This window comes from Falco rusticolus, chromosome 3 (genome assembly GCF_015220075.1).
Source record: "Falco rusticolus isolate bFalRus1 chromosome 3, bFalRus1.pri, whole genome shotgun sequence".
In the NCBI taxonomy this organism is placed as follows: Eukaryota; Metazoa; Chordata; class Aves; order Falconiformes; family Falconidae; genus Falco; species Falco rusticolus.
Window position 1 is genome coordinate 94,997,273 of NC_051189.1, and position 60,948 is coordinate 95,058,220.

The 60,948-nt window shown below is 49.2% G+C and overlaps 2 protein-coding genes across 4 annotated transcripts; one reads left to right on the plus strand and one right to left on the minus strand.

The window, feature by feature from the left end:
• Positions 1–3,282: 3,282 nt before the first annotated feature.
• TFAP2A (transcription factor AP-2 alpha) lies at positions 3,283–20,677 on the minus strand. 3 transcript variants are annotated; one of them, XM_037382052.1, is made up of 7 exons: positions 18,099–18,759; positions 15,339–15,773; positions 12,329–12,380; positions 10,366–10,597; positions 9,393–9,511; positions 6,946–7,087; positions 3,283–5,369 (listed from the first exon to the last, which is right to left on the minus strand). In XM_037382052.1, the coding sequence occupies exons 1-7, from the start codon at positions 18,489–18,491 to the stop codon at positions 5,081–5,083; spliced, it is 1,662 nt and encodes a 553-aa protein (XP_037237949.1). In that variant the 5' UTR covers positions 18,492–18,759; the 3' UTR covers positions 3,283–5,080. The 3 variants fall into 3 exon arrangements, with proteins under 3 accessions (XP_037237949.1, XP_037237951.1, XP_037237950.1); XM_037382054.1 differs by lacking the exon at positions 18,099–18,759 and adding an exon at positions 17,058–17,126; XM_037382053.1 differs by lacking the exon at positions 18,099–18,759 and adding an exon at positions 20,422–20,677 and having other exon boundaries at positions 4,669–5,369.
• A 23,945-nt stretch (positions 20,678–44,622) lies between these two features.
• Positions 44,623–60,579, plus strand: GCNT2 (glucosaminyl (N-acetyl) transferase 2 (I blood group)). Its single transcript, XM_037381043.1, has 3 exons — positions 44,623–45,754; positions 58,667–58,759; positions 59,940–60,579. The coding sequence occupies exons 1-3, from the start codon at positions 44,806–44,808 to the stop codon at positions 60,128–60,130; spliced, it is 1,233 nt and encodes a 410-aa protein (XP_037236940.1). The 5' UTR covers positions 44,623–44,805; the 3' UTR covers positions 60,131–60,579.
• Positions 60,580–60,948: the final 369 nt, after the last annotated feature.

Here is a 60,948-nt window from a genome sequence, read left to right on the forward strand (position 1 = left end):
CTATGCAGAATAAATGATTTAAGAACTGGCCTTGGCTGATTTCTTTTATCCTTCATATTGGAGATAAAAAGAAGGAACACATTCTAGTAATCCCTGCTCATTTTCACAGCCATTCTTGCACCTGTAACTCAAATAATGAAGCCATTTGTTATTTATATTGCACTTCCCACTCCATTCTAGATTTCTAACGATCTGACCCTGTTTTATGGCCCTGACAAAGCCTTAAACCGGTGTGGACTTCCAATAATTGAACGATATAGGGAAAAATCTTTAGCTAGAATGAAGCAGATGTTAGCTTCATGCAGTCCCCTAACTTGATTATTCTTTGGACACGTTAGACAAGCATTAGTGATTGATAATGACGCTAATTAACCCCTTTCCTTTCCAAAACAGCAAACCAACGCCAGCAGGATTCTGCAAACAACACACACAAAGTACAGCATATATCAATATCTGTTCGAAGTGGATCAGTGACACAACTCCAGCGCCCAGTGCTCGACAAAAATCTTCTCCCACCAACACCGAGCCGGCTCCAAATCCACCCTAAGAGTTAAGAGCCACTTGCAGGGCAGGGAGCAGACATGTAGCCCTTCGATTCAGAAAAGGTGCACAGGACAGAATCAGAGGCACCATTTATTTTTTACGCTCCCAGCCTTTCACATTTGATTATCGAACTGGTTTAAATCACTCTGCCCTCACTAGCTAGAATGGGATTCCCGTTGCTCCCCATCGGAAGGGCATTTCTTATTTTAGCTACACTTTGCGAACGCGAGGGCTGATGCTCTGGGAATCTGGTCTGGGCTGAGACATGCACGTACCGAGGAGGGAAAGGGAAGTGCACATTCTGGAATTTAAATGCGAGGCAGAAGACGAGTAAACAAACAAGGAGCTGATCTGATTACGCAGTTGAATTTATCATGGACAATAAAGAAATCGCCTTTAAATGTAAGGGTTTGGATAAATGAATACTCCTAGCAAGTGAATAAAATGTATTCAATTAACTAAAAACCTTGTGCACTTCTGAACTGAAGTGGAATCGACTGTAATTGATTTATTTGAAACCAGAGGTTAAGGACTGAATTAGCTAAGTACAACTGGGTATTTCAAGCCACTGACTTCTCAAATGTCAAATCCCTTCTATTTTAAATATTATTTCAGCTGCGGGGCATTGCTGTCCTGATGGCTGTTCCACCAGTTAAATCTCAAATTATATTAATATTTGATTTTTGGAGGGTGGGGTAAATTATGGTACAAAGAGGAGGGCTGTCCTTGTTCACGGCGAAAGAGCACCGAGCTGTATTTTGGTTCACATGGAGGAATTAGCTTAGCGTGGCAGCAAGGGTCTAACATTCAGCCACCACTCACCCTCATTTCAGCCAATCTGGGGGGGGGGAAAATAGCAGATTTTTGTTTAGTGTATAAAAGCATGACCTAGAATTTCACTGCTGTGCCTTGATCACAATGTTAAAAACGCATCCAAAGAATGCTAAAGTAATTAGCACATTTTAGTAACTGCATATTGGTCACAGCAGAGAAGGCTGAACCAAAGCTAGTCTGATTTCCATTATCGCCTGTAAAATCCTGCCTTAGAAATAATAGTAATAAAGAAATCTATGCAAGGTCATTTCATTCCTGTTTTCTGGTGGCTTGCTAATGCAGCAGCAGGATACTTAAAATGTGCTCTCCTAGCATAAAGTAGCTAATTATATCTTTAAAACATTATTTATTATGACCTTATAATGTTCTAGCATAAGACTGCTTTATACATTGCCCAGTATAAAACGATTATATTGGGTACAGGTTTCAAAAAGTAACAAGCATCTGTAAATCCAGATATGAATGAATGGTATTTAATAAGATTGTTTTCGTTTAAAAATGAGTATTTATGTGTTGCTGTAGAAAGAGCAGCAATGTATTGCTGTTTATGAATGCTATTGTGCCTGAGGTTAGGATCCCACACACAATCTGAGATGCAGCCAAGAAAAACAGCCCTGATAGACAATGCTTCACTTCACCTGCTACAATACTGTGCATTTCATTTATGTCAAGAATATGTACAGTTAGGGTTCATTCACCTCATTATTTTGTTACATCTACTTTACAGTTAACCAGTCTCTCTTGGAAATAATAAATAACTGTTTTTAAAACAATTGCAGCTTTGCATTCAAAAGATCCACTTTCAATTTATAGGGAAAAAAATATTCACCATTTTTATAAACTGGCTGGCTCTCGAAAATAGAATTTAGACTCCACCAACTCTCTTTCTGCTTGGCAAGATTGATTTTACACTGCCTTCCATAAGTAGATTACCAAAGCAAAATGAAACATCTTGGGCTTTATCTAATGCTTTGCTTCACCAGCCCTACCAAACGTCAAAATATATGAGCAAATGTTAATTCTCTTTGCAGCTTCATTGTAAACACCTCCCTCTTAACCTCCTCAATTTCTGCCCGAGCAAAAAGAAAAGAAAAAAAAAAAGGGGGGGGGGGGTACGACACACGGACGGACGGGGACAGAGCGAGTCAGGGAGGGCAGGAAAGAGAAAGAGAGAAAAATCAGCTACCACCACCAAAATATCATCAGCACTTAAAGGAGACCATCTCTTTAAAATGCCTTTACATTCTAAACTGCATTAACCTCCCCTCCTATGATATAATATAATCCAGCCTGATCCCGACTTCACCTACGCCCTGGGCCAAAGAAAATAAGAGTCAAAATCTGAATTCTCGCATGTTTTTACAGCCCATCTTCAAGACGTGCACTCCATTTTTTTTTAAAGCAAACTTCCCTATTTTACAACTGGTTTCCACAAGAAGAAACTCAAGATAAAAATTTCAGTCCCTTATAAACTGACACAACCATCTCAAAATGTCAGTCTGTGCATTCCACTAAAACACGAACCATCAATCAGAAATAATCTGTCTCCTGCAAGATTTCACTAAAGTTCACAACCGTGAGATGATTTTGTTGGCATCAGCTATGGAGCTTTTCTTTTTTCTTGAGGGGGAGGGAGCACCCAGCTCTGATTCACCAGTATATAGGTTTTTTCATAGCACCTAATTTTCAGTATTTGCTCGGTAATTATTCTTTTGAAAATGTCCTTCTCAAGATTTTTTTTTTTTTAATCTCTGCTCTCCATTAGGACAACTACATGTACAAAATTTTATAGGCTTATAATTCTGCATGCTATATATGAACATAAATAAAAACCTAGAGGTCAACATAAATAAAATAAAACTTTATTTTTTAAATAAAACTATGTTTTGGTTAAAGAAAAGATAGTGTGTCATTTTGTTAGTAGTACAGACAATTTTTTATCCAAAAGAATACATTGTGCTTTATTGTGTCATTTGTCTGAATACAGACTCAGTGGAATATCTAAATGATACCCTGCTCTGAACTCCAAGTTGAAAGTAAGTTTTTATTATACTTGAGGGAAACAATGGGTTCAGCTGCTTATTGCAAGGAGCAATTGTCAAGGGAGAGTTAAACTCAATTACTGTAACCATACTGAATAAAAAATACTGCCAAGAACAAAAATACGCCTGGGTAAAGACAGCCACTGAATAAAAAAATCGACATAAAGCGTATCAAATATTTATTTATCTGGGCAACAAAGGACTATGATACATTGATAGGCATGGAAACTACTGCCGGCACAACTCAATACAATACAACTATAACTGCTTCCAATATGGCCAGTGGAAATACAGGATACCAGGTGGTCCCAAATGTTTAAAGTTCTTTGGGAAAAAAAAAAAAAAAAAAGAAGAAAAAGAAAAAAAGGAGAAAAAGAAAAACAAAAGAAAGGGAGAAAGAAAAAAAAAGGGGAGGAAAAGGAGAGAAAAGCTAAATCTTGTTTTAAAAGACAATATTAATTTATTGCTCTGATGGTGCTTTCGGGAGGAGGACAGTGGATGAAAATAACTTCTTTCATTTTCCACAACACATAAGGGTTGTAAAACCACTAACATGTTTAAAAACCTTGCCAGGGTCCAACATCACTTTATTTTATCTTCAATGAGAAACTAAATGTCATACTAATTATATATAAAAATTCATGGTTTTTTATTTGTTCAGCTGCTTCATTGTCGCCTTTAACATGCTACAACAGGGCTAAAAATGATGAATCCCAGAGAAAAACCCCCAAAAAACCTCTGATATCTAAATAAGTACCATGAACCACATGATGAACTAAGAGGGGAAGATTTAAAACCCACTAAACAAGAGGTAAACGAGATCACCAGATAAATAAAAAAAGGCTTAAAACAGACTCACCATATTTACAATTCCCATTAAATTACACATAAATAAATATATACATACATGAACACTGATTCCCTTATATAATAACCGTGAATCGTGTTGCAATAGAAAGTTCAAGTTGGTCGCTTTACCTTGGACAGGAAAAAGTTCTACAACTGAAGATATGACATGGAACTGCTTGTGTTTTGTGTTCAAGTTTATTCACAATACTGATAAAATGTCATCAGTCCTTTTTGCCTTTTGTCTGTTTGCTGTTGCTGCTGTACCTTTATCGCTTTTTTCATTTTTAATATGGCTACAATCTTAACTGAAGTTTATGTAAGGGAAGGTGGTGATTCAGTCCGGTGAAGCTCATAGAATTTTTTAAGTATTATTTATTTCTTTTTGGTTTTTTTTTTTAAATTTTTTATATATTTTTAGAAAAAAAGTCCTTTTCTTTTTTTGTTTTCTTTTTTTTTTTCCTCCTTTTGTTTTATTTTAAAAAAAAAGTTCACAAACTCAAGACAGAACTTTTTTTCTTTGCTGGCTCCGTCCCCCTGTTCTGTTCTCTTAGGCTCCAAACTGGGGTAAAACGATGGTGGCATCGGGGAGAGGGGGGGAAGTTAAGAGGGAGCAAATGGAAATGTGGATGCTGGGAAGGGGTGTGGGGAGAGGGCTGAGCAGTCCTGCAGAGTCAGAGAACAGGATTGGCAGAAGGATGCTCATTCTGTTGCTGTAGCCTGGGGTGCTGGGTGCAGGGGAGAGGGAGGAGGGAGATGAATGGATCGATGGGCTATGAGGGGGAAGGGAGAGGAGTGTATGTGGGGGGGAATCCTCACTTTCGGTGCTTCTCCTCTTTGTCGCCGCTTTTGGTGCTGTTGTCTGTGTGGCTGTTGGGATTGTTGCTGAGGTACATTTTGTCCATGGCCTTGAGTGCCTCGGTGAGATAGTTCTGCAGGGCAGTGACGGCAGCGCACACCGCCGGGCTCCCGAAGCCGTGCGAGATGAGGTTGAAGTGGGTCAGGCAGCTCTGGATGCCCGGCTCCAAAATGGGGTTGGGCCGCGAGTTCCCCAGGGGAGATCGGTCCTGAGCCAGCAGGTCGGTGAACTCTTTACAGATCTGTCTGTAGCACAAATGGAGCAGAGAGACAGAGGGAAGGAGGCAGGGAGGGAGGGGAAGAGAGAGGGAGAGAAATGAACCATCACTGGCAGCAGCAAAGCCTGTGCATTCTCCCTGCTAGATTACACAAGCCCCTGGATCAAGGGGGCTGCTGCCCTCGAGTGCACACACGCTCCGCTCTCTCTCCTCTCCCTCTTCTCTCTACACATCCTTCCCCCTAATTCTCACACTTTGCCAGCACGCACAAACCTCTTCCTTCACCTCGCTTGCCACACACATCACGCCCCGGCTACAGCCAGCGCATGGGCAAACAGGCACGCAGATACCCACACATCCCAACTGCCCCCACCAGTCCCCTTATCGCAGCCCCCTACACCCTCCCCACAAACACCCATCCTTCCGGCCCAGTTGGGTTTTGGAGCAGATACACAGTTCAAAGTTCCCAAGCAGAGCAGAAGGGAATAGATGGGGTGCAATATCTAAAGGGAGGTTCAGGGATTTAGCCATGTCTTGGAAGATTATGTTTTTATTATTTTATTTCTTTGAACTGGAAAGAGGCACGAGCCTCTTCCTGCACAAGGCTAAAATGCGGCTGTTTGTCAGGAATAAAGAGCGAGGGCAGAGAGGGGAATCGAGGCTTTAAATTAGGATATTCTGAAACATTTATACATGTACGTCTACATCTCCAAATCCAAAGGGACCTTCCCACAGAGGGGAAAGCTGATGCTAACCCAGGTCTGGAAATTTCCTTCCAGGGAGGTGGGAAGAAAGGCTACAAAGGCATGGCACAGAAGTTCAGTTATATCATCCACTCCCTGCACAAATGGTTGGGGAAATAACACACCTTAGAGCAAGAGAGCTCAGAGGCGTGTTGAAACAGTTTGTATTCTAAAACCCATGTTAATGTCTTCCAGTCATAAAGCGGCTCCCATCTTCTGCCTGCGTCCTCTGGCACTGTGCCCTTTGGTGACACCTCCATTGGTAATTAAGGGCTACTAAACAACCCTTTTAATTTCCAGCAAACATATCAAAACAATCATTTTCTTTTCACGCACCACCTGGAAGTCTAGGCAGCACCACCAATGATAAACTCCACTAGCACTTTAACTGCGTACAGATTGTCATTTAAAATATATTTTTAATATCCCCATATTCACTAAGTAACAGAGCTGCTTAGGCAGAAAGAACCATTGCCGATTTTAATGAACTGAAATCAGTTTAATGTGCCAGTTTTATTTTACTGTCAATGGGAAGCCTTCCCCTTCTACTTAAATTGATAAGCTAAGTGAAAAGGCCCAGGAAATGTTTTGCTCTGAAGAATTACTGCTTTTTCTTTAACTAAACATCCACCCACAATTTTCACGACTTGCTTTCAAGGTAATCTGCACAAACCGACTTGATAGAAACCAAGCTGGGTTATAGAGTTTTCCTATAGCAGGAGAGCAAATACACCCCCTCACAACGTGCAAAACTATCAGCCACCGGCTATGTGGCAAATGCTCACAAATAAAAGCCCCAAACCCAGGTTATTCGCCCTCCCCTGACTTCTGAGTAACATGCCAGGAAGGTAAATGTCTTACTTTGTAGCTAGAAGCATGTTTTTTCTTGTGACTTGCTCGTTTGGATCGGAATGTTGTCGGTTGAGAAATTCAGCTACTGCTTTGGCAGGAAATTCTGTCTCACAAACGTACCCAAAATCTCTAGCTAGATGTACTGCTTCTCCTGAAAAGGGAGGCACGGGTGGGGATGGGAAGGAAACACACAGCTCATCAGTACACATAGCACAGAGGCAAAAATCCATTAGAAAAAAAAAAAAAAAAAAGGCACTACATTCTACTCGGGCTTTTCTTCTAAAAGGCTTGGACTTTCTTTGAAAAAGGTAAGGTAAGAAATGCTAATCACATCTTATCTTGCAGGAGTTTTCTCTGCTTCAGTCAAGGCAATGCAAATGTGTATTTTCATGACAATCGTTACAAGTGAAATCTCGCATAAAAAATTTGTAAAGTTTACATTGACTAACAGATACTTTTAGACTGGCAGGCTCCATCCACCTAGTATGTGTGCTTAGATTTACATATCCATACCTATACGCAGCCATTTAGGTACATTTCATTCACAGCTATTGACTCTGGAAATGTTTGCTCGCCTCAGCCCCGTCTCTATATTCTTTTGCAATGCATCAATGATTAATATTGATCATAATTACTCCTAGAGCTCTTCTAAATAAAATGCATTAAACAGCTAAGTGTTTAAAATTTAACTTGATCGCATATAATTATATGTTCACCCCCAAACGATTAACCATGAGAATTTTAGGGTCATTCCACCGAGTCTGTCTGTTTTGTTGATTTTCAAATCTTTGGTTTTAATTTCCTGAACCAGTTGGTTTTTACTGCAGGGCTTCCTGCCATTAGCTCTAGCTCCGGAAGAACGCATGCGCCAATTAGAGCTTCAAAGCCTCAGTCCAGTGAGCTTGTTTCCATAAAATGGAGCGGATCATAAACAATAACAGTACTCTAGAAACTGTCTCATCGCTACAGGACTCAAAGCCCCAGCAATGTTTACGCTATCATCCCCCCAAAATTAGCCACCATCTCTAAATTATCTGGAGATCAGGCCTCTAGTTTTGTTTCTCAAAAAAATCATCCTTTTAAAGCCATTGTATGTGAAAGCCAAACAGAACAATAGATTACCATAAAACCTTCTCCATATTCATTAACATCACAAATAATGTTAAGTATCTACCAAATCTAGACTTTTTACAAGTTTTCCCCTTGTGATTTTTTACTACAGTGCGTCGATGCAATTGCAAAGCTTTTCCAAATACACGAAGACACAGTAATTTTCACGCAGTATAAATATAGTGCAGCCACTAATCCTGATGTTTAAAAAAATGAAGCCTGGCATTGCGCAGCGCTTCTTTCCCCATCCCTTTGAACATGAAACATTTCTTGCAGAATGCAAAGCGACAACAAAACAAAGCAACACATTTCCTCCTACACAACCAAACTTAAGTTAAACCTGCACAGCCCAGGCTGAGCTTAAAAGCACTTTGCAGACTGAACTGGTCTAAAATGCACATAATAAGTGAGGGGAAAGGAGGAGGATCTATTTGCTGGTCTTGGGCTTACTTTGTGCCAGTGTGACACAGCAACTGCTTGAAAACTAAATGACTGCAAACTCTTGAGCTTCCCACCTTCCGGTTCTAACAGCATAGGCCGTCCCAAGGCTTTAAAAGTAAGTTGCACCTTTTCTGGCCAAATGAGAAAAGAACAATATAGCCAAGGGAACACATGTCCTGAAAATGAGAACCAAAAGGGGTGGGGGGGGTGGGGGGGTGCAACTTTGAGGCTTTCAGGACACCATTAATTCATGGCTGAGGTCAAGGATTCCCAAATGAATTCAGGAAGTAATGGTCACGCATTTCTCAAATGCAGATGTCAGAAGACTTAAATGATTTACTGTTACGTGGCTGCAGGCTGGGAGGGAGAACATACTTAAAGTAGCTGCAGTTTCTGACATTTAAAATTGGTTGGTTGTCCACCTGCGGCAGAAGGACAGCAGTGAAGCATTACGAGGCTCTGCTCCCCGTAATTTCCAACTGGATGTTCAGGGGTCTTGTACGGCACTGAGCCCACAGCCCCTGTTTGCAGGGATCCGGCCCATGCTGCTCCCAACGAGATCCGGGTACGCTGGGGAGGGATTGCTCACCTGAACAAGGGAGCAAGACGGGGCCTTGAAAACATCTAGCTCAATAGCCTTGAAAGCAAATACATGGTAGAATGCAATGCTGAGTCTGCAGGACTCATGGAAGCCCACTTGGGGTTAAAACAAAAAGCAAAGGCAGACATTTAACATTTTTTTCCCCAAGGCATAGAAAGTAACACCCTTCCAATTTCCAACAAGCAGCACTGACTTGAGGGGGGGGACAGGAGGACCAACCAACCCAACACCAAAACTTCTCCCATCAGGCAAAAGCAACAGGCCATTTTCCAAAGGAGCCCTCCCTGCTATTTGAGTCACTTACCCTCCACCAGCGACGTGAGCAAGGTGACGTTAGCAGCTTTACGCCTCCCGGCTGGCAGGTTTAATCCTATTTTGTCCAGTTTCTCCCTCAGAGATCTCCCTCCGTTTTTAGACTTCGCCCTGGTTCACACAGACAGGCATTGAGAAACAGGGCTGGCTTCGGCTCCCACCCGGATCCCCCCGACCCATCGCCTTCCCGCCAAGGGGGTACAGGGGTGGGGGTGCTGGGGGGCTGCGGGGGGCTGAAGAGCGAGCACAGCTGAAAGCTGTCTCAGACATAGGGACGGGGCTTTGGATGGCTCCATGTCTCGGCAACAGGGGCCCTCGCTGAGGTCTGGATCAGCCCCCAGCTGGCGGGGCAGCTCAGAGGCGCCATGGGCCTGGGGGCAGCTTCTCCTCACAGCGCCGGGGCAGCGGCCCAGCCTCACCCCGCTCCCACCACGCAGCACGGCCGCCCTCACGCTAATCCCTGCGGCCCATCTGCGGCTTTTCGGCAGAGCCGGACGGAGCCGGGCCGTGCAGGTGGGAGCTGGTTTAATTAATCCTGGATATTATTCCCTACCCGGGCGCTGCGTAATTGCCTGGCTGAGGCCGCAGGCCCAGGGCAGTGGGTGGCGGGGTGGGTGCCCATGGCGAAGCACCCACCACTAGCCTCCCTGCTCCTGGGGGTGTGGTGTGTAGGGGGGTCACCCCCTTGATGGGACAGCATGGCGCGAGGAGGGGGGAGACACGGGTCCTGCCGGGGGGGGGGGGGGGGGCACACCAGCACGTTGCCATGGCTACCGCGCCCCCGCCTCGCAGCGCTGCCCCGCCCCCTAGCGGCGGGCGCCGCACGCCCTCCCCCACCCCCGCCGCCCCGCGTGGGCTGTCGTCGTGCTCCCACACCCCGCCCGGCACGGCACGGCACGGCCCGGCCCGGCAGCGGGCGTTATTCGCCGCCGCCACCCCGCCTCCTGCGTTCCCCCGCCCCTCACCTCCGGAGCACCCCGCCCAGCAGGGAGGCGTTGAGGCACTCGGGCGGCGAGAGGCGTCTCTGCACTTCCGCCACCGTGACCTTGTATTTGGAGGTGGAGCTGAGCAGCGAGAGGCGGCCCGGCACCGAGCAGAAGACCTCGTTGGGGTTCACCACCCCGCCGAAGAGCGTGTCCTTGTTGATGGGGATGGAGGAGACGGCGTTGTTGTTAGACTTGGAGAGGGACACGGGGCCTGCAGGGAGGGAGGAGCAGGGAGGTGAGGGTGAGGAGCGGGCGGGGAGCCGGGGAGGCGGGAGGGGGGGCGCGGCGGGCCAGCCCCGGTCCCGCACCGCCTACGGAGGGCAGTGCGGCCGGCGGGGCAGCCCTCGGCTAGCCGGGGGGAGCAGGGGGAGACCCTCGACCCGCAGCAAAGAAATTAAAAAAAAAAACAAAAATACAAAACAAAATAAACCCCGACCCTGCGCCCCCCCCTTCAGCCCGGTGGGGGGCTGGCGGCTGTTAAAGCACGTCAGCACCGGCCGTGTCACACGCCGCGGGCGCCGCCGGCCGCCCTTGCCGCGGAGGGCGGGCAGCCGGGTGGCACCGGGGTACGCGCCGCCGGGCTCCCCCCGGGACGGCGCCGGCCCGCCCGCCCCGCCGCCTCCCCTGTGCGCAACTTTTGACGTGGAAACCCGTCAGGCGGCGCGGAGCCGGGACGCGTGTGCCCCGGTGGCGGGGCGCGCACCGGGATGCAGCCCGGCCCCTCCCCGCCGGCTGCCTTGCGGTGCCCGCTGGCCTCGGGTCCCGGGCGGGTCCGCGGCCGCCTTTGCCTTCCTCCTCCGCCCGGGGCACGGCCCAACCGAGTGGGGGGCTCTGCCTTTTGGATAGATCACTTGTGACATTAATAGCTCTGGGAAGGCTAATAGATACAACAGGAGTTAAACGAACTCTTGAGATTACTAATAAAAGAGCCAATTATCATGTCGACTTGGAAAGAGCATCTCTTAAGATTTATCCCTTGCACATCTAATTTGACGTGACAAAGGCTTTACAGGCGGGGGGGGGGGGGGGGGAATGAAACTTTGAGCTTCTTGGCTGCACAGCGATTAGGGTTGGCAGAGAGGAGAGCGGCCCTGCTCAGCACCTCGCTCCGGTGGCGGCCGGGGTACCCCTGTCCCGGGCGGCCGAACGGCCGTGGCACCCCCCGGCGCGGGCAGCAGCCGGCGACCACCCGCTCAGCCCCGCGAATTTTGCTCCAGCAGCAGCTCCCGACAGAGGATCCAAACGCAAACCGACCGCTTTCCACCAAGCAAACCTCCTTTGCAAACTGCCCTGTGCCACCTTTCCCAATCCTTCGGTCTTCCGAAGAAAGACGGGAAAAGGAAATAGATTGCAAACACGCCATAAATATTTTGTACGATTTGAGGACCAGCATCCAAGCAATTCAATTCCAAATGAAGCAAGCGCACAAAGCCAACGAAAACCAAACCACCCTGACGGACAGCCATCAGTTTCCAGAAACTCGCCCCTCGTTCTCCCGACAGTCCACCTCGTCACCGCCGTGATTTAAATAAGAAAACCCGAAGAAGGAGGAACAACGTTTTCTCTTTCACAGCCCAGTTTACCAACAACGATTACACACCGCCGCTCAGCCCGATGCAAGGGGCAAACCATGAAACCGAATTGTTTGCTAATGCACTAAAACACCGGCTCGGATTTTCTAGATCATCTGCTAACGTTTTTTTCCCTCCCTAATGACAACAATAATTAAAATACCCGGCAAACGCGGCCATTTAAGAGGGCAGTTTTCAACCCGCATCGCCCGTTTTCTTTCTCTGCCTCCACCCTTTTGACCAACAGTACGTGCCAAAGGAAGGAGCCCGGGGCCGGGGGGCTTGGGGGGGATGGGGGGGGGCGGGTAAGTCCTCCCCGCCAGCAGTCCCCAGCCTGTGACGACATGTTTGGTATGCGCAAAACGGCTTACCTTTCTTAATTACAGTTTGATCTGGGATGTTAATACCGGGGTCTTCTACGTGCTGCAACAAAAGGAACAGGCAGCGATGTAAATGTACAACCACAACAAAAGGCAGGGAGGGGTGGGTTGGGATGGGGTGCGGGAGAAGTTGTGTACCCCTTTCCCCAGGCAAGCTGCGAGGAGGGAAACAACAGATCCTGCCGGGGAAGAGAGGGGGGACGGGGATGGAACACGGGATTTGGGGGGATTTCCTTTATCAGGAGGAATCCTGCATCCCTCCCCGCTCTTCCCCCGTTCCCCAACAAATAGAAAAAAATAATAAATCACCCCCACACCCCCGGGGCTTGCCCGGCCGAGCCCGACTGACGAGTGGCCTCCAGCTTCTGCGGGGTCTCTCCTCCCTTCCCTTCTTTTCCCTCCCCTCCTCCCCGGGAAGCGGCCCCGGCCCGGCCCGGCCCTTCCCCGCCGCTGCGGGCGCAGAGCACAAAGGAGCGGGAGCGGTGCGGAGCCGGGGGGGCCCGCACCCCGCGCCCCCCCACTATTGTCCCCTCGCAGGTTCCGCGGTCGCGGCTACAGCTGGGGTTCGCGCGGCAGAGCCACGACGTGATTAGAAAGTCAAATGAAATCATGTTTTCTAATTCCAAAAACTGACAGGCAATATAATGTCTGGCTGTGTTTACAAATTAACACCAGTGCTGCTGAGATAGAAGATTTCGCAATCGTTACAAAACCCAGGCATTACCATTTAAAAAACTATTACTTCCTTCTCTAGTCTTTGTCCAACAATAATACTGATTCTAACATTTTCCATTCTGTCTTGGATTTATGCTCCTGTTAATTGTGCCTGATCTCAATGATTCCGGGTGGATGGTACTAAGTTGCTTTATTACAGGTTTTATTATACTCAATGCTCTCATTTGTAACTTGCCTAAAGTGCTTCTGGATTTAAGTATAATTAAATTGAGAAATGTTCAGAAATGACTACTGCTGCAGTTCTTGTGTTTTAACTATATGGGGAAATATGATCCCTTTATGCATGCACCCTAAACCCATAAAGTAAATGTAGTGTGGCATAATACTTTTATTTGTGTTATTTCTACACATATTCCATACAGGGAGGACTGTTAAGTTTAAAATCCCACAGAGATATTTATGATTAAATAATTTTCACCGTCTACTTGATTTTCTTAAATATTTAGCGGTCGTTTTTATTAAAGGTTAACTGTTGCAGCAACAGAAAAATTCAAAAACGACTCTTTCCCGACCCAGATTTCTGTAAAGGGCAGTTTGGTTGTTTTGTTGTTGGCTTTTTTTTTTTTTTCCCTCCATAACTAGGTAAAATATTCTTAGAAAAGATACATCCTCTTATTTTTATGCTTTCCTTCATGCAGCCTGCTGATTCAGTTTTACAGAGAGAGAGAGGAAAAAAAAATGGCTGGGCTGGTTTAAGGATTTAAACCAGATGGCATTTGGTTTTCACGAAGTATAGCAATGCTATTAATTCATAGATCTGCAGAGGAGGCTTCCCGAATCAGCCCACTGCCATGGAGCACAATTGAGGAGAGGGAGAATTCAAGAGAATATTTTAGGTCATGTTCCTCCTACAGCAATCAGGGGCTTGCAGTCAACAAATTAGTTTATTCTTACTATTGCCTTCATGTTATTTTGTATCAAGTTTAAAGAATCGACCTGCTTTTAACGGATCCAAATTGCTGACTAAATCCTCCACTTTGGGAAATGTATGCGTTTATTGCAAAACTGCTAAACATAACCAGCAATTTTCTGTGGCTAATTTAGCCAGATGAGGGCTGTAATAAATTCACTATTTTCCCCGAGTATAATTTACAAAAGATTTCAAAATGACCCCCAAAAATAGGTAAGTTCATCTGAACATTATCCTTGCAACACGAAACTGTACTCATTAAACTGTCAGCAAATATATTGTTGTAATATTTGATCCTGTAATTTGGGATGGCATTTCAGCAAAAATCACATCCAGATACCACAGTTCCCTCCCTCCTCTTTCCTCCTGCAAGTCGAGCAGCTTTAGTCCCTCAGCACAAGCTCTGTGGGCTTTAATAAATTTATTGCCATGTTCTAATTCCATTTTCGGGGAGAAACCCTGAAACATGAACTTCGATCACGACCTATCACATTGCATAAGGCCACTTTCCTAACCGAACAATAGCCCTGGCTTGCTTTGTAAATAGCCCACGCGCTAATGTCATGCTTAATTAGAAATCATTTTTTAATCTTTATTTATCGATAACAGAATTAGGTCCCCCAAATAATGCATCCTCCAATAGGCTCCCAACATTTAATTTAATCTAGGGTGTAGCAGGTCTGGCTTGAATTTGATAACCTATAGCTAATGATTTATGAGGTCATCCCTTTGCACCACTGCTAAAAGGAGGCGGCAGCGTTTTAGTATACCTCTTGCCTGATTTGTCAATTAATTCCTTTAGAGAAGAGGATCTGCCGGTACCCTCTTACAACTTTGGATGTCGTTATCCCAGATGCCAATTCTGTAATCACGGGAAACCGATTTTTCCTTCTTAGGCCACTTTCACCCACTTTTTCTTTTTTTTTTTCCTTCCCCCTTTACGTTTGCCTGGGAGGACATTTAATGAGATCTCGCGTTTCAGACTCGTGTTTTTCCCAAGGCAGCGAGAAATCCCCATATGCACGGCCCTGTGGTGATATTATATATTCTTCCAATCGTAACAGCTTATTGTCATTGAGAAGGAAAGATATTGTTAACGATGACAGTAATTTGATTTATTTATATTTTAGCGGGCACGTTAGCGGGGAGGCGTCGCGCAGGGACGAGCTGCGAGAACCTATTGTTCTAGGTGGGGGCTTCGCCTTTCCCGGGAGGGGGTGTCTTTTATTCCCTCCCCCCCTTTTTTTTTCCTGGGGGGAGGGGGATCCCCCTCCCTCCCCACCCCCCTTCGAAGTTCAGCTCCCGCGGGGAGGGGGCCGGGGGACGAATGGGTCGGGGGGCAACCCCTTTGCTTACCGGCACGTCCTCGATGGCGTGGGGGATGGAGTGGAGGGGCAGGTCGGCCAGCCCCGAGCCCAGCCCGTGCGGGGCATGCAGCAGGTCGTCGTGCCGCCGGTAGTCCCTGCGTGGGTCGAGCCCCGAGAGCTGGTGGGGCAAACCCCGGTGCGTGTGAAGTAGCCCCGTCTCCTGGCTCTGCCTCTGTCCCGGCCATCCTGGGTGCTGGGGCTGCGGCTGGGCATGGAGGGGGTTGAGGCTGTAGGGGTCGTTCACGTGGGAGTAGGGGTCCTGAGACTGGGGGTAGATGGGCTGGTAAGGGGGGGGGAAGTAGGGGGGCTGGAAGTCGGCGTTGGGGGTGTGGGAGAGCGGCGGGGCGCTGGTGTAGGGAGACTGACCCACGGTCCCCAACTGGGGTAGCCGGGCTGTCCCATTGCTGGTACTGTCGTGGCGCTCCTGAGGTGGGGGGGCGGCGGGGGAGGGGGGGGAGGAGGGAGGGGGAAGGAGGGAGAGAAAAGAAAAACAAAGATAATATGAAACTGTTTCTCCTCAAAATCGACTTGCGAATTTCACCTATGGGGCAAAGATGGGCAATCCGTCCGCTCCGAGGCGGAGAGAGCAGATCTGAGGCTTTCTCTGCCTCTCGTTTCCCTTCGCACGCAATTAAGAGGAAGTCTCGCTTTTTCAGTAATAATAATAACGGCAGTAATGATAACAGCAATAACAGCAATAATTATAACAGGACTGCTTATAATAATTAATAAAACATTGCGGCGATACAGAGTGTGCTCCCGACAGATCGCGCCCCGGCATTTCAGGAGCAGGTATTTCCCGCAAATAAAAAGAATAATTCATAAGCAGGTATTATTAAAATCGTAATTCTACCACGACTCAAAATCCTCCCGCTGGCCCTGGGTAGAACCGAGACAAATACTGTCGCTAGGATTACCGGCAACGCATCCCAAGAAAACCCTGGAAAACCCAAGCCCACTGCCATTTTGTTACCAACAAACGCCGAAACAGGCTCTCAACAAACAGGTCGTTCCCCCCCGCGAGTTTTACAAATGTTTGGGGGCGAAGGCACCGCCGCGGCCCCCCACCTACGGGGAGAGCGGCCCCGGTGCCTGGCCGAGCTGCCCGCTCGCCACCGGGCGGTTTCGGCGCGGAGGGGGCGGCGGCGGCAGCCGAGGCGCCGGGGAAGCGGAGGAATGTGCCGGGCAGGGGGGGAAGCGCCGCCCCGAGTCCCGCCGTCCCGACGGGCCAGCGGCACCGAAACGCGCCCGGCTGGGTCGGCACGGCTCGGCGGGCTCCGGTAGCCGGGAAGAAGAGACTACAGGTATGTCCGGGGAAAAAGGTATGGCCTCCGAGGAGGAGGAGGAGGATTCAAGGGAAAGAGCCACGATCCCGAAAAAGGGAAACGAGAAAACTGAAAATATCCCGTTTGCAGGTGGCAAGGTGAAGAAATCGAAGCGGTAGGGTCCAAGCAAAGCCTTTTGCCGTTTGCGCGAAGCAGACCGAAAAAAAAAGAGGGGGGGGGGGGGTAAGAAAAAAAGAAAGCGAGAAGGGGGGGGGGAACCAAAAAGGTACACCAACGACTTTATAAAAAAGAAGGAAAGGAAAAAGCAAAAAAACCACCCTCTCTGGAAAGCTGAGTGCGAAACCCCGACCGCCACCGCCGACAACAATAGCAACATCCAGCACACACCAAACCCCCTCCAAGAGAAACGTGAAGCAACTCACCATAGCCGAAAAACTGTGCACTAACATCTGCGAAGAGTCGGGGGTTACAAGTCAAGGTAGGAAAAAAAAAAAAAAAAAAAAAAAAAAAAGGCAGAGGAAAGGGACCGGCGAAGCGCGCAACCCCCGGCGGAGCCCCGCGGGTGCGGGTGCGGCGCGGGCGCGGAGGGAGCGCGGCCGGAGCCCGACGCTAGGCGCGGGCGGCGGGACCGGGGCGCCGGGGCTGCTCCTGCACCGCGGGCGCGCCACTATAATCCATCAGAACTTGCACCGATCTCTGCTGCCCTTCATCGGGTGTTGCCAAGGCGAGCGCTCTATCCTGGCGTGGTGTGAGGAGTCAAAGTTGGTTGCTTTTTTTGTTTTGCTTTTTTTTTTTTGCGGTTTTTTTTTTTTGCCTTTTTTGTTTTGTTTTTAGCGTGTGTGTGTTTGTTTCTTAATCCTTTTTTTTTTCCTCTGTCTCTTTCTTTCTTTTTCTCCTTTGACTTAGCTGCTGCTTCACTTGAGCTCCTAATAACAGATCTGCTGCCTTCCTGGAGACTCCTAATAGCAGATATTCATGACTATTAATATTACACGAACACTTAATAAGGGAAGAATGGCTGGAAATCGAGCGTGAAGCGAGAAGGCAACTCAAGGCAGAGCCTGTTCTAAATGACGTCCATTGAATGAAGAATCAGTGTATCTAATCAGAGATGGGGGAGAGGGAGAGGGAGAGAGAGACAAAAAGGGAGAGAGAGGGAGCGGGAGAGAGAGAGGGGGGACATGCTGCTGCGTCTGACGAATCACAGGAAAGGGGCAACATTTTAAAAGGTTGCAGGGCATGCAAAAGTGAAAGAGAAAGAGATCCGGAGAGAGGGAGAGGGTGGGAGCCGAGGGGTGCGGGGGGGTGGGGGTGCGGAGGGGGGTGGGGTGGGTGGGAGAGACGGGCAGAAGGAGAGAGGGGAGGGGGCGCGGGATCCCCCCTTCCTTCCCTTCCCCTCCCTTCCCCCCGCCGCCGCCGCCGCCTCCCCATGCCCCCAGCCCCGCGGTCCTTCGCGGGCGCACCTCGGGCTGCGGCTGCTGCGCGTAGCCGGCCTCAAAGCCCAGGGAGAAGAGTGGCTGCTGGCTCCCCGCTTGGCTCTTGCCGCCCTCGGCCGCGCCGCCGCCTTTGCGCGGGGTGGGCTCCGCGGGGCCGCCCGCCGCCGCCGCCCCGTCCATGCCTCGACGGCGCCCCGCCGAGGGGCTCCCCGCGCCGCTGCCCCCGCGGCGGCCGCCCCGCGCCGCCGAGCCGGCTCGCCTCCGTGCCCTGCGTCCCGGAAACCGGCTGGGAAAGTTTTTTTGGGTGTCTCCCCTTCTGGGTGTCAGCCCTCCTCCTCCTCCTCCTCCTCCTCCAGTCCGAGCCCAGCGCCGAGGCCGGCGGGCGCCCGGGGTGGGGGGGCTGGGGAGCCCAAGGAGCATCCGCCGGGCTCCCCGCGGCCCCCCTCTCGCAGGATCCAGGAAAAGACGGGGGGAAAAGGCACGAGGCGGGGAGGGAAGGAGGGCGGGGGGGACGCGGGGGGGAAGAGGGAGCCGGGAAAAGAGGCAAGGCGAGCGCTTCTCCCGGCCCAGACAAGCCGGGGCTCCGGCGCAACCCGTCGGACTGGCTGTGCAACTCCCAAACAACTCCCTCAAACCGGCACCGCTCCGCTCGCCGCCGCTGCCCCGCCGCAGCCTCCGCGCCGCCGGCGCCCGGCCCCGCGCTCCGCCCGCTCCTGGCCCCCGGCGCTCAGCGCGGCCAGCAGTACTTCCAGCCCCCCCCCCCCCTTTTTTTTTTTCTTTTTTTTTAAAGGCAGGTCCCGTCCCCATCAGGGCGCAGCCACCCTCTTTACCATCCTCCCTACAAGTCCCCTCGCATCCGCGCCCGGGGAGAGCGCGCAGAGCCGACCGCACACGCACGCACAACAGCCAGCGGGGCTACGGCGGAACGGCCGCTGCTCCCCCCGCGGCCGGTAGCACCTCGGTGCGAAGTCCCATTAGCGCAAGGCAACAAAAGCCATTTGCGATGAAATCCACACGCTCGCACGTGTGCACACTTGAACACCGATCCTGGGGGAAGGGAGGGGGAGAGACACGCTTTCCTCCCGAAATCCAGCCGAGGAATATGTATCTCTATTTTTTTCCGGCTTAAAAAAAAACACCACAAAAAACAAACAAGACCCAAACCCAAACCAAAACCAAACAGAACACCCTTATCAACTCATTTCTAGAAATCAAGCATCCGCCAGCGAGTGGATCTAAGAGCTCAGCTCCCGCACCAGGAGACAGCTTTTATCCCAAACTCCTCGATCCGGGAATAAACCACCAAAACCATTTAGTCGGCGGTGAGTCTGGCGAGTCCTCGGTCCCTTTCCTAAGCTACAGCATCGCCCAAAGCAGCGGCAGAGTCGAATGAGAGCGTGGCCCCCCTTCGTCCCAGACGTGCATGTCGGCAAGGCTCCGCCAGGCTGGGGGGAACCTTCCCGCGTGGGTCACGACCAAATAACTGCGTTCATTTGCCAAGTGGAGTCCTTTATTGAGAGGTTTAAACGCACCGCACTGGCAACTTTTGCGAAACGGGTGACAATGGTATTCGTTGGTTTGAGACTAGGCATGGGGTCCTGGGCATCGCTCTTCTTTTTCCTCTTCTCCTTTTTGTCAGATTAAAAGACACTCGCCTCTTTCTAAAAATATGGATGCACACACAGACACAGAGATGCGCGCACACAATCTCTGCTGAACGGCTCCCAGACCAAATTAGGTGGATTTTAATTTTTTTTTCCAAGCGGTTAAAATATTATTTCTCAAACCCGTGAGAGTGTGGCCCTGAAAATTACGAGGCTGGGGGAACACTGCTCCCAAACCCGTGATTTCAGTTCGGCAGCTGACCCTTGCAAATTTGTGCAGCTCGGTATAATCGACCCGCAGCTACATCGAAAAGGCTGAATTTAAGCGTCGGTCCTGAGCCAATTTATCGGGATGCCTCAGGTACCTGGCGTATAAGAATAATTCTCTTCCCTTTGTCTCTTTGCCCTTTCATTCATTCATTCATCCGTCCATCCATTTCAGTCATGCATCCATATGGATGAGTGTAGCGTCTTACTGAGCCTTATCTACGCAGGATCTACCTATAGACCAGACTGCTGCTGGATCCTGTTTGCCTTTCCTCATACACTTCCGACAAAGCCGGGTTTCCACAAGCCCCGAAGTTCCTGGGGAAGGACCCCAGCCCCTCTCCAGCTGCAGGACCGCAAGGAAGCCGGGCGAAGGAGCAGAAGTTTTCCTAAACGAAATTGAGAGACGGAGGGATGCTGCAGGTTCCCGCTCGCAGCTGCGGGGCCGGGGATCTACCCCGGCCGGGGGAAGCGCTTACCTCACATTCCTCATACTTGATATTATCCGTCAGTTTCCAAAGCATTTTCATGGATTGGCGTGAGAGAGAGGATTTGATTCTCCCTGCCTTTCCCTACGGTGGCGGTGCCGGGGCGGCGTGGGGAGCGCGGCTGGCGGAGGCTCTGCAGCTCCCGTCCGCGCTCGGAGATCTCCCTCTAATGGTGGAAACTTTTCCCTTTTCCAGCTCTTTACCCACAGCCTAATCGCCTCATTAGCATATCAACAACAGCCCAATTGCTCGCCAGCACAACAACCTGCAGCCATGGACACAGGTAGAAAGGACCCGCGAGGAAAAAAAAAAAAAAAAAAGGGGGGGGGGGAAGAAGAAAGAAAAAGAGAAAAAAGGAGGGGGGAAGAAAAAAAAAGAAAAAAAAAAAAAAAAAAAAGGTTTCTCCAACCCGCCGAGACCAGGCACTGGGGGGGGGGGGCAGCGGGCCTTGCCTGGGGCGGGCAGGCGATGGAGCGGGGCTCATCGGCCGCCGCTCCCCCCACGCCTCTGCCCACCAGCGGGGAGGAAAGTGGCCAGCGAAACCAGAGGCGACCGTCCCTTCATCTGCAGAGTTTGGGGCTAGCCATGAGGGCACCCCCGCGCGTTCTCCCCCCACACTTGGTTTGTTTTTTGGGTGTTTTTTCCACCGGGTTTTGAGAAACCAAAGCGAGGAGAAACGAGACTCGGGTCTTGCTCTAACGAGGTTATAGTCTGCGGAGGCTTCTGTTGCCCTCTGCATTTGATTTGATCTTTTTGGTGGATATTTGAAAAGCTTCTTTCTTTTGCAAACTATTTCGTTCCTTTCGGCTCTGCTGGCTATGGGTCTTCAAAACCAACCCAAACAAACCCCATATAACCTCCCAGATAGGAGTGGGCGAGCGGTAATAGGAATGTAGCAGGAGGCAAACCGTCTTTTGCAAGCACTTGAGCAAAGGGACAAAACAATGACCATCATAAAACTTTGGTACTTTCTTAGGTGGAGCGCTTCGTTTGCTTAACAATGCAAGCGCTCAGCCCGCCCTCTCGGGGGGCTGCTTTTCCACCCTTCTCCTCCTTCATTCCCCACGGTGCCCAGCCTGGATCCATCCACGGAAAGGGTTCTTTTCCCCCGATTTTCTTCTTTTTTTCCTCTCGGATCCCGCGCCGCTCCTAACGCCGAGGCGCTCTCCTCTCCGCGGGGCCGACGTGTCGGGCCTGGCGCGGCTCCCCACGCCCGTCGAGCCCCCCAGGCGTCCCCCGGAGCCGGGCATCCCCACGCGGGGCGAGCACCTGGCTGCCCTGCCGCTCCCCGAAACTTCCCTCTGCCGACCGCAAAACCTGCCCTGTCGGCCTGGGAGACCCTCCCGGGGCCACCCCCACCCCCCACCCCCGACGTCGGAGGAAAATTTACTGCCTGCAGCAGCGAACGGCCCCTCCACGCCGCGGGGGGCCCTGGGGGGGGGGCACGGCACACGCGTCCCCACGCCGGGAAGGGCGGCAAAGCCCCCAGGCTCCCGGGCCTGCTCCTCCACACACACATCTCTACATCCCCAAAAGAGTTTTTTTCTTTCCCCTTCCCCCCTCCTCCACCCCCCGATGCTCTTTTTTACCAGCGCTTTTGTCTGCAAGTGGCAGGAGAGTAAATTGTTGTTTTTACTCCCATTTAGGTTCAAATAGAGCTGGCAGATTAAGCCTAGTTAATGCCCCGGGGGGGGCTGGGGTGGGTGATGAGAAAAAGAGGAGGGGAGGAGGGTAACGAAGGGGCCCATCGCCCCTTGGCACAGCCCTGGTGGAGCCGGGCCGGCAGCGAGAGCCTCCCACGCGGGACAGCTTTCCACCCGCAGCCGCCCGGGGCTCCCGGCTCTCGCCCCTCCCGTCCCTCGGCCCCGGGCCTGGGGTGCGGGGGCAGGTGGGGAGGGGGAGGCTTACCCCGGGGAACCCGCACGGGCAGCGGGCGGTGGGTGTCCCCGGCCGGGCCCTGTGGCCAGGCACGGCGCGGGGGGGCGGCGGGCAGCGCCGGGGAACGGGAGCTAGGAGGGCCGGGGTGTAAGGAAAAGTCGGGAATAGATTTCAGGGCTGATAGCCCATAAGAGTGATTACCTAAGAGTTGATTCAGTGAAATAAATAAAAAAATTAAAAATCCTGGTTTGATCGTTTCTTCGCCCCGACCTGATAAAAAGACGCCAGTTCCAACTTTAAAAACAATTAAAAAGATACTTTTGTTTACTGCATTCCCCCCCCTCCCCCTTTATTTTTTTTTCTGATGACTTACTGCTACCTCCAAAAAAATTAAATAAGGCGGTCGGGAGAAAGACTTAGTCGAGAGATCCGAAAAGTTGGGAGCAAAAACAGGAGCTGGGCTCCCGCCTGGAACTGGACAGTCCTGGGGGCTGGGGGGGGTCGGTTTTGGCGATGAAAGCCGGGGTGCCCGAACAGGGCGGTTCGCCTTCTCCTCGCCCAGCCGGCGCAGCGCGGCCGCCCAGCCCAGCGGGCGGGCTATAGGGGCTATGGGGACCCCCCAGCGTCCCCCGGCCTGGCAGCCGTCGGGACTCCACACGTGTCGCTCCGCCCGTGGTGCCAGTGGGTCCCCCCGGGTCCGCGGGGCTGGGCGAGGCCCCGGCGGGCCGCGCTTTCCCCGCCCGGCCCATTCGCTGGTGGGTGCCGCTTGCCCCTTCGGCTCACCCCGCGGAGCGCTTCCACGGACCCTCCCGGCGCGCCTGGTCCCACCCGGCAGCTCCATTTTCCCGCAGGACGGGCTCGAGTGGGAGTTCGCAGCGACGCTGCAGCCCCGCGGCCCTTCCCCGAGGCGCGGCGGGGCCCTGCCACGCGTGGGAGCCCACCGGCTGTGGGGGCAGCCCCGGGGCTTCTCAGCGAGACGGCGACCGCCAGCCCCGGGCCGGAGGACGGCGGGCAGGGGGACAGCGGGACGGCACACGCCGCCCCCCGCCTGCCCACGGCGCCGGGCTGCTCGCCCCCGGGCCGGGACACCCCGAGCAGCCCTCGCCCCCCCCAGACCCGGCCCGCCGCTCGCTACCTGTTGCGGCCGGGCCTCGCCGGTTGCCGGCGGCGGCTCCCGGCACGGGCAGCCGTGAAGTCGCCGAGGCTGGCGCCAGCTCTGCCCCCGCTCCCAGCCCTGCCTCCCGTCCCAAAATAACGATACCCCCCCCGGGGCAGGAGGGTCGCCTTACCTGCCAGTCTCCCATTTTGGCGAGGATAGACATCCTGGCTGCGGGCTCCGGGTCCTCAGGGCCCTGCTGGTCATGGACTGCGAGGGCAAGCCGCCCGCCCGAGATGCCTGTGGGTAAATCCTCCCCTTACCTGCGCCGGGGCTCTCTCACCTGGCCATAAAGAGCTGGGTGCTCCTGCCCGCGCCTGCGCGCTGCCTCCGCGCTGCCTGCGCGCTGCCCCCCGCCACCGCACTCCCACGGCACCCGGCCCGGCCCCGCGGCCCCCCGGGATGCTGCGCCGCCAGCCCCCGGGCAGCCTCCCGGGCATGCTGCAGCCGCCGGGCAGCTGACCGCCACGCTGCCCCCCGAGCCCCCCCACATCACCCCCGACCACCCCGAGCGCGACCACCCCGAGCGAGGGGCAGCTCTGCCCACCCGGTGCCTGCGGCCGGCGTGCGGACAGGCGCGCCCCCCATCCTCACCTTCCCCCGGGGGGGCGGTAGGTTTTCCTCGGGGGCAAGTTGCCAGCTCGTAGTAATAATCATCATCATCATAATAGCAGCCCCAAAAGACAAACCACCAGGGGGGCTGATAACGGGTAACGGAGGAGCTTGCAAGTGGCTGGGGTAGTCCAGGGGGAAAGGAAGAGCCCCCCCCAAATGCAGACGGTCTTCCCAGCCCGTGGTACGCGGGCCGGGGGGCTGCAGCACCCAGGGTGGCAGCACCTGATGGGCCGGGGTCTGGCCGCTGGGCCGTGCGGGGTGAGGGATGCTGCGGTCCCCCCAGGGGAAGCCAGCCTGCCAGAGCGTGACCCTTAGACCTCTCGGTGTCCGCACCCCTTGTCCTCGCCCGTGCTTTTTTTTTTGCCCTGGGGGATTCAAGTGCCAAAGTGCCCTGGAAAGCTGCCAGGGTGTAGCAGAGCTCTGATTTCACAGCCCGAAAGAGAAGGAGCACTGCTCCTGCCTCATGTCCAGGGGCGAGGCACGGGGGGAGGGGGTGGGGTGGGGGTGCAGTACTCCAGCTATGGGATTTCGGGGAGGGATGAAATTAATTTCCATTTTGCAGTTGCACAGCAAGACCTTCGCATTTCAGAGACGGGGAAAGGTGACATCGTGTCCCAGGTGTGGGTTATTTAGAGGCTTCTTAGGAGTCGGGGTGCATTGCCCCCCATCTACGAGGCCGTGGTGAGTCGAGTCCTGGGGTCCTGGGCTGGTCTCAGCCTCCAGCAGAGGGAAGCGGAGCGCACCCCATTGCCCCGCCCAAGAGCTTGGGGTCAAGGACCTTGCAGAAGAGAGGTCAGGCCCTGTCTCCAGGCAGGTGGGAAGGGGGAGGCGAGAACCGGCACCCGCAGCCATGCGGCCCCGGGGGAACACCAGACCCGCGGGCAGGTGAAGCCTCGGCTCCTGCGGGACTCCTCTTCCCGGCCCCGGGCTCGGCGGGGACCGGCGGCTCCTGCGCGGCGGCGGGGCGGGGCGCGGTCAATGGGCCGTGCGAGGCGCGCTGCACACCGCCGCTCCCAGTGCCTGCCCGCGGTGTACAGTTAGCGTCAAATTACAGCAATTAGCCGGGCACCGGAATTTAATTACCCGGCCCTGCCCCTTCCCCACCCCCTGGGTCCGCGGGAAGGCTCCTGCTCGGGGGAGACGCGCAGCAAAGACAGCCCCGCGCAAACTGGGAGAGGGAGATGGGGAAGATGAGCGAAGATGTCGTGGCTCTGGGACCCTGCCCCTACGAGCGTCGGCAGTTTTGGCCTCGGAACGATTATTTAAAATGCTACTTTTAAATTATTATTATTTTGTCGGAAGGGGTGGGGAATAAATGCAATTTGAAGTTGGCCTTCGGCGAAACGTCCCCGGTAAACTTGGGTGTCGCGTTTCTGTCGTCCTCCCGGTGGGACCTTTCCCTTCTCCCTGCCTCCATCGCTCCCCACGCAGGGTTAAACCTCCCCGGGCAGCGCAGCCCGGCTCTGCCCCGCGGTACGTGGCAGAAGCGGCCCCAGCACAGCCCACCTGCGGGGCGGGAGCCGCTATTTTGGGGGGTACGGGGCAGCCCTTGGGCTGGCATCGGGCTCATCCCTACGGTTTTTTTAGCCCAGGGAAGGAGGGCACGGGCTGGGCGTGCTGCGGGGCCCGGCGTTGTGGGGCGCTCCTTTTCCCCTCCCTGGGGCGCTTGGTGACCGCACTTAATTCGGTTAACTGGCCCGGGCGTTTGGAGGACTCCTTTCCCTCGCAGCCTTGAGGGCAAATCCGGCACGTTAAGGTGTACGGAGCTGAAGCCACCGCACTCTGGGCTACTGCCATCCCTGAGGTGCCAGCTCTGGGTGTCCTCGTCCTGCCTGCCCTGCCTCCTCCCCGTCCGGAGGGAAGATGAGGCGGAGGAAACATCTCTCCCCAGACAAAACAGTCTCTTTTAAATCAAAGACACAAGACACATGACATGCAGGTGGATTTTTTTCTTTCTTTCTTTTTCCGTTTTTTTTTCTTTTTTTTTTTTTGCCATCCCTTTCTTTCTCTCTCCCCTCTCTTTGATACACCGTCTGGTTCACAGCACGGCAGTGACTTTGGCAGGTGGATCGGAGAATCACCGTGGAATCCATCCCCTCTGATTTATTGCTGATGATGCAAAGCCCTGCCCGCTCCCCTTCCCCTCCACCAGCAGCACCCTTTCGGCTAAACCCCTCCACGCATCCCTTCCAAGCCAGGAAGGGGGGAAGAGATGCTCGGGGGAGGGGGGGGGGCTTTCTCCTGCCCACCGTCGAGTTTCCCCAGCCGGTCTGTTACCGACCTTACACCCCTGAACCGGGAGTATCCCCAGCTGCCGGCCAGATCCTTCCTTCTCCCTCCTGCTTGTGCTGCCTTGCCCCCGGGGCGAGCCCGCAGGAGCAGGGGGAGAAACCCGGCTCCGGTTATTCCCCGTATTGCTGCTTCTCCTTGCCCCAGCCCCAGTGCCATCCGGCTGGGGAGAGGCTTGGCGCAGATCATTTCCACCGCCTCGCTGACACAGAAATATGTATTCATTTTTTTAAAATTAATTTTTTGTCAGTGGCCGGCCGGGGCAGGGGCAGCCCAGCCAGCCCCGGGGCGGGCAGGGGCGCAGCTCCGCGGGGCTGCGGGGTGGGCTTGTCCCCCGGCGGGGTCGGGAGGGACCCTCCCCGGCAGGGAGCCTCCCCCGTCCCCTGCCCAGGTTGAACTCCCGGCCTCGGAGGGAGAAAGAAGAGGTGCAGGTCGGGGTGGGTCTGCTTTGGCTTTACCGGGGTGGGGGTAGCGGCTGCCCCCGGGATGGGGTTCGCCTCCTCCCTGGGGACCAGGCGTCTTGCCGGGCACACCTTTGGGCAGAGGGGGGAGCAGAAGGAAAAAGGCAGAAAGCGGCAGAACATATATATAAAAGAAAACACCACAAGCCCGACACGCCGAATTCTACAAAGCCAAGACAAAAAGGAAAAAAACCAAGAAGAAAATAGACACTCCCCGCCCTTCCTCGCCTCGCACTTTGCGGTCCAGTAGGATTCAATTAGTTTTGGGATGCCGATGCCGGAGAAGGGGAGGGGCTGCAGGTCGGCTGTTAGCGGAGAGGTTGTTCCTCGGTGAATTTAGGGGTCTGTGTCTCGTTCTTATGCCCTGCTGCGCGGGAGGGGGGGGAGGGCGGCTCCCGGGGCGGAGCGGCCTCAGCCCTCTCGCCGGTGGACCCGGGGAAGCCCTCCCCCTGCGCGGCTTGGGATGCTGTGGAGGAGGATGGTGTGAAGGAGGGGAAAGAAAGGGTAAGAGAAGAAACCTGCCTGCGACCCGCCTGTCCACCGTGCTGTCTCCCGGCTATTCATTTTAGCGCAGTTTGTTTTCTTTCAAGCCCGTTTCCCACGGGAGAGAAGCTCACCGAGTGCAACAGGTCTCTTCAGCCGCTCCCGGGACCTCACGAAACAAATGCTCCTTCCCTCCCCTTCCCTCCCCCTGTCACCACTTTGCTCTGGGACGCGCTTTGGGGGGGGATGCGGGGCTTCACGCGTGGAGCGGGAGGAGGAGGATGAGGATGCTGTTCCCTGAGTACGGCACTGCGGTACCTCTCCGCGCATCCTTGGCTGCCGTCCCTGCTCAGAGACCCCCAGGACCCCGGCGGCGTTTGAAGCCCCAGAATGTTGTTAGGGGGCTGATCAGTTTAGAAATCAGCTCTGCATATAAATAGCTTTCTTTTTTTTTTCTCTCCAGTGCCAAATGAAGGGGCAGGAGGGGCGTCTGAGTGCAACTTTTTGGAAACGAGATGAAAAGTTTGTTGGGTTTTGTTTTTTTTGGGGGGGGGGGGAGGAGGAAGAAAAGGAAAGTTTTTCCAAGAAGGACGTGGGTCTCACCTGCTCCTTGAATATTTTTTTGCTAAACTAACTACACTAAGCAACCAAACAAGCAAACCCGGGAAGTAACTGGGAGTTAAAACTGAGCGCACACTGTGGTGCCAATGCAATCCAGCTCCTAAGGACTGGCCGGTATTTGCATGAGCAACCACACGGTCCAAATTCCCATGCTGTAGGTGTCCTACGGAAATGTAACAGGTACATTCTGCTTCCCCAGATAATTCTTTCTCAACCTAGGCTAGGTTGAGAAGGTCTTTAAGGCTAGGTACAGTCATTGCCATCTCCAGAAAAAGAACTCCTAAAAATATCATCCCTATGAATAAAAGCATGGGTGCAGTAAACCTTTGTGCTTCAGCTTGTTTTTTGGGATAACTCAGGGAGCAGGTGTACGGTCTCAAATACAAATGTTTGTGAGGAATTTCTCTTTTTTGTAAAGCACAATAAATCCATGCTAAAGCCACCAGGCACTTTTGTCTTTAGAAAAAGAAACCACCATAAGCATGTCAAGATCTGATTATTTATTTACTCCAACCTATCCACTTCTGTTGTACATTTCATTTCCTAAACAGAAAAATCCACCCAGTTTTAAGAAAATAGTTGCATTTGCAGGTGGGACATAAAATTGGAGTATTTTCTGGGCAATTCTGACTGCTCACATGACATCTAAAAAAGCTTTTGCATTTGAAACACAGGCAACTCTTTTGCCAATGATCTCATAGCTGCAGCAGATTGCAGTTTCACTGACCATGCTGCCCAAAAATAATTACAAATAAGTTTTATTTGACATTTCTTTTTAATTTTTCATCAGTAAAGTTGTCATGTGAAATCCAGAAAAGAGTATATTACCTAAGGTCCTTCAACATGACCTGCCTGATCAAAGCATTATTGCTAATATCAACGTTTTAGGAAAGGCTGTTTTTCTTTGGGCGAAGCTTCACTGCCTTCACTCCCCCCTGCCCTAAAATCCACTGATGCAACTGCACATATCCACCCAACTGCACAGATCCTGAGTACGAAACACAAAGTTGTGCTCTAGTGTTAAGTCTCTACGTGGGGAGTTTTGCTTGGATTAAGATTTCGAAACTGAGCCCATAATAAGATATGCCATAAAACCTCAAACAACCCTCCTCCCCCAGGGATATTTATCTTACACATTTAATTGCCCAGTAAAATAAATTCTGTATGTGTACACTTATATGGGAAGGATTTTGATCTGGTAATTTCAGTGTATCTTCTGATCTGTAGCAGCTTAGAATGAGTCTGTACTAACATCCTCAGAAACTGTGCCCTGCTAAATAACACCTATTCAGCTGCTAAATATTTACACATAGGCAGGAATGAGCTTTCCTTGTAATGGTATCTCGTAACTACATGTTAGCATTCAAGAAGAAAAACAAATGCAAGTCATTTAAGCATAGGCCAAATCCCTGCTTCTGCTAAAGCAAATAACAGAGCTCCACTGACTTGCATGGAGCAGAATGGGGCTCCTTCATGTTACCTTCATGTCACATTAATGCTGTCATTTTTATAATGACTTCCCTCTCAGAGCACTCGCTACTGTATAATAAGCTTCAACAAACCCCCAAGAGGTGCAGTGTTATTAGTTTATCTGCTTTACAGATAAGTAAACTGATGCAAGGGGAAGATAAGGAATTTCCCCAAGGTCTTGCAGCTGGTTTGCTGGAGATCAAGGGAAGGAAAGGAAAGGGAAGGGAAGGAAACCAAGAATTGGGACTGAACTAATGACCAGACTGGTATCCGCTCCTCCTACTGCTGGTGACAACTTGTCCCATTGCCGGGAAAGTGATATTAAGAGGAGCAGCAGGTGATCAGGATCTCTATAAAACAGGTAATTTCCAGTCAGGTGCCTGATTGTACCCTTTGATAGCTAAACTTGGACACCCACGTTTGCGATTCTCAATTTCTCTAATGATACTTTGATGTTGCATCCATCCCGGCATGATATGATATATTGGAAGTGGAATTTCATTCTTTAGTGCATTGAATAAAACACGCTAATAATTCCAAGGCATGTTTAAAAAACAAAGCCTGGTATTACCCACAGCAGAGTTTATATAAAATCTACTTTGATATGTCTATGCTAACATTGGAACCGCTGTCTGCAAAGCATATATTTAAAAGTGTTGAATAATTACGAAAAGCCATATTACCGGAAAATGACTGTTGGAGGCTCTGTTGTCCAAAACAAAATTAATCTGCACAAAAAACTTCTTAAGTAATTTTTTTAACAAGAAGCTTCCAGGGCTGTAGTCTTTAATCTAGCCCAGCTTGCATGCAGCTGCAATGCATTTAGCCTTTAACATTAGCTCTAGCCATTGTCCTACCACATGCCTACACCCCACGACACTGTACGGTATTAAAAGCAATGCTGTATGGCTAGAGCAACTTGTCACTAAGATATATCACTTGGTGGAGAGCAAAACAAAACAAAACAGGGAACAGCATGGGGTTTTTTTCTATGTCAGCCTATACTATGGATCTAGTTTGCTTGGCTTAGTTGTGTTTATGTGGTGTTTTATACCAACATGTCCTACCCGCCTCCCTGACAACTATGGAGCAAAACCTCTGAAAGTGAGTGAAAGAGCAGGCCGTATACTGGATAATCCAGTATAATCATTCCATATAGCCACTGAAGAAATACCAGCCCGCTATATGTATATCCTAATGGCAGTCGAGAGCTGATGCAATCGCCCTTACACTAGCCTCCTCCCTATGTTGCAGGGAAACGAGGGTGCGGGTGGAGGTTACGGCTGACATGCACCCACATTACAGTCGTCCTGGGGATTTTCACCTTGGCCTTCATCACAGCAGCTGCAGCCACCACCACACCAGGTTCAGCCCATAAGGACAAGCTGCCCGAACAGAGATGCCGACCGCCACCATCACGCCCAGCAAAGAAAGTGTGCAGTTACTTGGACACTGGACAGCAAACGCTTTATTTTCCAAAGGGTGGTATTATCATCCTGATACAATGGTGCTTTTCCAGATTTAGCTGGGAAATTTGTTCCGAGCAACTTTGGGGCTGTTGTGGCGAGCACTGTGCAAGGAGGACCAAAGCGATGGATACACCAGCCTTGGTGGGGACCAGGCCCCCACACCCGGGCACACAGGGACCCCCGGCTGGCAGCAGCTCCCGGGGCTCCACAGGGTTGTGGGCAGCCAGCAGCCACCCAGGCGGGTGACACCGGGCGAGAATAAACGATTGCGAAGCCCCAGCGCGTTTGCAAATGGAATGAGGCCCGGGCTGATAAGCTGCTCCCTGAACACCCTCCGCTCCCGAGCAGGAGCAGAGCCCTCCGACCTGGCAGGGTGAGGAGCCTGCCCAGCAACTAGCCATGCAGAAAAAGGCTCAGGTATAGCTTTCTTTTTCCTAAGTCTTTGGCGCCCCTGTGTGTCTCCTTTTTGGGAAATTCAGTGGCAGAACAACCCAGACTTACCTTCCTTTAGCAGCAAACACCGGGCTTGGACGTGGGATTGCTCTGCCAGGGCAGCCTGGACAACGCAACCCCACAGCCTGACCTCAATTCGAGCCATGCGATTTCCACACCTTACCTAGCCCCCTTTGATGCCAGAATTGCCCTCTTTGGCAACTTTATGCAAAGTGACTAATGTTTTTAAAGCACCACTTCCTGAAGTCATGACATTTATTATCGTCTTTTCTACATCCCTGTATCTCCCAGCATACGTGAAGAGTAGACTGGAAAGAGCCTTATAGATAAAAAATAAAAATAAAGCATTTGAAGTATTCTAAGCTCTCAAAGGGTCAGATTGACAACTTGGGCAGGCAATACAGTATTAGTGGGAAATACACATCTGTATCTCTACATCAGGATTGCAATATAAACCCCTGTGCTCTTCAAAGGTGAAGGCAGAAGAAATTCGGCATAAAAACTTAGGAAAAAACTAAGAGAAACCGTAAATAATTCTCTGTGAAGTAGGTGGCATTATTTGTCCCGTATCTTCAAGATAACTGGGACATAAAGGAATGAAGTGAGTTGCCTAAGGGTGCAGGGCTGTGGTGACACCTGGACAAAGAGGAAGGAAACACAACCAGCCTGAGTTTTGGTGAGATTTACTCTGTCGGAGCTCCTGGTATAAACGGGCTCTGCAGAAGTGCGTCTCCTTTCCTTGAGACAGTCTCCAGCTGTCAGTACTTATTTCAAAACTTGTAAGAGATGCGCATGTCTGAGGGGTGTGGTGTTTATTTGGGGCTATTCAGAAAAAACACACGCACACATGCACGCACTCTGCAAATGTCACTGGAAAAATATGGCATGCAAATGCAGACAGGCTATCACATGCCCCAGAATCAGCATCACCTGCTTCACACTTAACCTCGCTAACCTGGAACAGGCCCTCCTCTCCTGACACCCTTCCCTGCTTTTAGACAGATGGCCCCAGCTGTAGGCGATGTAGATGTAGGCATGCCCTGCCTATATTTATGGGTGGGTGGGGATGCCCTGCTTTTGTTTCCCACCTGGAGTGTTTATTATTCTTTTCACCAGCTCTTCCAGGCCAGCCTCCCTTGTCGAAGGTAAATTGGGCCCCTAAGGCCACAGTTTCCCTATGCCAGGAGAAGCTGTCCTAAAAGGCATCTTTCACTCCCCTTTCCCCTCATTTCTTGTTCTGTTTCCATTCTTCCCTTCCCCTGGTGCTGTATTGTGTTGCCCCACTAAAGCTCTTCATAAGGCTTGCTGCTAAAGTCAGGCAGCCACCTTAAGAATAACCCTAGAGAAAAAAGGAAGGGGGTACTTAGATCAGGGGACTTGTCCTGTGCAAGGACCCAAGACATTTGCCTGTTTTCCTGCTGGAGATGGGCATGTCTTAACCCCTTGCCTGGTCTTGCATGCCGTGGGTTGTTTCAAAACTTGAGAATAAGCTAATTCTTAATCTCTGTTCAGACCTATTGAGGAACCTGAGCTTTGTTCATAGTCCAGTACTCATGTGGAGCCTTCCCAGGAGGAAAGCCTTTCCCTGTGTTCCTGGGAATCCCATTAGTGGCAGCACAAATGGTGGGAGAATAGCCTTCACATCAATGGTGTGAAGCTCTTCAAGCTTCCCTTCGTTTGTGCTCTTCCTGCACGGTGGGGAAGTGGTGTTCCTTCATTTCAGAAGGCCAGCATCGCTTGCAGAAGCTGGTGGCTAATTGAGCAGGTGAGTGTGGGGTCAAGCTCAACCCTGTGATTGTGTGAGCCTGATTTCCAGTGCAGGAAAAGGGTTTCTATATTTTTCCCCTAGAAGAGGGCCCATTACCTAAATGGGGGATATATCCTGCTTGTGAGGGAGCACAGCGCAAATACAGCTTCTAAGGGCTGTAAGCCCCAACTGCTTACGCTAATGGGTCATGTGTTGGCTTGACCCGGTTTACAGGCTGTTGATTGAGCATAAGAATTTAGAGCAGGAACAAAAAATTGTCCCATAAATAGGCTGTCTGCATTTTAAACTAAATTAGCCCCACAGTGAATGGCCTCCTCTACTGAATTACAGCATGACTGAGCCTGTGTTGAGGATTGAAAGGGATTCATGTGGCTGGTTAAGAGCAGCATTATTAAGATTATTATTGGGGGCTGGATCAGGCCCAATATGAATGCAATTATTCAGGACCTTTGAGCTACAATTATGTGTGACAGAAGAAGTCTAAGTAGCTGATGGCATGGAGTATTTGGCCTTCACGGCCATGTAACTCATATACAAGCAGACAGGGCTTAGGGCACTGACAGACGGGTTGTGGTGAAGCTTGCTGTGCTGGTTGAAGATGTTTCCATCTCCAGCCGCTCACTCCAATAAAAGAGCTGGCAGAAGGGAATTGGTTCCTGAGCCCCAGTTGCTCCAGGGAGAAGCTCAGCACCTCAGGCTGTGGTTTCACACCATGGAGAGTTCAATGACAATAGCAGCCTTAAGGGATTCACACCCTCTTCCTCAGACTTCTCAACTTTTTGCAGACCTGCTGGACTGATTCAGTTTGTTAAAGAAAAAAAAAAAAAAAAAAGGTGGTGGTGGTGATTACCCTCCCCGCCGAGTTTAGGCAGATCAGTTCCTGAATCTGACTACAGTCTGGGTCAAGCTCTCCAGCCCATGGAGCTGAAGGTGTAGGATGGGGTCAACCACCAATTTGGAAACAAAGACCTTACCTTAAATTGCTGCCGATGGTGTTTTTCTCCCAGTCTCCCTTCCATTCCTGTGCCTGGAAAGTAGCTTGGCTGCTGCTGGAGAGGCTGCCCACAGCCCTTCTTGGAGGACAGGAGCAGTCACCCTTGCAGGCAATCTCTTCTGGCTGGACTGTGTCCTGCAAGCAAAGAGACAGAAACCATGTATGAAATAGGAGTGGAAGCAGCACGGAAGAGAGTGTGTGGAACAGCATGAATTTTCGCATGTGTTTTCATCTCCAAGTTTGTCCCAGCTGGTTTACACACAGCAGAAAACACTACCTCTTTATAATGGGTGACTACCTACAATTTATTGGAACTGAGCTGTTGCTAAACACATGGAGTAGCGATGTATTAACACATTGTAAAAGGCTGTTTGATCACCATGGGATTCCAGATGAGCTAACAACAGAAAATAAGCCGTGATTCACAAATGACTCATTTCAGCATTTCTCTTTGATGCAGCAGTTCAAGCAAGCCCTGTCTATGCACATTCAAATGAGTTCACTGAATAGTCATTGAGCCCAGCAATGCCATGCTTACAAAGTCGTTTTTACAAAGTGTAAGTACAGTTTTTAAGTATAAAAATTGGGCAATTTCTAGCAAGCCCAGCCAATCCATGACTCTTAGTCACCCCTGCCGGCAACCCCTTCCTACACTTAAAACCTCCAAACCGAATATTAGTTTTCCATGATTTAAGTCCTCCAGCTGTGGGTGTGCTGAGGAATCACCCCCCTGTGCTTCGTGCATCCCCTGGCTGGTTGGGAGTAACAGCACAAGGTGCGATGTCCCAGCGGGATGCTCTTCCCACGCGCTTGGCACGAGGGTGCCCGCTGCTGCCTTGCCCCTGCCCGTCTGCCAACCCTCCTCATCCTCCTCCTCACCCCGGTGTCTCTGCTCCCGGCCCCGAAACGTCGGCGATACGTTAGTCAGCATTGCCATCCAGTGGCACAGGGGACAAATGACAGCGGAGAGGCTTGCGGCTGGGAGGGGGGATCTTCGTCGGCTGAATCGCGATACCCGGTGATGATGCGGCTCGGCAGGCGGGCAGCGACCTAATGGCTGGATGTGACATGTCACGGATCGATGGATGACATTACCGAGCATCGCGGTCCAGCGCGGCGTGCTGGGAGCTGGGATGCTGTGGAGCAGGCGGTGAACGCTTTGTGTAACCAGGGGGCGGAGGGCTAACTGAGGGGCTCCTGGCTCAATTCAGAGACTGGTTGTCAGTGGATCCTAAATTCTGCCTGTATTTGGAGTCTTGGTGGGCTTTTTGGTTTTGCGCGCCGCCCCCCGTAAGTTCTCAGTGCTTTAGTAGGCAGAAGTTTGCTTTATTACTACTCCATAGATTGCAGAGCTGAGTAAATTACAAATGGTCTCTCTAATGCACTCGTCTGGCCACAGAATTTTTTTTCTGAGATGCTGCTAGCCAGGATGCTCCTCAAAACCTCAAGCATTAAGTAACCAGTGCAGAAGACTATTGGTAAAAATAATCTGCAAAAAAATAGGGTCATTCTTTTCCCAAGAAAGCTTATAATATTTACATTAATCTAGTCTGGGCTTTGGAACGTATCTGTCACTCCCCTGCTCTTCATGGCTTGGCCACGCTGCTATTTCTTGTTGCCCAGAGGGAAAACCTCTAAATCAGCTGGGTTGCAAGGGACCAAAGCCTAACCCAAAGGAGCCAATGACAGTCATTTGTCACTACTAATTAGATGAAAAAAACCCAAACCCAACATTTTGGGTTTAAGTGGCGGGGTAAGAAGAGTCAAAAGGACTGTTTTCTTTTTGCAGACAGCACAGAGGTTACTCTACAAGCCCCAGCACAGCTGCTGGCCCCACATGGTAAAGCAGGTCCTGCTGCCATAGCAGAGGTCATCACCATGGGGCAGAAGGGGCTGGCTACTGAATGCCAAGGACAGACTGCTTGGGGACAGTATGGTGGCCTGCAACAGTTTTGCCAGAAAGAGCTGATACACAACCCCAGCGTCTATGCAACTGAAACCAGGGTGAAATACATGATACTTAAGACCAGGCAGCCACCACGAAGAGGACCACCCTCCTGGTGTCCCTGTGGAAGCAGTCAAGTCCCAACAGAAAGTGAGAACCTGCAGAGGCTTCAGCCATAGGTCGCCAACTGACTACAGAGTTTTGCACGTTGGTGTGGCGACAGCAGGGCTAGCTGAGGGAAAAGAGAGCAAGGATCACCTTTGCAAGAGAAAGGTAAAGCAGGGGGACATGGACAGACATGGTGTGCTTTTAGACCCAATCGAGTAGGAGGTAAAACACCACAAATTTCATGCTGTACACACAGTGGCATCACTTGAGTTCAGTCCCCGAGCACGCTGGATATTAAATTGATCAAACTGGTAATGAAAGTGGGAATTACTCCATCTCAGCCGACACAAGGCAGGTGACCTTATTAAAAAATATGCCAATGTATTTAATGGGGTAGGGCAGTTTCTTGGGGAATTCATGATTAATGTGGCTATAACTCTGGAGATCCCACAGCTAATGCCCCTGGAAAAAGTCTTACTTCCACTACGAGATGGCCCGGCTGAATTTTTTTAGATGGGACTGTCTGACTACAAGTGCATGAATTCAGCCACAATTTTCTGACAGAGAAGCCTAGTCACTGAAGAACTGCTGCATTGATTAGAGGACGTGGTGGTCTCAGGCTGGACGCCGCAAGCTGGGTGTGTAGGAAACCTCAGAGCCTGCTGAAGGATGCAATGTGCCTCTGCGGGCTGTTCAGGCTAACCACCGGGAGCAACCCAAACTCCCACACTGTTTAGTCATCACTGAAACAACAGAAGCCACTGTCCGAGACACTGACTGTATGTAATGTCCTGAGCAAGACCTGACTTGGAGAAACCTCAGCCTCCACCGACAAGCAACAGCCTGGAGCAGGGCAGCATTTGCAGCTGTCTTGAGCAATATGTATGTTATGTGAAAAGGACGGGAGAGTGAGAAAAGCAACGGTCTGTGCACCTCTGAGAGGGAGCAGGAACTTAGGAAGGTCATAACCTCCCAGCTCAGTATTGTGTCCTCAGCAGGTGCTAAGGCCTGTGGAAGAGCAAAGAAGCCGGGAAAACGAATTGTGGCACTTTTCCTGACACCCTTCCAGCCTCCAACCATTTGCAGACCAGGGTCTTGTGAGACAGACATAGTTGCTGTGTATCTAAGAACGATCTTCTGCCATGAACTTGTCCGGTCAATTGAACAGAGCTCACACACAGATGGAGCAGCAGAGGCTTAGGTGTAAAGCTGCCTGTTTTCCTCTGCTTGCTGTAGGTGCAGGGAAAAGCAGCCTTTATGCACGTTCTTTGTGAATGAAAAGGAGTATAGCAAAAACTAACCTAATATAGGCTCGGGGTTGAGGCCAAGGAGTGTTATCGGTGTGAGCAATTGGCAACAAGCTGTAAGTAGATACCAAACAGAAATTGAGCCAAACTGGAAGGAAAGAAACACACGTTTGCAGAATTTTGAGACTGCAGAGTGGACTGCAGAGTCCAGGCACGCTGCAAAAGGAGAGTCCCAGAAAGCACTGTGAAATAACCCATCACAGACATGCCAGGGTACCAGCTGCCAGGTATGTATGGTAAATGGGGAACCCAATAAGAAAACCCTGGCCTGGGAGAGGCAGTTTAGCAGGAAGGGACCAGACAAGATGAAGCTGGCTGCTGGAGCTGAGGAATGTGATGTTGTGCAAGGCAGGAGATTTCCAGTAGTTTTCTAGCCTCTTTACAACCTTCCAGTCACCCAATATGGGGAGACTAGATTGTCCCAGCTTCAGTAATGCCATCAGAGTCTGTCTTCCATCCCATGCTGACTGGTGATTGCAGCCACTGCCCTTCCCGTAAGAGAGCCATAAAAAGTTTTTGCGAAAGCAGTAGAACAAGGGACCAACACACAAGCATGAGCCTCCACCCAAAGGAAAAGCAAACAGGAAGGTGCTTGGCCATTTGGAACACCCAGGAGTGGAGTTTGAGGCTTTCACTGAGCACTGTTTTGGATGTGCATCAGCAGCTCTAGAAGATAATTAGGAAAAAGACATGGAAATGGATGTGAAAACTTGAGAGAGCCTGAAGCAGGGCTCCTTCTGAAAAGAGTGATTTGGTTATTTGGCAAGGATGGCAAGGACAGGGATAAAAAAACCCTGTCTTCACAGTAGGACAGTGGCAATTTTAAGCACAAGTTTGGGGCTTACACAATGTGAGGTAGATGGCTCACCAACACAGATTGCTTTGCTCGGACTGTTGGTTATACAAAGAGGAGACCTTGTCATACAGTAAAGCCTCCAAAGGGAAAATGAGGCAACAGAAGTTGAAAATCTTAGGCTAAACCTTAAGAAAAACATTGCACTTTGGGCTACAAAAGGCAGCATTTCTGCTGGTGGGAAGCAAACTTCTTTCCCAGTCTGACAGCCAGCGTTTGTCACCAGTGACTTCTGCCAGTGCCTTGTCATTACTCACGAAGAATCTGGCAGGCTCTAATGGTCATGGATGTCTAATATTATCTCCTGAGCAGACCTGGAGTGCAGTGTGATGGGGATGTTTTCAATCCTAAAGCCCTTTGGGAGGCTCCAGAGCCCCACAAACTAGGTGGCACCTCCCTGCTGCTCACAGCCTGGTAGGGTGGGAAAGAGACTTTTTCAAGGCAGGTCCTGGCTTGGCTCTGCTTGAACCTAATAAAAAGTCTGTCCCAGGCAGGAGGACATTAAGGACACCAGATACCTATCACAGCCCTCGGAAAGAGGATCCTGACAATTCACTGAAAGAAAACTAGGAAAAGAGATGGCACAGGCATCAGGCTAATTTGTCTTATGATGAGAAAAGACATGAGAGGTGACATGCTTGTCAAGAGATAAACAGTTACATGTTTATCATTTATTAAATTATTTTTCTTTATGCTTAAGATGAATCACAAAAGTATCATACAAATGCTTTTCCTCCTAGAGGGGTTCACAACTATTCTGAGCTTACCTAAATTGCAAAGTTTATGGTAATTAGCAGAGATGATGAGCGTATTTCTAAATGATGACAAAATCCTTTTGTTACAGTTTCTAGGTGGAATAGGATCCCCAGCCCAGCTACAGCCAAGCTAGGTGAGGCTGTAATCACAGGAAAGAGAGCTGAAAAGACCTAGAGAATTACCAGGTCCGGACCAGTATGACCTGCAAAACTGCTGAAAAAGCTATGCCTAACTGGCTCCTGAAAACCCTCAGCAGGAAAATTCCAGCCTCTCCAGACAATCTAATCCACATTTAACTGTTTATCACTACAAAGCTTCCCTAGCGTCTGATCCTCACCTCTCCTGATGCTATCTAAGATGATTAGTTCTTGCCCTATGCACAGAGAACAGGGAGAATCAGCTACTCCCTTCCTATTTGCATCAGGATTTGCTTCTGGTTTTCTTTTTTTTTACATATTTGCAGATTTTATGCCCATTTACTTTTTCCTTTTTTCCATTTTAATAATAAAACGACCATGTATATTTTTCAGTCATTCCTGACGGGTGATGTTTTCTAGATCCCTATGGACTCTTTGCTCACTTCATACCTGGCAACAAGTTATATTGCCAGAATAAAGAGCATGATGATGCTAGCTGTTTAGCGGAGCTATTAGAAATTAAAGGAATGATCCATACAGCTGCTCTCTCTGGCACAGCCAGTCACCTGTACCAGCAGGCAAGGCTGTGGTTAGCCTTGCTTTGTAGAGCACGTTACTCCCAACCTGCAAATGGAGTTACTTTACTCCTCTAGCTACTAAGACACCTGCAGTTGGGAGTGAGCTGTTGGCCAGGCAGGGACTGAGATGCAGGGACACTGCCCTGACCTTGCACCTCCCTAAAGGTCTGACACCAGCTGCCCCACTTCACCCACTGAGGGGAACACCTTGGGTTCATGTTTATAAAATTAGTAAGTTCCCCAATGTTTGAAACATCCAGTATATGCTACCTTTGGACACGCCTCCGGTGCAAATAATAGCTGCACACATCCGTTTGTACTTTACTGTACACTGATGAGTACAGTAATCTGAAAAAAAAAAGAACAGGTCTCTCTCCATACCTTGACTACACCGGTGTCACCTATAGAATCAATCATATTTAACAGAAGAAACCCAGCTTCATCACCACAGCCTGCCCGTTCTATTAGGACATGTTTAATTACGTCTTGCTTTCTCTGTGCTGGAGGATAAAGAGCAGGGAAGAGAATGCCATGCTGTTGCTCCTGAGCAGCTGATGAGGAGCGGCTTGCACAGAGGTGAGTACGTATCCCTGCTGGAAATTAATTGGAGAAGGAAGCAGCAGAGCGCTCTGCTTTGGACCAGTAACAAGTCTGACTTCCCAAAGTGTTCTGCTAGGGACTAGGTAGCTTCCCTGTTCCTGAAACCTTTGTACCTGGAAGTCTGCTGCGGATTCAGACGAGCAGTGAAGCTCCTGCGGCGTAAGAGGCTCTGCGTCTGGGGCTTGAGAGCACCGCAAGACAGAAGTGGATGAGGTGGTGTGTTGTCTGGCCCCTGCTGTTTGTGCAGACAGATGTGCTCACTGGCTGCGTACGATTAGATTACTCCAGGATTTTACTGGACCATGTGAGCTGAGCTAGCATTTGCCTTGATGTGTCATTTCATCTCCTCCCATTTGCTGCCAGTGCTGCTGCGTTGTGACTCTCCGGTGTCAGTGCATCTGCCTGCGAGCTCCTGTTTCAGGTAGGTTTTCTGTTTTCTTCCCTTTGAATAGTCAGATTAGGGGCTGGCTGGGAAGTGCAGGAATGGCAGGGACTGCTCTCAACAGGATAAAAGGGAGAGCAAAGGAGAAAAGACAGCAATAAACTTTAACTACTCCTGTGCTCAGACTCTGCTTTCTCTTTCCCTGTGTTATACAGTGCATATAAACCTTCCAGCTCAGGTGGGACATGCGAATAAGGCACATGTTAGAGAAGGCTGCTGCCAGGCAGGCTGCTCCAAGAGGAGGGTTTTGAGGAGACTGTGCACATTGCACGACATCCCAGAGCAGCACAAGACCAAAGAATTTTCATCTCAGTGCAATAAGGTGTGAGGGATGAGGAAATCCTTTGCTTGGGCACAAGACAGTGGACTGTGGCTACCTGCACTTGCTAACCATAAAAGCCACACTGAGGAGAAATCGTTTGCTCATGACAGTCTCACTGTGATTGTAATAATGGTGCCAATTCAAACTGACAGCTTTGCACGAGAGGCTCACAAAAAGGAATGTCATGATGCAGAGGGTTTTGTCCTAACAATAGAATAGAAAATGCCAAGTGACTCCCAATAGGCATGAAATGCATAATATTGTCACTATTGACCCAGACCAAAAAGGAACTCACATCTGATATGCAAAGCCGTGCATGTTGCTTTTAAATTAACTATCAAATTAGCTGAAACCTATTGCCTACATTTATTAAGGCTAGGAGCAGTTTACTGAATACTAACTATATTCCTAAGATAACATCTTTGTTGTCTGGAAAGGTCTGTTCCCATTCATCCCCAAGGAAGCCATTTCAATCACTAATTTTACCAGGGAGTGTGTTTCCCCTACAAAAGCCACACCAAAAGCTCCTCGGATGCTAAAATGAGAATTACTACAATGCAGGTCCAAGGAACAATAAAAAAGAGCAGCACTGCAAATCTTAGCCAGCAACAGTTTTAGTTCTATCAGCACAGACCCCTTTTACACAACCTCTGTCAAACAGCACAGTAAATATGTTATGTTTTTGTCCAGTAAGTCTGTTTTTGCACCCAAAAGATGCTGAGGTCCAATACAATCCACAGCAGGAGAAGCCATGGGCATCATGAGGTCTCCTGTCACCTTGATGCTTTTTCACTGATACTTACCATAATATGGTTCAGATTTACATGTAGATCTGGCTGCTCCTTGCAGCTGAATTTCAGATGAGTCTGTAAAATTGACAACTCACCAATACCTAAGAGTTTTTCCGTTGCGGTGGCTCATGTGACTTGTACACTCTATTTCTTTGTTTTGCTGTGCCCCGCCCCCCCCGCCAATTTCTGCCTATAATCCAAAGAATGGATCTTATTTCACAAAAAGCAGCTCAAGGTAGAACTAATAAAAAAAGAAGACCACAAAAAACCCACAAAAAAACCCAAAGGTTCTGAGAGCTTGGTTTCCCACAGCAGTCATTTCCATGTATGTTTTCAGTTTTTTAGTTTTTTCACTAACCGTGCCAGAGAATCACAGCACCAGGATTAAAGAAGTAGCACCAAGCATGCAGCCTTCTTTCCCTGAAGTCTGGTAGTACCAAAAGATCATGGTTAGTCTGGATTGCTGCAACACCCGATGTCTGTGCAAGAAAAAAAAAAAAAAAGAAGCCAAAACACACGAAGCAGAAGTTAAATCTTGCATTTCACTCCTATGATGGTCTATCTCTGTTTTCTGCACGTAGCTTACCAGTTTGTATGGACCACGTTACTAATGCAAACTTCAACACCTAAGAAAAAACAGTCTCCTTTGATATATATCTTTTATATATATATATATATATATATATATATCAAGTTCTTAAAAGTTTTCCTAGCTGTGTAGCAGGTTCCACAGTGCCCCAGATAGTTTTAAAAGCATCTGAGCAGACAGTTTCAAAGGCATCTAACTGCCTTGGAGTATCTCTCAGCCCTTTGGTACTTTGGAAAAGCTACTTGTGTTCTCTGCCCCCACCTGAGGCTCCTCCAAGGAAATCCTGACTTCTGCAGGAATGCTGGCACCTGCCCCTGGTTTTCCTCCTTCCACATCTTCCTAACTCCAGCTGGAGGGACCTGTTAAGACCATGGCACAGGGGAAGAAATGGTCTCGCAGCCAGCTGGCCCTGTGAGCAGGTAGGAAGGTGTTAAACTTAACGGCCTGTGGAGTGCACAGAGCAGGAGGCTGCTGGCCTTAGGCACCTGTCATGGCAGTTTGCATCACCGAGGTGTCAGGGGGGTGACTGCTGTTTGCTCCTGGGGAGAATTCACTGTAACAATCAAATTAGGAAGGAACAGGGGTTTGAAGCAGATTTGCGCTTCCTAGGACAGCATTCACGAGTAACTGAGCCAGGACACATTTCCCCCTCATGGCAGTGTTTGCTGTGCGTTTCTTTGCTAGACTTGGAGAGTGGTCTCAGCTCAGCGTCTGCTCACCTCTCGGAATCCTTTTTTACCAAGCTGTACTGCTGGGCTGTGACAGCATTTCCCAGACGACTTCTCAGCAGTGCTAGGTGAGTCTCCTTTACTCCCTGGTGCTTTGCACACCTCCATTCCAGCCCCTCAGCTCTGTTGGAGCCGTCCTCCTTCCAAGGGCGCTGGTGTCCACCAAGCAGGCTGTGCTGGATCTCCAGTGTGACCACAGCTCTCCCTGCCTGTCCCTGCTGGCTCCCAGGTGAGGAGTGGCTCTGCTGCCCAGTAAGCCTGACTGTCAGGTCTGTCCTGTGCTGGTGCCCCTCTTGGGGGACATTCTGGCCACAAGTCCTTACAAAGCTTCTCCAGCACTCCTCATTGCAGGTTGTGACCTACCTGACAGGCTGAAGCCACAGCCTGCAGCCTGTTTGAACGGAGAATCCCAGAGACTGTGGCCAGGACAGGAGGAAAGTGCAGCTTCTGGGCGGGACCTGCCAGTGCTTGAGGTGACTTGTCTGCATGAGCTGGAAGGCAGCTGATGGTATTTCTGACTCTGTAGCAGGCTGGATTGCTCAATCAAAACATCTATTGGCATAACCCCAGATCATCTGATATTGCCTCAGCATTACTTCGCATTGGAGCAAAGGAACATGATGTTGGAAAAAGTTTATATGCCCCAAACATGTTGTCTCATGGCAGAAGATCCACACGAACAGACTCACAGCTGGAAGAGAGGGAGTTACCGAGTATTTCACTTTAGTCAGAGCCACGCCACAAGGTCTCATTGCATAAGCATGTTTTTATACCAAGTGCATGCATGGCTTTTAGAAACAAGAATGTCTCATCAGAAAATCTAAGGTTAGCTTAAGTAGCTTAAATAGCAGGTTTTGCTAACCCAGTTCCTTGTGGTGGATGTAAGCCTGGAGCTCACCACAACTCGTCCATGACACTTAGCAGAAACCATTTGGCAAATTTCAAATTTAGAAATGAAGAAAACATTGCTGCAAAAAACCTGATGGATCTGACATTACTCTACACAGAGGCAAAAAATTATTTTCCTGCTTCTTATGTGTGAGTGCTGGTGGCCTTGCATGGTAGCGTGGTGTGCTGGACAGCCTTTCATAATTCTGAAACAGTGATGACTGATAGATTTGGGTGGTTCAAAAAAACACCAAGTTCCTGTAAGTGAAAAAATAGAATTAGAGGTAAACATCAGATCTTCCTGTCACAGCATGCACACACAGGAAGATTTACAGCTATATGATAGACACAGGGAGAATGGGGAGGAAGCAGGTAAGAACATACCCATAAGCTGAATTCAGGGGCACTGAAATATCATATAAATATAATATAATGCTAGTAACTATGGAATATGTCTGTTTAATCTTCAGGGTGCTGTGGAGCAGCTTCCATCTGCAAGCGGTTCACTACTTAGGCTGCTTCCATGTCAACAATGACAATGCAACTATTAATATCAAAAGTAAGAACAGCAGCTACCTACTATGCATCAGACAGATGCATGCGTTCTGCAGCAGAAAGGAAGCACGACCAGCAAAACAAGCCGTTTGTGATGTCTGATCTGATCTCTTTGCAATATGCCAAGGGAGACTCTCTCTGAGCAGATGACTACACTCAGGTATTGCTTCTTCACTGTTCTGATTCTCAGTGTTTCTCTTCCATTTGTTTTCTATGCTGTTAATTTGCATGCACAAAGATCTCTTCAGAGGCTCAACTTCTCAGTGAGCGCAACTTTAGCAGAAGCCTGTAAAGCACTTATTGAAGACAGGGTGTTCTTTCTGAAGGAAAATGCTTTAAAAACATCATTCAGGGAATCCAGTTGCACAGAGTATGTCACGCAGAACCACTACGTGACCCGCACCCTCTCGGCTGAGGAGGCTGCCTTCCCCATCGCCTACGTCATGACCTTGCACAAAGAGTTTGAGACCTTCGAGAGGCTATTCAGAGCGGTTTACATGCCCCAAAACATCTACTGCATCCATGTGGACGCCAAGGCACCGGCCTCCTTCTGGCAGGCGGTGCGGCGCCTGCTGAGCTGCTTCCCCAACGCCTTCCTCGCCTCCCGGTCAGAGCGGGTGGTCTACGGAGGCATCTCCCGCCTGCGGGCTGACCTCCACTGCATGAGAGACCTGCTGGCCTCGGCCGTGCCCTGGCGCTACCTGCTCAACACCTGCGGCCAGGACTTCCCCTTGAAGACCAACCGGGAGATTGTCCGGTGGCTGAAGGGCCTCGGGGGGAAGAACCTCACCCCTGGGGTGCTGCAGCCCCCACACATCTCCGCCCGCACCAAATATGTGCACAGGGAGCAATTATACTCTTTATTTTCTTTCATGCTGTGGACATTTGTACGCAAGCCCCCTCCCCCGCACAACCTGACCATCTACTTTGGCTCCGCGTACGTGGCCGTCAGCCGGCCCTTTGTGGAGTTCGTGCTGGAGGACCAGCGTGCCATTGACCTGCTGGCCTGGTCCGAGGACACCTACAGCCCCGATGAGCACTTCTGGGTGACGCTCAACAGGATCCCGGGTGAGCACACTTTCACTTTTTGTTCTATAGGTGCACACGTGCATGCAGAGGTGTGCACGTGCACTCGCACACACACATATCTGAGGCTGACTTTGACAAAGCCTCGGTGAAAAATGTGATCAGATCATAACTGACGTAAAAGGCTGATCTATCAATAGGCTTATTGCCCTTTTTGATCATTGAGGGAGGGCGGACTGCACCGCGCGTGATGTGCACTGCCGTTCTGCGTCTGAGCAGCAAGAAGCTCAGGGCATCCAAGTTCAAATTGAAATCCTTGGACATTTCAGCTGGCTTAGGGCTTTTATCAGTAAAAATTGAGATGAAGAGAAAAGAAGGAATAAAGATTCAAATATAGAAGCTGTGTAAACGTAGTAGTGAAAGTGTTTTCTGCAAGATATTAATTTTTCTGAGGGGAATTTTATTTTTCCACAAAATTTTATCTCTATCTATTATTCCAGAGCCAGAAAATCTGAGTTCAGGCTAGAACCTTCTTCTAGTCTTCATGTGCTTTTCTGTGGGCACACGTATATGCACACACACCAGCTCTCCCATAACGCCTGCAAAACCCCCAGGTGCTCATAGCTGTTGCCTGAACTCCATTGCACACGGTCAAATATTTGTTCAGAGAAACAGAATCAGAGCCAGTATTTTCATCTTTGCCTTATGTATCTACAATTAATTTTACTTTGTTCATATGATTGTGAAAGGATCAGAAGATGCACAGGCCTTCTCCAGCATGCACGTCGCTTTTAGAAGCACCTGGTAGGAATTTACTGCTCCTGACTCCCTAGAACTTCACAGCAGCCCAAAGCAGGGATATGAGGAATGGAAGCAAGGATACATTTCTTCTCTTGTCTTTTTTTTTCCTTTCCACTTTCTCTCTACTGTAATTGCGGGAAATGAAAATGGGGCAGTAACAGAGAGGCAGGGCATGTCTACTTTAATCTAAGCAGCAGACTGTGGGTTCGTTTTGCAAGGCCAGTCTGCTTTCAAATTACCACATAACCCTCTACAAGAACAGTGCTTGCTCTTCCCATAATGATATTCTGCATCTGGCGTGCACAAGATACACAAATGGTGTAATCATTAGCATACATTATTTGTAGCTAGCTGGCTTTTCCAGGAAGCTGGTTGCTGTGATCTTGTTATAGCTTATTGCCTCAGAAGCAATAAACCTGGGACCAGAGATGTTTTCCACAATCAGAAAGCTTTAGGTGGTTGCCTTTTGCTGTACTGCACTGTGTAGCTTACATAGGCTGTACATTTCATTGTTTATTTCCACAAATATCACCGTATGCTTTCCATTATGGCACACTGGTGTAACATTTTTTCGTGCTTGTTCTCTTTGCATCTGAAAGATGCAACATTTCCATGGCAGGTATGTTTTTTTCCTCTTCCTTGTTTTCCCTGCCATTACATTAGGGATGTAAAATGTGGCCATGAAGCTCTGACAGAGGTACTCAGGAGCTGCTGCTGTCCAGGATTTTGAATCCAATCTTGTAAGTGTAGCACAGGGTGTGAGACACTCCTCTGAATGTGTCTGAGTCAGATCGAGAGCTCTGAGTGATGCTGGGGTGAGAAGTCATCCCTCCCAGTGCATGGGTGTTAGCCTGGGACTCAGTTCCTGCCTCTAACAAAAACCTCTCGTCCAAGTTTAACCAAACCATTTTCTTTTAGCTTTTCAGGCATATCAAAGGGAGATAATGGTATCAGGCAGTGGTCTAGCTGTTAGAACCAATAGCTGGAGGCTCCCAGGCTAGCAGAGAGATCATTTAAGGACCAGTTTGGATGGACAGCATATCATGAAAGATCTAAATCAAACAGATATTTGTGGTTTCAGACAGCTGTGATAATCTCAGTTCAGATAAAAGATTAAAAAAGACTGTTTGGCCCCCAAATCTTAAAATAGCATGCTTATTACCCAGAGTCATGCAATGAAGGCCAAGATTTCTTTTAGCCCCCTAAAGGCTAAAGACCTAGAGGCTCAGAGGAGACCTCATCGCTCTCTACAACTGCCTGAGAGGAGGCTGTAGCGAGGTGGGTGTTGGTCTCTTCTCCCAAGTAACAAGTGATAGGACAAGAGAAAATGGCCTCAAGTTGGGCCAGGGGAGGTTTAGATCGGATATTAGGAAAAATTCTTCACTGAAAGGGTTGTCACGCTTTGGAACAGGCTCCCCAGGGAAGCGGTTCACTCATCATCCCTGAGATATTTAACAGATGTGTAGATGTGGTGCTTAGGGATGTGGTTTATTGGTGGATTTGGCACTGCTAGGTTTATGGTTGGACTTGGTGATCTCAAAGGTCTTTTCCAACTAAATGATTCTATGATTTTATGACTTTCAATTCCCATTCAGTTGCTTTTCAAATAACAGTCTTATCTTTGGTATTTACCTCAGGCCACTTACCTCCCACATGACTCCCGTGTGACAGAAAATTTTTGAAAGTCACTTTTCAGATAAGCAAGAGAAGCACGGGGCAGTTAAAGGAAAGCATTTGCAAAATATGTAGGCCTGAAGTGGCTGGCCCTAAATGACTTGCCCCAGGTCTCACAAGAAACACATACCACCGCAGTGCAGGTTAGTGGCCACGTCCCAGGCCAGCAGTGTGAGCACGCAGAGCAGAAATGGGGTTCTGGTTGCCTTGGGAGAGGTGTGCGTCCACAGCCCATGCTACAGAGTCCTTCAGGGGAACTTTCCTGAATCCTCCTCCGAGCCAAAGTCCTGTCTCCACTTCCATGCGATATGGTCACAGCATATGCATGACTTGGGATGCAGGCAGTCTCAGGTGATAACCCTTCATACTCACTGACACACACGTTGATGCACACATACGCTGGTCCCCTAGTAACTTACACATTGTTCAAGTGGGAAAATAAAGGTCAGGAGAAGTAATAGCAGCACTTCTCATACAGATGTGAGCGTGCAAGATGCTTTTACAAGGGGGATTGGTACTATTATTTCCCATTCACAGCAGCAGGCAGAAAGGGGTGAAATGGTATTCCCAAGGTCTTCAACCGGCACTGGAGCACTGACACCTGACTCCCAGTCTAATGCACTGGATTCAGCTGCTTTTTGGGAATTGGCTCACCTGCAAGATAACACATGTGGTTGCACCGGCCCCACTCCTTTACTAAGGGTGAGTGTGCACAAGGTGGCTGAGCACTAAGAGCTGGTTGTTGCCAAAACAGGAAATTTTCTCCTGCTCATCTCTTTCCACTCCCTTCTGCCCACCAGTCCTGTGCCAGGAGCTTTGCCAATTCAACTCACTAGATCTGAGGAAAAACAAGTCTCCTTTTTTTTCTGACTGAGTGTATGAATTGAATTGACTTGGTGGAGGATCTGGCCAGCACGGAAGTCAGCACAAATTAAAGCTGGGGGCGAACACACAGATGTGAGCAAAAAGGAGAGGAAAATGGGAAGGAGAGGAGGAACAAGAGCCAGACCTTCCCTTTTCAGTGACAGTGAGACATGAGCCTGGCTCATGCCACCTTCTACAATGCCACCTGTGTACGGATATTTTTTTAACATCTGAACTTGGAAGGGTAGGGCAGGATATTTAAAGGCATTGCATGTGTTTTACCGGTACTAACAGTTTCTCTACAATTTTCACCCCAATGCAGACGAGATGTATTTGGGGAATGCAGTACTGCTAACTGAACATATTTTTGTTATTGCATTTAAGACTTTTTCTAGGAAATGAGGATATGGAGATACAAACTTTAAAGTCCCATGGGTTATATCACTCTTGCAAACTTTGCCTGTTTAAAACTCACATGCTCAGGTCTTTGTGCTACAGATTTTGTCTATAGGAAGTTCTTTCACGTTGATCCCAGCGAAACAAGTCATGGCTTTGTCTGCTTTAATCTTCAAGATTATCCCATGCACACCCTCCAACTGACGAGTAAGCTATAAGGAAATATTCAAGAGTGCATCCTCAATGCCAAAATAAATGTTAAAAGGACTAGCCCATAGTCTGATGAACAAATGTCACCTGTGTGCCACAGGTAGTTTACTGCAATATCCTGTAAAAATAGCATCTATTTTCCACTTTGACCTTTCTTCTAGGGGTGCTGCTGGCATCAGGTTCATCTGTACAGATGATCTTTGTCTTAAATGATCTGGGTTAACACCAGCCTGGAAAATGTAAAAGAGTTCATTTGTAATCAGTCATTGCCCTGGATCACTACGTATCCTATAAATGGCTGTGCTGGCAGGACCGAAAGGGCTCGGTGGTTATGGGAACAGCCAGGGTGTTCCAGGGACAGGGAATAAATCAAAGGCCAGCAGTATGTATTTAGGTAAGAGGCTCATCTCCCAGAGTACTTTAACCACCATCTTCATCCTTTCTCTCAAAACTGTGACTGAATACACTTGTGCACATGGTAAATATTTCTCCTAGTCTCCTGCACCTGTTCTGCAAATTTCTTGTTCAGGTTTCTCCCAAATTCAGGCATACCAAGAATGTCCTATATTATCCAGACCATTTCCGTGGTCCCTCTTGACAACATCTTGGCAAGCTGGTCTCTGTCCTCTCTGCTCTGTTGCAAAGAGACCAGAACTATTACTGCAGGCTGGGAAACACAGCCGAGATGCTGCCTCCTACCTGCTTCACCAGGGTGCATGCAATGGCTCCTGATGCTCAGCAGTGTGTAACAGGCACTGCCTCTAGCTTCAAAACATCACCAACATGCATGGAGACGCTGTACTGAAAAGGAAAATGAGGTCTTAGATATTTAGTCACAAAAAGATGCTGGCAGAGCATTCTCTTCTCCACAAGCTCTCTGACCAGAGCCAGCCCTGAGGTGCCCTTCACTCTCCTCACTAGGGGTTATGAAGGATCTCTGTTCCTAGGAAGAGCTGTTACATCGGAGGCCACGGCTACAGCTGGATTTAGAAGTGAACTGCAGTCAAAACTCAATAAACCAGGTGAAGAAGCAGAGAAGTTTTGGGGGGACTCTTCTGCGAGCACACTGGACAGATGCCGCGGAGTGTTGCATGGCGATGTCCACGCTGGACAAACACTACAAGCTTTCTAGGCATAACAAGAAACCCAGCTATGACCAGAAGAAATTGGGTTTTGCATCTGCACTCTGATGCTTTTGGGGAAGGATTATTCCTAGCAGGGTGCTGCTCCCCCTGGGGTTCGCTCTGTGGCTCCACAGAAATTGCATCAGCGCAACTGAAGGGCCTGTGCGGAGCCATGAACAAGAGGAGCAAGAACTTCAGGAATATGCTTCATGTGGCATTGTCACTGAGGAGCTGAGGAATCACCACCATGCAGCTAGCTGGTGTGCCTCCAAAAGGCATGGCGTTGCTGCACAGACACAGCATAGCACTCTTGACGCAGGCTTTGCACAGACACATTTACTTTGCTGATTGTGGAATGAAAATGAACGTTTTAGTTGGGAGCAGAAGCGTGCTTCTGAAGTGCTTTCCATCCAGCTGTTCCCCTCTTATGGTACGCTAGTTTTATTCAGATAATGGTCTTAGTGCGCAAGTGGATTCCTTCTTTGGTGGAACCAAACCAAAAGATGTACATTAGCAGCACATCCAGTGCACTGCGGCAGCCAAGAGGGGCACAAAGATCTCAGCTGGGGAGCAGCCTGCACCACTGCCAAGCACAATGCTGGTCCTAAAAAGCACACTAGCAAGTATGTGCCAGTAGAAGACTCCAAAATGTCATGGGCTCATGTTGCATAAGTAGCTAGGTGATGCCTGCTCTGCCGCAGCTGCTGTCTCCTGCCAGCATGCCATTTTGGTTGGTCCTTATTCAGCTCTACGTTTCTCCTGCTTCAATATCCTTTCTTTGCTCTCCATCTCTTGCCATTTCCCCCATGCTGAACTTCACCTGTTTTTCAATGTTCCCCTTTCCTCTTGCTTTCCTTTCCTGAGGGTAAGTGTAAGAGATTGCAGGTTCTGGCGCTCACCCAGGATCCTTGTTCCTGGATACCACAAAAAACCACCCTGCATGTTGGGGTCTGCAGCAGGTCATCAGGGTCTGACACATGTACTATCTAAGATAGAGAAGCCATATGTAAAAATAATAAATGCCATTTTGGCCATTTTGTCAGAACGCAGCCATGTAGATCAGTGTTTTTATGTCCGTCTCGACTTGCGTTGCCACATCTGCATGAGAACATTCTCATCCAGACACTGCTTCTTCCATCTCATCCCAAGTCCAGCACCAATAACCCCATCCCAGCACCCATGCCTTCCAACTCAGGTGCACGTATGGCAGGGAAGTGTGGCAACACACTAGGCTACTGGGGGATCGCTTGTCTGGGGCATCAGTCTTGGTTTTGCCGAGGTGTGATGAGTATTGCAAGCCCTAATATAAGAGCTGGTAAATCCCTAGCAAGCCCTTCAGGCTATGAGCTGCAAGAGAAAGTCTGCATGTGGCAACTGGCTGTTACAGCAGTCACCCACCCATTCCCTGCCTGGTACAAGTGCCCAGGTACGTTCTGGCAACTGGGCAAGGCTGCAGATGCATCCTGCCATGTTAGAGCAGCCCTTCTAAGCTTCCATGACAAGACCTTAGCATGTGGTTCTTTTCTCTCCCTGAAAATGCTGGCGATGTAGCAACGGTGCCATGCTCAGCATTTCTTTGTTCCCTGTCACTGCAGAGAGCAACAGCAACTAGCCTGGGGTGGTTTGCCTTCACACGGGGTGCGAGGTGGTTAGCTACAGTAATGCACCTCTCATCCCCACTCATTATGGCTGGCACAAAATTCACCCAGCCATGCACGGGCAGTACGGTGCCACCTCTGGGTTGTGCCTTGGTCACACACATCCCTCCAGAGAGATCAGGAGTGGTGCTTGGCAGTCACTCGGTGTAAGGGAAGCTGGGGGCTTGCAGGGAAAGTGCCAGGGCAGAACCACGTTTATTCCTGGTTTCTACAAGAAGCCTTCAGAATGGGGACCAGGTGTGGATCACGTGTCTTATAGAAGGGGGAAAAAAAAGGAGCACCTTGCCACTTTTGCTCTTGTGCCAGCCCAAAAAGGTCATTGGGTGCACAGCATGCCATCGCTACCTGCTGCAAAACCAGGCAAACTTTCGCATCAGCATGAATACCAGGCAGGTGATTACTAGAGGGGTAGCCCACAGTGTCCTGTGCAAGCCCACAAACCCAGACCGCTCTCTGAGCTCGCTGGGCAGGCCACAGAACCACGGAGCCTCCAGCAGCTTCCCATCGAGCACAGGCACCCAGGGACATTAGCAGCCTCAACCCCCTATCTTTGAGTGAAGTTTTTTCTCCTGTTGCTGCTAATCTGGCACAGAAACTGGGAATCTATGGAAGGTGACGTTGCATTCTAGCTGGTGCTTACTTTTCCAAGAATTCATTCACCTGTGCCAACCACCATTTTAAGTGTTTTTGACGCAGTTGTATATTGGGTCTAAGGGCAATGTTTCTGAGCTCTCTCCAAGCAGGATGAAGGTTGCTGACATCTTCATTCATTTTACCAATGATCGGGAAAGAATTAAAATGGTGGATAGTTTTCTTTGGAGTGTTAAACCACCCCCAAACCGTGAAAGTGTATCTGCACCATCCTGGTGGCAGGTCCTCAGCTGGGAGCTGAACGGTAGAGGGAAAAATGAGGAGGACAGCTGGCACAGTGTGTCTCAGGTAGTGGCAGGCATGTGGTGGGTGCCGCTGGGGGTCAAGCTGGCAGGCTGTCACGAGAGGTGGGAGGTGTCCTTGCAGTGTCACCGCAGTGCCTCTGAAGCAGTAGCTTTACACCCAAACAAGAGCTGGTGGCTCTCAAGGAACATTCCATTCACATCCCTTGGGTGTGGATGTGAGGTCTGAGAGTAAGACCGGAAAATTCTGACTAGCATTGCTAGCACGTTCATCAATCACATTAGCCAATTCCTTATTTTTAAGTGTTTATATGGCCATTTGCTTGTACAAGCAGGCCTGTGGGTTTTTTTTTCCAGACGATTTAGCTTGCACTGAGTTTCTCACTACAGCAACTTAATCATTCAAAACTACTTCGGTATCTTGTATATTCGGTATATTGTAGACAGGTCTGTGGAACAACCTTCTCCTCAATGCATGCATCATACTAATATGCACTATTGGGGTTCTGTTCTGCCTGGTAATGTTCCTTTTCCTTCGCTTAGTGCCCACCCTTCAAAAGACAGACAGAGATGCAGAAGCTTTTAGTATTGATTCCAGACTGTGATGCTAGCTGAATAAGCCATGTTCTAGAAAAAAGGTATTTTGTATCTGCGTCTGCAGCATTACTCATATAACTAATCCTTGTTCTCTCGTTCATATTCTCCATTATTATAATGAGACTTCCTGGTTGAGCAAGAACTTCTCATAGGAGTAAGGCATAAAAAATAGGGATTTTCCTGTGACTGTTACTGAGTTTCATGCCCACAAAGCTGTTGTAATCTCATAGTTAAAACCTTTCTCTTTTGAAAAACTTACTTAACCGAAGGTGTTGCAACACAGTTGCAGCAGTCACAAAAACTCACCTTCTTCACAGCAGAATTCCCTGAAAAATTACTCTTGTCCCCTGTCCACCAGATATTTGGTTCATCTGAGAAGATATAATTTAAAATAGCCTGTGGTCTCTGTGCAGTCTGCAGCCGCTGGATTTTGAGCGCTGCTTTCAGTAGGAACAATACTTTGCTTTACAACCAATTGTTTGCTTCTTACTAAAACACTACTTAGTGATGACAAGAGAAGGAAGGGTATGTCTTCAACAGGTCTTTTTGAAAAGTCACAGCTAAGAAATGGGCTTGTGTTCCTTTACTTGATTATCTTTACAACTAATAGACATTGGTATAATAAGGTTCAAACAGCACAAGCCCTTGAAGAACAGAATCAGATGGGAGTAATTTAAGGAAGAATTCTTTTCTTTCTAAATTCTGGCATCAGGTAATGTCTGTTCCCACTCCTGCATGTAAGCAACTAAACTTCAGTCCAGCTGCAGTAACAGAGACTTGTCTTGACGTTCCCAGATGCTGAGTTGCCAACATCCCTTGTTTTTGTTAGGGGGGAACTCCAGTCAGGCTGCTTGAATCTGTCTCCTTCCACCTATGAGCAGATTCATCTCCTAAAGGTACGTTACACGTGTTGAGAGACAAACCTGGCTGCCAGCACCCTGCCTGGGCAGCTGAGGTGGAAGCTGGCAGAACCATGCCTCATGGTGCTGGGGTGGGCACCGGCAGCTCCTGTGGAGCAGCAATCCCACCGGCTGTCCTCAGCCCAGGGTGTCCCCACAGGTCCAGCGGGCTCCCACTCTGGGAAGCAGGTGTCTCCTGAACAGCCTTGTGGAGTTCAGCTCGTCTCAGGTGGGACTGCAACCCTGCCAAAGACCCTGGGGTTAATCTATGGGTCAATAACTGCTCAGGAAAATTTGTCTTTCAAGATGTATCATCAAATGAAGCTACTACAGCTGAGACCTTCTCCTTCTTATCCATCAGATGATTCAACGCAGGAGCTGCAGTTTGGAAAAGAGCTGGATAAAAGTACAGCGAGCAATTCATGCCAAAGTTTCTGTTAACTTTCACCATCAGCACCACTTCACAAACAAACTGTATTTATAAGAACAAGCCCCCGAACAGTGTACAAATCTGAAATCAGTTGCTGAAACAAATATTTCAAGGAAAATATGGTAAATCCATTTTTTTCCCAGTGCTGAGCTATGCTTTCCCCCGCTCTTTAATTAACTTCCAGAAATGCCTAGTTTACTCAATTTGGGTGATGGTGAATAATGTGGAGTCAGTAGTTCAGTATTTCTGGAAGGCAGTGCCTTCCAGTGCTTTTGTGGATGTCCTGGGGTCGTTCCTGTTTTGTCAGTCATCTTTCTGCTTTCCCACTGTGTCAGCATTTACCAAGTCTATCCACACACCACATTTACTACCATCTGTTACAAACAGGTTTTTAATTTGGGATGGTAATGCACATTCCAGCCCATTTAAAGTGTTTATCCCCTGCCATCACTGCCTCTTTTTGTCTTTTATAAAGTGTTATCTTTAGCTTAATGCTTTCTGTGGAAGAGTAACTTTTTCTGAATTTTCCCCAGGACAAACCCACACTTTTTGGCATGTTATTTTATTTGCTAATGACCCAATATACAGATATACAGAGGGGGAAAAATAGAGTCATGAAGTTCTGGTTACAGCTGCCGCCTATCTCTGTTTATGGCAAAGTGTTGTGGTGGTTCTGCTGGAGGATCATACAGTCTTTTTGCATCTGATATAAAAGTCATGAGTCGGTATTTGCAAACCACCACCCTTACTTACCAGGAACGAGCTATCCTTAAAAACACAGAGCAAAGCAAGCAAACAGAAAAAAACCCAGCCCTGATGTTTAACCTTTCTCCCATCCATTTTCTTAAACCCCCCCCGAACTCCAACCCCAACCCCCCCCGACATTGTTCAGTGCCTTTAGGGTCCCATTTGTCCCTCACTGTGCTTCTCTTCAAGCTCACAAGCAAAATAGTTGTTGGGTTATAGTAACTGCAGAGGTACTGTACTTGTTGCCGTCTAGGAAAGGAACAGAAAAAACGCAAAACAGTAACAAAATCTCACTTTGCTTTCACCTTTTATTTTCAGAAAACACCAAGGTTAGGATGATGACACACTCTTGGCTGCTGTTTCAGCACTGAGGGTTTCTTGTGTGTGCTGCAGTCACCAGCTGAAACTGCGCTTTACAGAACTGCTGGCAAATCACCTCATTTAGGATTGTGGTTAACCAGCAAAATAAACAGCCTAGATTAGTACACTTTTTAAATGAAGTTATGACAATCTGGAAGATGAGCTGATTAGAGTTAAAGAAAGAGAGAGGTCAGAACTGGAGATTAAAATGTCAATTTTATTTTAGTTAAAATCATGTTTGAAGGGCTCAGCTTCCTTGTCTTTGCACAGGTCCCACAACCCCAAACCGGTGCTATTATGCATTTTGTACAAGCTCGGAAAGTCTTTGTTATCATCGCAGAGTAAATCAAGGAAAATGGCTGTCTTTTCTGTGTAGGGAGTTAGTACAAGTGACAGATAATAATACAAATATTATGAAGACGTTTTCATAAAAGGCTGCGCGGTTCCCTCCCTGCCACTCACACAAGCATTCCCCTTAAAGGGAAAACAGGAGGAACCAGGATTAACAGGCTTTAAATGTCCCTTTTAAAAATCTGGAAGAAAAATACTTGAACGTGTCTAGCTTTTCAAACAGCTTAACTTTTGCATCAGCTACGATTAGGCTGATATCAGGGGTTATTAGTATTTATTAATACTTACTATTGTTATTACTGGTGGACTCCCCACTCCTGGTGTGTACTACAGATTGACGAAAATGACTGAGTGTTGCCAGGGAGGAGGGCTGGGTGCTGGGGGGGGGGCTTGGGGGGGTGCTGAGCAGGTGGGGGCAGCTCACCTTGTCCCCCAGCTCACCTTGTCCCCCCTGCTCCAGCCTCCTGCTGCATCGGGGGGAGCGGGGAGCAGCTGCCTTGGGACAAATCCTGTCCCCCCTGGCCACCGCCACCATCAGTGCTGGTGCACTTGTTAAACAGCTTGAGCCCCAGGTACGCCCCGGCGGTGACGCTCGCAGTAATTCTTTGCATTTGAGCAAGTCAGTCTTTTTCATTTGCTTTTCTGCTTTGTTATGGGAAAGCAGAAACGACGCCCGCATTTTTGTACTTGCTGGCATGCCACTTGGCTCGCCACGCCTTGCCTGCTCTGCCTTCTGACAGCTCAGGTGCAGCGGGGGGCACTGCTTGCTGGGCAGGAAAGAGTACAAGATGGGTAGGTTTGTCCCAAGCAGGTGAATAAGTTGCACGCAGGTGTTTGTGCTGCCGTGAGAAACTGGGGCTTTTCAGCTTTTCTCGGAGAAGTGGCTTGTCCATTGGGTGGCGGTTACAGAGTCTGTATCTGCACTTTGTTCTCCAGCAACTGATTGAGCCAGTAAGAAAGACAAAATAATTTGTGGAAAGGCATAAGTTCATAGAAAGCTTTTATTATTTTATGCCTTTGGTTTTTTTGCTTTGATTTTGGTTTTGTTTGTGGGGTTTTTTTTTCTTTTTTTTTCCTGTATTCTGACAGCAGTTTTAGGAAATATTTCAATAAACTTCTATCACTGAATTGAATACAATACTGCAGTGCAGATCAGGCCAGGCGGTCTCCCGACCTGTACTCACCTGATCTGCTCTTGCTTTCGAAGGCAAACGCCTCACCCCGTGGGCACGGTGCTACGGTTACTGCCTTGTGCTGAAGGTACGGCAATTCCCCCGACTCACAGCAGCTGCCTACATGTTGCATCCATGTTGCCTGTTTACTCTTCAGCTATTACCAACCACTGAATGTTCGGCATTTTCCCCTTAATGACTCAAAATGAGTGTTTGCCAGGTTATAGCTGGACAAAGAGAGGCACTCTTACTAGTTTATCTTCTAGATAGGTCCTGTGATCTGCCTAGGCTTGTATACATTATTATATAACTTTATAGGCTACAATTGAATTTCAGCGGTTCCATCCAGTTGGATCATGTTTGAATTTGTTCTGTTAGTCTCTTCTTAAAAAAAAAAAAAATTACCACTAAATTCATGTGAAAGCATTATATGTCGGTGACCCAGTGTTCAAATAGCACTTGGAGGGCCGTGCGGGTTGGGAAGACTCCGTGGGTGACTACACACGCATGTGGTATCGTAGTGAGGCTGTTGCAAAAGAGGGATTTTATTTCTCGTGTGAAATGTCTAGATCTCTTGAGTTGACATTGTGTTTATGTCATGAAAGTTGCTTTCATTGAAGAAACTTGACAACAAGGTTAGCAGCCAGGCATCTGTTGATGCATATTCCTACATATTGCACCCCAGCTCCGTAGGGAAAGGTCCCAGAGAGCGGACATACACCTGAACACATAGCTGCTGAAAGGATTAATTATCTGGTTTTCTGTTACCTAATTGCAGGTGTCCCAGGGTCCATGCCCAACGCATCGTGGGAAGGTAACCTGAAAGCAGTGAAGTGGATGGATATGGAAGAGAGCCATGGAGGTTGTCATGGTAATGTGTACATTTTTCTCCATTTCTTCTACCTGTTCATATAGTAAAAACCACGTGACTGCTGCCTTTGTATTCCTACAGCCTCTAACCATAATGTGAGCAAGTCTTTAGACAGTGCTTCATCAGCGAGATGACATTAAAAAGGAATCCTCTCCTTCATAGTCCGTATGTGAATGATAGCAGCCACATAAACAGAGAGAAAGCTGGAATAGTTGCTTCTTCATCAGTAGTTTTATAAGATATATCAGCCTTGGGAAGGTGGATATTTAGCAGCACTTAAGGCTCACATGAGTTTTAGCCCACTATGTTCTTGAAAACCTTGTGGGAATTTTCTTGCAGGTGGGTGGGAACAGCCCACACGTGTGTTCCGTGCTGGGATGCGGTTGTGCTGCAGCCAGCAGCAGCGCGCAGGGCAGGTGTCCTGGGTGAACCTGGACACATCTCAGCTCTCAGCTGGGTACCATGCCTGCTGGAGCCACAGCTGACGGGGAACCTATGGAGCTGTGGGCTGATGGTGATGGCTGAGCTTTGAGTTTTCCTCTGTCCTGCTACTTCAGGGCATGACATTAGCAGCAGATCATCCTCTGTACGGCACACTTAATTTTTCAGCCACCGGTTTGTACATTACATGCTGCTACTACTTCTGACATATCCAAGTGCAACAAGAAACGGGATACCAAAATGCTAATGATACAAATTTTATTTCAAGAATTCTTGATCCATAACATAGTTGTTTCTATTAAGGAGAAAAATTTTGAGAACTTCAGTCAGCTTCAATTACAGCAGTTTCACATTGGCATTTCTACATTGAAATCAGTGAAATTACACCAATATCACCCAGAATTAATCAGTGGAAAATCTAGTATGAGTAAAAGTATTGGTTTCTCTACACTGAAAGAAGGACATTTCCCTTTGCTGTGTTTCGTCCTTATCTGAGAAAGACTTTCAAGTATTAACACTTTTTTTCTGAGTTACCTCCTTATTTTGCTCATTATTTATTCTGCAGTAACTTTCTTCACTTCATCCCATCGTTCACAGTTATTCTCCCTGCATGCCCAGTAGGCCTGCTAGCGTGTTGGCTCTGTAGGTTATTCCTAGAGGCTTTGCAGATAAAACTTCTCAAAAAGAATGATTTGGATCCTTGCTTCTGACATTGCTTTTTTTCTTTGTCTTTTGGCAGGCCATTATGTCAGAGGCATTTGTGTATATGGAACAGGTGACCTCAAGTGGCTTTTTAACTCCACCTGTATGTTTGCAAATAAGTTTGAGCTTAAAACATATCCCCTGACTGTAGAGTGCCTGGAGCTGAGGCATCGGCAGAGAACCTTGTCCCAGAGTGAGGTGCAGGTGGAACCCAACTGGTATTTTTAGCTAGCCCAACCCCAGGCTACGACATCCATAAAAGCGATCAAGAGAATAGCGGCAGCAATCTTAATTTCGGCTGTGCCAGAGGCAGAAACTCATGAGACGGGTTTCTTTAAGATGTTCTGTAGATGCAGCTTGGATTGGCTTGTCTCGCACTGCCTGCGAATCTCACCACGAGGTGCAATTTAACACCTGGAGGCCAAAATGTGAAAGATCCAACAAGAGACATGAGGGCAAAGCTCCTCTTGCAGCTGGAGGAGCTTAGCACTTTTGCCTTTTTGCATGTGCTGTTTTCCAGCCCCAGCTTTTGTCTTGCTCCACTGCCATCGCCACCTTTTACTATCAAAATATAAACAGTCATGCATCTCTAGCGCTTCTTGTGTCTAAAAGACAAGTGTGCACATTTGGTAAGCAAAAAGGTCACAGTCAGCAAGATCTCCCAAGCAGGAACACAGCTGCTGGCCGTACGTACAGATACCGTTTTGTCAAAGACACTGGTATTTACTGCAGAGAGCTGATGGAAAAGTACTGGAAATGGAATAAAGACACTTTGCTTCCCAGATCATACCTGTTCTTTCAATATCTGTCACAGCAAGCTTTGTAAGAGAAAACAGCATCTTTTACTAGATCTGTGGGTGTGACAAGAAAAACCAGACAGGCTTTCAGGCACAGGAGCCCTTCTCTGTGTCTGAAAAATGGGGGCTTCCATATTTGTCTTATTTGGCCAACTAACAGAACTGAATTACTTAAAAAAGCTCTCTACACGCAGATTTCAGCTCACCCGTGTCCTTAGATTGTCAAGTGTAAAGACACAGAGGGAGAGA

What these genes read in the sequence shown, in the direction of transcription:
- GCNT2 (XM_037381043.1), top strand. Translation starts at nt 44,806, where the DNA reads ATGCCAAGGGAGACTCTCTCTGAGCAGATGACTACACTCAGGTATTGC. An exon ending in GACGCTCAACAGGATCCCGG is followed by an intron (nt 45,755 to 58,666) that starts GTGAGCACACTT and finishes ACCTAATTGCAG; the next exon opens with GTGTCCCAGGGTCCATGCCC. An exon ending in GAGCCATGGAGGTTGTCATG is followed by an intron (nt 58,760 to 59,939) that starts GTAATGTGTACA and finishes GTCTTTTGGCAG; the next exon opens with GCCATTATGTCAGAGGCATT.
- TFAP2A (XM_037382052.1), bottom strand. Translation starts at nt 18,491, where the DNA reads ATGCTCCTTGGGCTCCCCAGCCCCCCCACCCCGGGCGCCCGCCGGCCT. An exon ending in TCAAACTGTAATTAAGAAAG is followed by an intron (nt 10,598 to 12,328) that starts GTAAGCCGTTTT and finishes CCCTCCCTGCAG; the next exon opens with GCCCCGTGTCCCTCTCCAAG. An exon ending in GCTCACGTCGCTGGTGGAGG is followed by an intron (nt 7,088 to 9,392) that starts GTAAGTGACTCA and finishes CTCCCTTTTCAG; the next exon opens with GAGAAGCAGTACATCTAGCT.